This window comes from Protopterus annectens, chromosome 1.part1 (assembly GCF_019279795.1).
Source record: "Protopterus annectens isolate FY-2018-M chromosome 1.part1, PAN1.0, whole genome shotgun sequence".
Classification (NCBI taxonomy): domain Eukaryota; kingdom Metazoa; phylum Chordata; order Ceratodontiformes; family Protopteridae; genus Protopterus; species Protopterus annectens.
The window spans coordinates 1,705,660,780-1,705,732,868 of NC_056726.1; the positions used below are offsets into that span (position 1 = coordinate 1,705,660,780).

General features: G+C 39.1%; 1 long non-coding RNA gene across 1 annotated transcript; it reads right to left on the reverse strand.

Moving 5' to 3' along the window:
* Positions 1-37,576: 37,576 nt before the first annotated feature.
* LOC122814057 lies at positions 37,577-55,323 on the reverse strand. Its single transcript, XR_006366780.1, has 3 exons — positions 55,238-55,323; positions 46,195-46,218; positions 37,577-39,424 (listed from the first exon to the last, which is right to left on the reverse strand). It is a non-coding gene; the product is annotated as an uncharacterized LOC122814057 (long non-coding RNA).
* Between the last annotated feature and the right edge of the window lie 16,766 nt (positions 55,324-72,089).

A 72,089-nucleotide genomic window follows, 5' to 3' on the forward strand; every position in this document is an offset into this window, starting at 1 on the left:
TAGGTAAAGCAGTTGACATCTGGCTTAAGGACATTTATCAAAGTATTCCCTACCTGTTAAAGGATTCATGGGATTTCCTAAGAAAATATCCCATTCATACGGATACAAATAATCTTTTTTTATGTGACCATAGACGTCACTGATTTATTCTCATGCATTCCTAACAGACAAGGTTTGGAAATGTTTTGTGAAAGAATTAGGAAACACACCAACCTTGAATGGGATAAAATATGTCTGATTATGGATTGCATGTCACTAGTTTTGGAAAATAATTATATACTATTTGAAGGGGAATATTTTAAACAGAGTAGGGGAGTGGCAATGGGTTCAGCAAGTGCTCCTATATTTGCCAACCTTGTAATGTTATACTGGGAAGAGGAAGTTTTATTTAAAAGTGAGTTATTTCCACACGTCATTCATTATACAAGGTTTTTAGATGATATATATATTTTATGGAAAGGTAGTATAGGGGATTTGAACCAGTTCATCACTTTCATTAACAACAGTAGTGATTTTCTCAAATTCACACATTCTGTCAGCAGTAAAGGTATAGCATACCTTGATACCATTGTGTCTCATGATGAAAAAGGTTTCAAATCTAACATACATAGGAAAAGTACCTTTTCCAGTGATTATTTATATTATAATAGCAACCATCCTAGGAAAATGTTGCGTAATATTTTTAAGGGCCAGATTATTAGAGCGGCCAGGATGACGTCTAGGAATGAAGAAATGTTAGAAGAGATTGAACATATTACTGGCATGTTTAAAGAGAGGAAATACAATAACAAAATGTTAAACGATGTCAGACAGTATGTGATATCACAGAGGGAACTTAAATATCAACCCCTATTAGGAGTAACTAACCCAGTAGATCAAGAAAAAGAATTAACAAAAAAAAAAAAAAAAAAAGAAAAAGAATTAACAAGTGTTAGCAAATATCACAAGGCATGTATACTGCCTTACACACCTTATGTTAACAAAATCAAAGAAATATTAGAGAAACATTGGGAAATTTTTCGGGTGAACCCAGAATTGTCTAGAATATTAGGAGACAAACCCCTCATAGTTTATAAGATGTCACACAATTTGAAGAGAATTTTAGAATCAGGCAAAGAGACTAACTTTAAAAGAGGAGAAAATGGAGGTGTACCATCCACTAAAAGATGTGGAAATTGTAACCAATGTAGGTTTATTATGGGGCAAACTGAGTTTACCTTGGACAACATTAATAGGACAGTAATTAGATTAGCAAAGGGTAATTGCAATACATCTTATGTCATATATATAGCCAAATGTGAAAAATGTACAGCATATTACGTTGGAAAAACAGAGAGGGCATTCAAAAGGAGAATTTACGACCATACATACTGTATTAGAAGGAAAGACACTAACAACACCTTATATAGGCATGTGGAAAGCGAGGGTGAAAAACACAGTTTTACTTTTGGTATTTTAGAACACATTAAACCAGAACTGAGAGGGGGCAGTATTAAAGACTTGTTAAGTTATAAAGAAATATGGTGGCAGTTGTTTACAGATGCTGCCACAGCACCTGGTTTGAATGATTCTATAGCAGTGAAACCATTGTTAGTTAAACAGTAAATGTCCTCTTGATGAGATTTGTACATAACAACTGTTTTTCGAAGAAGGTTTGCAACAATGTACATGATGAAAGTTTTTATATATAAGGAATGTTATATTACGGTTAGAAAGTTAGCCCAATATTTAATGGTACATCACATTGTATATATAAAAATATGAATTAATATATTTGAATTAATACAGTATATTAATATTTAATACATTTTATATTAATTATGGATATTTTTATATTATTAATTATTTATAAAAATTTGCACACATACCATAGAATTTTAACATACTTCTATTTATCAAACCACACTCAACAAAAGTATTGCATATTAATTTTTAGATTTTTTAATTCATTCATATATTAATAAACAGATTTTAGGAATTTTTTAACAAACAGATTTTGGGAATACTTCTATGAACATTTTTATGCATGTATTATATTATAAAAACATGTTTTTATTTCTATCTAACCATTAGGTACACATAGGAGGTTATTAATTATTAGTGATAAATATTCAAAATTTACACAACTATATTTGTACAAACAAACACTGGATAGGTTTAAATAAACACATTTTAAGGATTTGGATGTTTATCTAATAAATATTTTGATGTTTAATAAGATATATTTATATGGTGGATGTAGCTTTAAGCACAAAGTATAGTAGCATTTATTTCGCTCCAAAAAGGTTATTTAAATTGTGGATTTTAACAGTCTTTTGTTCTGAAGAAGCCTACACATGATAGGTGAAAGCGCTTAACCTTGGATTATACTTGTATGATGGAGTGTTATTGTGAGTTGTTTCATTAAACATCTTGGCTGGTTTTGCTGTTATACTGCTTTTCCTCCTTTTTTCATTGCCTGAGAAGATAGCAGAGTGTACTTCATTTACTGGTTTTGTTTTTCCTCGCAACGCTTCATTTCTGTATTCTATAATAGGTCTAATGAGAGATGAGTAGAGAGGGATTATGATCTCTTTCTTCCTGGATGAAAAACCCTTTGCAATGAGATGTGCCACATAGAAGGACTTTCTGACCACAGTGGCAATGTGGTTATCAAAGGAGAGGTTGCTGTCAACCTGTGTCCCCAGATCTCTTATCACACCTTCAGTGTTTAGTGGACTACCGCCGATGTGGTAATTCATGAGCACTGAGTTTTTCCCAAAGGGAATGACAATGCACTTTTTGGCATTAAGCTTAAGGCCATGGTTTTGGCACCAATCATTGGTCTCAGTGAGACCTTTTTGTAGAATGTCTACATCTGTTGGAGAATCAATAATGGCTCCCAGTTTGCAATCATCTGTGAACTTGGTCAGCCAGAGTCACTTTGTGTTAGCTTGAACTTCAGAGAAGTAAATATCAAACAGGAGAGGACCCAGGACTGATCCCTGGGGGACTCCACTTGTAATTGGTTGGTAGTCAGATTTGGAGTCTGCTACTTTCACAGTGTGGGTTCTAGCAGTGAGCCAGTTTGCAGCCCACCTTGTGACATAGGGGTTTATGCCTAGTTTAGTGAGTCTATCTATGATTTCTGAGTGAGGGATGGTGTTGAAGGCCTTGGCAAGATTGAGGTAGGCTGTGTGAACTACCTTGCCTTCATCCACAGCTCTGATGACAGACTCAAAGAAGTCTATCAGGTTGAGCAGGCATGCTCTACCTTTCACAAACCCAAACTGCATGGGGTCCAGAGTTTTGAGATTCCCCAATGTCCTTATTTATAAGTTCCATGATGAGGCACTCCATAGCCTTACATATCAGACTCATCAGGCTAATGGGGTGGTAGTTCCCAGGGTCTGTAGTTGCTCCCCCTTTGTGGAGTAGAATGATTGTAGCAGTGCGCCATTTGGTAGGAACAAAACCTGAAGTGATATATCTATATTGAGAGAAGTATAGAAATACATATATAGATAAAGAGGTAAGAGTGAACATAGCATCATAAGATACCACATACATAAAGAAGGAAGACTTTTAATAGCTGGGTTAATGTCTGACAGTTGGTACAGAGGGTTAAAATAGTGAGCTGTAGTTCCTGCAGTGCAGGGTTTGAGTCTTTCTACTCTCATTTACCTACTGTGTGATATTGAGTAAGTCACTTAACCTGACATTGCTCCCAGGTTGATCTTGAGAAAGGACTGTGTGTCTAGTGGAACCTCCTAGTTAATAAATGGGTGTTATTATATGCTTTAACCAAACAACCCTAAATATATGAATGTAATAACATAAAAGAAGAAAAGCAGAACTAAATCCATATTACTTAGCATTCATTGCTCCTGTTCTGTCTAATGAAACAGAAGACTGGAAATCAAAGAAATCTCACAATTTATATTCAAGTCTTGAAGCCTTGAATAAAAGTTTTTATTAAGAATCTTTAATACATTGGATGAACATCAAATACATAAAATTTCCATCATTCTGGGACTAATTACCCATCAATAAACTGGATGAACTACACCTCAGATAAAGGCACTGCCCAAAAATTCCTCCACTTCATAAACAAGAATTCCATGACTGAAATCATTAGAGAGCCCTTTGGAGGACACCAGATTTTTGATCTGGTCATTACAAATATAGCATAGATATGCACTAGTTCATTGGTATACTTTTCCCCAGTTAAATCCGATAATGAATTGGTAACCTTTTCTTCAAAATCCAAAAAAAAAAAAAAAAACAGCAGATGCAAATATCTAAGTAGTCAAAGCTTCAAACTAACAGACTTCCTGAAATTATATGATGACATTTCTATGTTCAAGTACAACTGCAGCATCAAAAAGATTGACACAGTTAAAAGTTATGCAGCTAAATTCAGTTCAGGTATTACTAACACCAAACAAAAAAGGGAAGGGAAAGAGCAAACCAGTCTGAGGGTGCATATGTATAAATAGCCAGTACAACAATAGGAAAGAAACACTTTAGAAAATATTATAAAAGCAAAGAACCACATATAAAGGTCAACATCAAAAGGTTACCAGAAGTAATAAAAAAAAGGCAGGAAAACAAAGGCTTCATATGAAGTTATGCTGGCACTGGCAAATAAAGATAATTGCAAATCCTTCTTTACTTATGTCAGGAAGTTACAAAATAACACCCAGCACTGCTCTGATCTTGTTCACAAGGGCATTACTTACTATGATACAGTGGATATCGCCAATACATTAACAAAAAAAATTGCATTTTATTCATCTGCTTTTACTGCATTTGTGTTTCTTCCAACTTTATTTTGCTTTTGCTGCCAATTCTTAAAAGTACTCAATTGAATTTATTCTGCTGCATTTATTATTGCTTGTTAGTAGCCTGATTAAATTATAACTGTTATTCTAAGCCTTTTGTTTTAAGCACTTGGGCTTCAGGCCAGTTATTTTACATTAAGAAAGTTTGTGGTCTGCACTCTTGTGGGAGGAGAGGATAGATTCTGCCTTTCTAAGCTAGGAATTTTTGGTTAAAGGCTTATTGTGCTTGCTTATTTGAACTGTTTATTTCTGAAATTGGTGTACCTTGTTTTCTGGAGCATAGACTAGCTTCAGACCAGCTGAATCTAGCTTTGTTTGTATAATTTGAGCACTAATCTAGATCATCTGTTTTTTAGAGAAGGTTTCCCTGCATCCTAGTGGCAGGAGTGTGCAGTTAGAACTTGTCTGATTGAAGGCTGCTGGAATGGAGCTCAGTTTTTAGCTTTTTTATTGGTTAATTGGTTAATTTTTTTAAATCAGTTTGCTCACTTGCTACTGTTATATTTAAAAATGCACTTTATTCATCTATTTTTACTTTATTTGTGTTTCTTCCTATTTTATTACTTTATTTTGCTTTTGCTGTCTATTCTTAAAGTACTCAAGTGCATTTATTCTGTTGCATTTATTACTGCTTGTTAGTAGCCTGATTAAATTGTAACTGTTATTCTAAGCCTTTTGGTTTAAGCACTTGGGCTTCAGGCCAGTTGTTTTACATTATAAAGGTTTCTGGTCTGCACTGTTGTGGCAGGACAGGTCGCTTACATCCTTCTAAGTTGGAAGTTGCTGATTGAAGGCTTATTGTCTGTTATTCTAAAAGTGACTGGTTTAAGCACTTAAGATTCAGGCCAGTTATTTTACATTAAGAAGGTTTGGGGTCTGCACTCTTGCAGGAGGAGAGGGTAGATTCTGTCCTTCTGAGCTGGGAATTTCTGGTTAAAGGCTTATTTTGCCTGCTTATTTGAGCTGTTTCTTTCTGAAATTGGTGCACCTTGTTTGCTGTAGCATAGACTAGATTCAGACCTGCTGAATCTAGCTTTGTTTGTATAACTTGAGAACTAATCCAGGCCATCTTTTTTTGGAGAAGGTTCCCCTGCACCCTAGTGGCATGAGTGTGCAGCTAGAACATGTCTGATTGAAGACTGCTGGAACAGGGCTCAGTTCTGAGCTTTTTTATTGGTTAATTTGTTTAAATCAGTTTTGCTCGTTTGCTACTGTTATATTAAAAAAAATGATGTAGCTTTTTTTCCCACCTTTCCTGTTACTAGAGTAGTCCAAATACAGATTTGCTGTATTCTGCACTGTATTATAGTTTCTGAGTTCCCCAGACATTTCCATATTAGAGTGAAGCCTCTCGGCTTATCAGTGGGTGTGGTAAGCACAAGGTAGCTTATCTACCACAAGAGGAGTCGTTTCTAGCTCCCCTTCAACTTTAGCTTTAAAAGCCCGTGTTTGCACAGGTTTGCGCACCGCGCAGCGCCACTAAGCTAGGGTAAATTATTACCAATGCCAGAAAGTATGCTCCTCAATGTTTCCCTTAGATCTTGCTAGTTCTCTTCTATCTCTTGCATTTAACTAGCTTATTTGCTTAATACTTCATCTGGTTTCTTGTAGCAATTATTGGAGCACACATAAGTGCTAACATCACTAAATGTCCTATAAGGATGCAGCTCCAGTACTTATTAATAATGACCATCCCTCCTGACAAGTCTAAAGTTCAGTTCCCTGTGCTTTCTCCTATTAATCTGCTGAACTTGGGCATTCTGATGCAGTGCAGCAACTGCCTCATGTACACATACAACTCTTTTCATTTACCTCCCAACACTCAGACTTGTGAGAGATGCACTTATATATCCAAATTGGAAGACATGCATTCTCCATCCAAGACCAGAATAGCTGGTCAAGAGGGGAAAATCAACACCTGCACCACACCACATGGAATACATAGCTCTCCAGAACACCCACCATCACAGCTCTCATGTAAGAGCACAAACCACACACCCACCTTCTCTGAGGCTCTCAATAGAAATGTATCCAAACAGTAGAGACCTCCAAATCAGAAATGCACTTGACCACCACAACACACCACAAATCACAAGACACATACCTCACCTACACAATGTGCCCCTCAACCTAAGCCCCTAAAGGAAAACAGCTTGCCCAATACACTAATCATAGGTGACTTGATAATGAGGCACACTGATGTCCCACTCACTAGGCTGAATAAGGAGAAGGTAACAGTCAGCTGTTTGTCAGGTGCCAGGATCTGACACATAACATATGCACTCAGGTCACTCCACAACAAGTACAAGTATGATTCTGTCATTGTCCATGTAGGTGTGAATGACCTGAGATGTACCTCCCTTGACTACATGAAAAGAGACATGGAGGAGCACTTGGATTATGTGGCCCAGGCAGGTATGACCCTAACCCTGAGCAGCATCTTACCATCACCCAGAATGATATCACAGTACAAGCAGAACATGATTGAGTTTAACAATTGGCTAAGTTTCTGGTGTCATTCTAATATTCCAATATCTGTCTGCTTGGGATGACATGATTGACAGACCTCGATGCTTTGCCAGTGATGGCCTGCATCTGTCACCCCTAGGATTCCGGATACTGGCTAAGACTCTTGACAGCCCATAGTGCCTTTTTAGGCGGTGTTCTAAAGACCAAATTACCACCATAACAGCTATAAATAAATGCAATCTGAGGGTCATGCTGCTCAGTGCTAGAAGTCTAAATCTCGAGATGGACTCGCTCGAAGCGCTCCTCAAAATGGAGAACATCGACATTTGTGCTGTAACAGAGACCATGTTTAAAGCAGCAGAAAGCACTCCTGTAATACCAGGCTATAACTCATTCCACACCTTTCAGCCCCAGAAAATGGACCAAAGCTCAGTGGTGTCTCCATATTCATAAAGGATATGCACACCTCCAGACTAGTAGCCCAGCATGAAGCATCATAGATATTTCAGGTATAACTAACAGTGGGTAAGACGGCGATTCAGGTTATATCCTGCTATAGGTCACCAACTTTCATTCCATGTTCCTAAGCACCCTGTAAACTATTAGTGTCCAACCCAACCCTCTCATACTGGGTGACTTCAACTACCCCTCCATCAACTGGGAAAACTGCTCATGCACCGATACACTTGTCCAACACTTCCTGGAATTCATTAATTTCAATGCGTTGGACCAGCACATTCTTACCCCCACTAGAGGAAGCAACATCCTTGACCCGGTTATTATTAACATGGGCAACCATTGCTCAGCGCCAATAGTCAATTCCTCCCTGGTTAGATCCGACCACAAACTAATTACCATGGAACTCTACATCTCACCTACACCACCAGCAAAGGTAACCACCATGAAAAACTTATCCAAAAGTTGACTTTGGGCTCCTAAAAACAGAGATGGCTAACTTCACAGCACCCATGCAAATGGAAAATAGGTGCATGACTGCCGAATCATACACCAATGCACTCTATGAACACGTGCATAAATACATGGAGCTAGCCATACCCAACAGAACCAAGACACTCTCCTCCAAAAAAAGGAAGCCAATCTGGTGGTCCCCTGCCATTAAAAAACTCTACAACAGAAGGATGAAGAAACTGTTGCAGAAAAAAGTGAAGTCCCAAGATTGGAAAAACTCCCTTATCAGCCTCAACAAAAGGTTGAGATCCCTCATCAAAACCTCTAAAGGTAGCTATGAAGGCAGAATTGCAGCAGACACTAAAAACAAATCCTTCTACAGTTATATCAAGAATCTCCATGGCAATACCCAGATTTTCTCTGAGTTACTGCACAATGATACCTCCTACACTGAGCCAACAGATATTGCCAACATACTGGACGACAGATTCAGTGCCAACTTTCACCCTTTCTCCCCCCTAAAAGACCAATCACAATACCAGAAGAATGCCAGGCACCCAGCATTACTGCAGCACAGGTTAAAGCTGCATTGTCCATTGCCAAGAATACAGCTTCCATGGGACCCGACAATATCCCTGGCTGTGTTCTACATGAACTACAATGTGAACTGGCACCACACCTGTGTGCCTTGTTCAAGCACAGCCTCACCTCAGGCTTTGTACCTACAGAATGATGCACTGCTACAGTCATCCCTCTCCATAAAGGAGGAGCGACTACAGACCCTGGGAATTATCACCCCATTAGCCTGATGAGTCTGTTATGTAAGGCTATTGAGCACATTATCATGGACCTAATTAACAAGGATATAGGAAATCTCAAAACTCTGGATCCCACATAGTTTGGTTTTGTGAAGGGTAGATCATGCCTGCTCAACCTGGTTAACTTCTTTGAGTTGGTCACCAGAGCTGTGAATGAGGGCAAGGCAGTTAATACAGTCTACCTCGATCTGGCCAAGGCCTTTGATACCATTCTCCACTCAGAAATTACTGATAGACTCACCAAATTAGACATCAACACCTATATCACTAGGTGGGTTGCAAATTGGCTCACAGAACCCACAGTGTGAAAGTAGCAGACTCCAAGTCAGAGTGCTGACCAGTCACAAGTGGAGTCCCACAGGGATCGGTCTTGGCTCCTCTCCTGTTTGGCATCTACTTCTCAGAAGTTCAGGCCAACATGGAGGGACTCTGGCTGACCAAGTTCACTGAAAATTGCAAGCTGGGAGTCATTATTAACTCCCAAAGTGATGTAGACATCCTACAGAAAGGCCTCACTAAGACCAACGACTGGTGTTGAAACCATGGCCTTAAGCTTAATGCAAAAAAATGCGTCGTCATTCCCTTTGGGAAAAACTTAGTTCCCATTAATTACCACATTGATGGTAGCCCACCGAACACTGAAGGCGTTATAAGAGATTTGGGGACACAGGTTGACAGCAACCTCTCCCTTGACCACCACATTGCCACTGTGGTCAGAAAGTCCTTCTATGTGGCACATCTCATTACCAAGAGTTTTGCATCCAGGAAGAAAGAGGTCATCATCTCTCTCTACTCTTCCCTCATTAGCCCAGTCATTGAGTATAATGCTCCATTTGGCATGTACCTCACTAAACACCTGCACCAGCTGGAAAGGCCACAAAACTACCTCACAAAGAGGATCATAGGCCTTAAATACATGCCCTACACGGACAGAATAAAAAAACTCCAGCTTTTGTCTGCCTCATATCATCTATTAAGAGGCGATCTCTGCTTGATCTATAAAGCCATGTCTGACACAGCCCTGTTAGAAATGTTACACCTAAAGAAATCTCAATCCCTCCACATCACACACTGCAGGGACCTCAACATCATTACCACAATCAACAGAACATGCTGGAGGGACAGGTTCATAACGCAGTGACTGCTCATGCTCTGGAATAGACTTCCCATACATGTCAAACAGAGCACCTCACTGGCCCTTTTCAAGAGAAATCTTGATGAGTGGATGGAAAATAGAAAGTTCACCCCAGGGATCATGCCAGTGGCTTTACTTGATAGATGCACTGGGAACTAACAGTGGCATGATACCAGGGCACTTCTATGGGCTAGGATAGTAAAGGCTCCAGGGCCACTGGCCTAGCATACACCTATGAACCTATAAGCAAATTCCATGCAAATTTCATCCCAGAGAAATCTATAGAAAATCCACATGTATCTAAGGATCTTAAACCCCATATCAATACAGAATGTTAGATAAATGCCCTCTGCAAAACAAAAAATACATCCTTGATGAGGGCTAATAACATACTAGGCTGCTTGCTGTACAACATTAAACATGCAATAGTGGACCCTGTCCTGCAGCTATTCAGTCAGAGCCTATTGACCAGCCATGTCCCCAAGGTTTGTCACAAAGCAGTTGTGATATCACTTCACATGAGATGCTCCACAGTGGTGCCTGGGAATTACAGACCCATCAGCCTGATGATCCTCATCTGCAATGCCATGGAACAGGTCAGAACAGACTTGATAAGCTGCAGTATAAGAAAATCTTAGAAGATTCAACTGCATTGGCTTGGTTCTGGTGATATTTTTGGAGGATAACATACTGCAGAGAGTGGTCATGTGATCCAGAAAGCATAATTCAGCCTTGCCAAGGAATTTGATACAATTCTACATGTCATCATTTCAACTAGCTAAATGCACTCTAAAATGTTCTAGGTTCATAGGTTCACAGGGTCATGGGTACTTATTAGGCTGTTGATCTAAGAGTATCTTAAGAAAACTAGCTTTGCATTCCCACTGAAATTATTAGTTGTTATATTTTTACAATAGGAATATTCAAAAGCTAGCCAAATCAGTGTATATTGGGGTAATAACCTGTGTCCTCTGTCCATGAGGGCCGGTGGTGTTAAACTGGGGGTGAATTTGTATTCACCCACCCACTCATGCAAATTTCATTTGCATGGAGTGAAAGAACACTTTTTTATGTGCGGTGCAAGATGGTTCCATAGGAGTTGTATTCTCTGTACATACATATATATCCCTTCAGCATGTTCTACTAATGTTGTAAAAAAATTAGGCCCCTTGAGTGGATATTTATGTCACTGTTGTATTTGTGAATGTGTAATAAGTTTGAAAAAATAAGGCCTGCTGAGGCTTTATATGTGAGGCAGAGATCAACTCTCAATAGCTTCTATGATACCAAGAAAGGAGATAAGGCTTTAAGACAGTTTGCATTATGATCTTGACTTTTTTTAGTGGCTGTTCCAGTTATGACAGTGTTTTGGCATATACATACCAAAAGGAGCATTATTAGTGCCGAGTACAGTAGACAATGTATGTCCTTGTATCTGCACACTATAACTTTAGATATAAGAAGTATAATAAAAGACATCCATACAGTAGTGGATATGTGGTGATCAAAGTACAGCTTGTTGTCGACATACATGTCTATATCAATAACTATGGATCAGTTTTCAGAGGGGTTTTGTCAGTGTAATTGTTTCAATGAAAATCATGCTTGCTGAAGGATACAATGATACATTTTTTGGCATTAAATGTTAGCCCATGGTTTTGACATTTTGTTTGTTTGGGACATCACTGTGAGGGTGGCAGGCATGTCCTTAGATGAAAATAACCATTGGGATACCACAGGGTTCCTGCTGGGGTCTCTAGTATTTGAAATATACTTTTCTGATCTCCTAATCAAAAATGTGGATCTCTGGTTAACCAAGTTTGCAGACAGTTATATAACTGGGTGTTATGCTTAAACCCCTTTTGATATCCAGAAGCTACAAACTGAACTTACACAATATTAATAGCTGGTGTTCTAAAAATGGGGGGAAAATGCTAAAACTGCAATATATTGTTGCATTTCTAAACAAACCATCCACCCAACTTATAGTATGGAAAACAGCCCACTCCAAAAGGAAGCTGTAGTGAGAGAACTTGGAACATGTGTAGATAACCCCCCTCCATTGATCACCATGTGGCGACAATGGTCAGGAAATCCATCTATCTGGCAAAAGTTGATCCCCAAAAGTATTTCCTCTAGATACAAATCTTTATCCCTCTATACTCTGCACTGAATAGGTCCATCACTGAATAAAGTGTCCTTATTGGTTAATAGGTTCATAAGTTCATAGGTTGGTACTAGGCTATGGGCCCTAGAGCATATACAAGCCTAACCATAACAATTCCCTGGCTATTTCTTCCCACACTATTTACTTCCCTGGACCCCTGTCTAGCAGGGCGACTGATGTGATCCCCGGGATGAATTTCCTTTCTCCCATCCAATCGTCAAGGTTCCTTTTGAAGAGGGCCAAAGAGGTGCTGTGCTTGACATGTATGAGCAGTCTATTTCAGAGCCTGGGGAGTCTCTGGGTCAGAAACCTATCCCTCCAGCATGTTTTGTTTATTGTGATGACAAGGTTTAGATACCTGGAGCATGTGGCTCTGAGGGATTGGGATTTCTTTAAGTGGAGCATGTCCAACAGCTCTGGGTTTGACATGGCCTTGTATGTTAAGCAGAGATCGCCTCTGAGTAGATGATATGCAACAGAGTATAGCTGGAGTTTTTTAAGGCAGTCAGCATAGAGCATCTGCTTTCGGCCTGTGATTCTTTTAGTAAGTTATTTCTGCAGCTTTTCCAGTTGTTGCAGATGTCTTGAGAGGTACATACCAAATGGGGTGTTGTATTATATAATGGATCTAATGAGGGATGAGTACAGTGGGACAATGACCTCCTTTTTTCTGGATGAAAAGCCTTTAGTGATGAGGTTTGCCACATAAAAAGATTTCCTGACTGTTGTGGTGATGTGGTTATTGAAGATGAGACCACTGTCCACCTGTGTCCCTAAGTCTGTTATCACACTTTCAGTGTTTAGTATACTGCCACCTATGTGGTAATTCATGGGTGTATGTTTTTTCCCAAAGGGGATGATTATACATTTTTTGGCATTGAGCTTGAGCCCATGGCTCTGGCACCAAGCATCTGTTTCTGTAAGGCCGTTTTGTAAAGTATTCACATCATTTGGGAATTAAATTATGGCTTCCAGGGGGCGTGGCCCGCATGGGCACTGAGTAGCAGAAGATTACAGCAGCTCCACTAAGAAAATTACATCTTCACTGGATTTTTATCTTCTAATCAAAAAATTGGAATTATTTTTTCTAGAGAGTTATAGTTTATAACTATATTTACAAGAATATATATAAAAAAATAAAAAGACAACTTTTCCAGTCAAAATTTCACTCGGAAAATTTCTACTCATCATCTGAAGCATTTCATCATGAGTTCCACAAAAACTAAGTCAGGAATCTACTTTCAGAAGAGCTTCAAACACTGTTATCAAATATCCAGGTATTAACTACAAAAATTTACAAGACTGACATCAAGATAGACAATTTTAAAGAAGAAACTACTAAAGAAATGGATCTTCTCCACAAAGACTTACAAAAACAAAATCCAAATTTCTGGCATAGAGGATGCTTTGAATGATATGGATGGTAGAATGAAAGACGATGAGAATAATGTGGAGTTCTTACTAAAACAAAAGACTCTGTCACAAACTAAGCTTGATGACCTTGAGACAGATCTCATAGCAATAATCTAAGGATATTTGGACTACCTGAAAATATAGAGAAAAACAACTTGACTGGTTTTCTCATTACTTGGCTACCAAAAACACTAGATCTTACAGACGCTATGTCTTTTGGAATAGACAGAGCTCATCGGTATTGCTAAGTTCATTTCCTCATATGATAAAGAACTAATTTTAAAGACAGTCTGGTCTAAATCTCCCATAAAAATTAATGATACAATAATTTGTTTTGATAATGACTATTCTTCTTTAGTAATAGAAAACAGAAAATTGTTCTTACCTCTAATAAAAGAACTGAAGAAGGTGCAGCTGAAGACTCATCTTTTGTTTCCGGCAAAACTGAAAATTTTTACCTCGGAGGGACCCAAACATTTTGAAGACCTGGACTCTGCTCTCACTTTTATAAAAAAAAACACAAGATCCTGTAAAAGATGGAAGAGATGGAATGGGCTAGCCCTTCTCTTAAAAGATTGGCTTCAACATCTGCTTGGAAAACTACAGAGAAACTTAAAAAACTAAAGAACAAATGAACCAAGTTATATTCAATTTTCTTGACTTGTCATACATATGAATGCTAACATTTTGAATACATTTTTCATTGTTCTGTTACCTGATGAGGTAAGCTCTTTCTTTTTCATATAAATGAAATAATTTTTAGTTACATACATATCCATTTAGTTTAATTAATTTTAATTCTAATAATGATTATATGTTGTCCTTTTAGATATTCTGTAGTGCTAACATAAAGTAGTTGTCATATAAGAATATAAGTACTTTAAACAAACTAGATTAGTAACAACATTTTATTATATTAATGAATATAAATCCACAGTAATAATATAAAATAAAATGGGGGGGGGGTGTATACATAATCTCCATTTTATGTTAATAATATCATACTTGGAAGGAGAAATGGATACATAGTATAATAGGGTAATAACTTCACCTTTAATGATAAACACCCAATAATTTTTCTATAATTTCAATTTGGTCTCTGTTTAAACATCTTAAGTTCATGTAACAACTACTAACACATTATAGCATGGCTTTCAAATTTATTACTTTATATATAAAGTTAGTTTGCCATAATTAAATATCTTTAAATATTTCCTTGAACCTGCATCATATCTTTATAAACTAATATGACATGATGTATTTTATGTTTCAGTGTGCTTTGATATATAACTATATATTTGTGATGTTTGCATTCAAAAGGATGAGCAGGGAAAACAGAGATACGGTCATTAGTTTTTTGTTTTTTTTTTCCTTGTAAGATGGGTTGTTAATGTTGGTGAATATATATAAGAAAGGTGTTGATTTACTTGCTTTCTTTATATAATAACTTGATATTTAATTTAAATGAATGTGCTAGTGTTTTGTCAAGTTGAACGCCCATTACAGCTAAATAGTAACTCTTCAGCTAACCTTTACCAATGAGCTGACAGCTTCACAAGCTTAATTTTTGAAGAAACTGTTTTTTCTCTTGTTTTCCCACCCATGACTTTTAGAGTCAAACTTGGGTCTTGGTTAGGCTCGCACTGGCGATCCGCGAGCTTCTGAGACCTTAATCTTCTTTGAAACAGCTGTGCATTAACTCTACAGTACTCAAACTGCCTTGAAGCAATGGGGAGCACATTAATGATGTCAGCACAATGAGAAACAGCTATACCAGGAAGTCCTCTAGCCGATAACGCTCGGGAATCATAATTCTCACTTTAACATTTTATTATGTATAAACTTCGGCTTTCATAAATATAATTAATGTGTCGGCTGACTGGGATACCTGGATTCACTAAGAAAATATCTACATTTTGACTTTTATAACTACAATATGGGCGGAAGCAGGAGGAAGAGAGAAAAATAGTTGCAGCATCTTTGTATTGGTTTTACTGTGAAGTCGCTGATTACTTCAAGTTAAAATGGTCTTTGCACAGTCAAATGTTTTGCTGAATGGGACATTTAGTGACATACTAATACAAAAGGGCTCTTTATAGCCTGACAGATATTCGTACTGTCCACCTTACTGCTTAGTGAATTAACTGCCATAGGTTGTCTGGGCTCCTTTGATAAGAGGTATGGTTCCATTTATTTGCTATATTGAAGTCAGAAGACCTGTTTTATATGTTTAATCAAATTAAAGTTGTGAGTTTTTCGTAGTTGACAGGTTAAGAATAAGCAGGTTTACAGCTTTCTTTATTACTAAATGTTATATACTTGAACTACTTTTACAAATGTACATACATCTATGTTACAGTTCTCTGTTACATTGGTCAGATTTTGCTAACAGCTACTAATAGCAAGTATTGCAGTAATGCAGATTGTTTATCATTAATACATGTAGAGAAAAGTAATGTATGATGTCTTTTCTTTTTAGGAAAGCTATAGGTTCTATTCAGTTAAAAAAAATGAGCCAATGCCTGATAATGACATAATTGTTAACTTCATTATAACATTTATGTAGCTAATATAAATATTGCATACAAATGAATGGTAACTTTTGTAAAATTTGGATATAACAACATCATTTCAAAAATTCTTACTACTGGTCTTTAAATACTTAAATATTCTTTTTTTTTTGTTCTCTCTCTCCATTCCTTCTTTAGAAAAAAATATAAATTCCTTGCTTACTCCCTAAATTCAAAATACTTGACCAGTCTTAAGAATAAAACTAAAAGAATAAATAAACATAATCATATTAAAGAAATCTATTCCCCTAAAAAAAGGATATATATATATATATATATATATATATATATATATATAGCATACATGATATCAGAGACCATTTTTACACTATTAATCAATCCACACAGAATATAGAATCTAAAGATAAAATAAAATAGTTCATTAATAAGAATCATCATAATAGTCTCAGCAAGAGGAAATCATAGCTAAACAAATTACTTTAATAGATATACAAACTCAAATTAATAAACTTAAACAAAATAAAGCCCCAGGCAATGAGTGAATTATACCTGAAATATATAAAATCATACCTAAAATAGCTATCCCCTTGTTACATAAAGTATATAATCTGGTTTAACCCAAACCAATACAATAATACCCCCTTCATGGAAATACACTTTCATTTCACCCATTTTAAAACCCAATATTGGAGACGTGTGGCTCAGGATTGCTCCTAGCATAGCACAGCTAAGCTAGGGGTGTGTCTAAACCTGCCTAGCACTCTTTACAAAGAGTAAGCGGGTGTGCGTGCCATGCACCAGGTTGTACAGGAAGAAAAAGGAAGTTAAACCAGGAAAAAGCAGCTCTGTGTACATTTGAGCACTCCGTTCATGTGGTGCGCACATGGGCCTAAACAGGGAGGCAATAGGAAGGCAAAACAGCAGTAGGAAGGTAATCAAGGAAACCTAGTTGAGCTGCCAGGTGAAATGTATCAGAATCAGGTAATCACACAAAAAAAACAGATCAGCCCAGCCCAGAACACCACTATAAACCAAACAAACACCTACCCCCCTGTTTTTTCCACACTCTACACCACCAGTGTATACACTCGTGGAAATTTTAAAACTAAACCTACAAAATGAGAAGGGCTGCAGAAGGGAACATAGAACAAAATGTGCAAGAGGCTGAGGGTGGTGAGGATGTTGATGCTGCCAAACAACCCACAGTGAGGAGACAGAGAAGAGTGTACAGACCCAGGGTAACCTACCAGGGGCTACATGAGCTGAAGACAGTGGAGCACTATAGGGTGGACAGAGACCTCCTACAGCAAATTGTTGAGCTGTGCAGGCCACACCTGACACATTACACTAGCTGAGGGGAACCCATCCCAGTGGATACCAAGGTATGTGTAGGCCTAGGTATACTAGCCACAGGTACCTCCCAAACTACAACTGGGGATAACATGGGTATCTCACAGGCATCAGCATCCAGAGTATTCCACCAATACCTGTATGCCATGTCAGCACATGCCAGTGAGCATGTATATTTCCTCAACACACGTGAGGTGTTGACCCGCAATATGCTTCTCTTCCACCAAATAGCTAACTGCCCTGGGGTAGTGGGTGCTATAGACTGCACGCACGTATGCATCAAAGCACCACCCGGTGAGCAGAGTAGGGCCTACATCAACCGCAGGGGCATCCCCTCCATCAACTGCCAGGTCATATGTGATGCCCAGGAAATTATACTGAATGTGTGTGCTGGCTACCCTGGAAGCTATGACGATTCACACATATGGCAACTGACGCAGCTGTACTACAGATTTGATGATGTGGACATCCCCTACAGTCACCTAGTGAGGGATGCTAGGTACCCCCTGGAGCCGTGGCTGATGACACCCATCAGAAATTCACACAAACCTAAACAATAATGCCATATTGATGCACACGCACAGGCCAGACATATAATAGAGCATGTGCTTGGGATGTTCAGATCACAGTTCTGGTGTCTTGTCACATCCGGTGGAGCCCTGCAGTATTCACCAGCTACATGTACCCAAATTGTAATGGTATGCGCTACGCTACACAATATGATCCCGCAGAAACAACTGCAGCAGGAACAGCATGGGGTGGGGTCACACAGCCCCCCACCAATGCCAAGACCTGTGCAGGTATAGAGTGACTCGGAGGAGGAACAACCTGAGCCTGCTCCAGTAGGCAGAAGGGTGCATTCCCGGTATGCCCTGGCCTTGGCAAAGAGGCAACGCATAGCATATGCACTGACACAGTAGGTCCCCAGGGAATGACACCTCTCATTGACTCACACAGACAGTAAAAGGGAAGCCAAACATGACACTACCTGTATCTAACCATGTATAGTGAGTGTACTATGTGCATCCAACCAGCACCATCCTCAAGTCCGGCACACCCTCAAGGTAAGTCAATCAACCTACCAATTGTCAAATGGAGTAGAATGTGTTTTTACCTGTAGCTATGGTATGGATGTGAACATTCAAGTGAATTGGGTGGCCAGATATCAAGGCAGCAGAGAGTAGACACCCATAGTGGCAGCATGAGATCTGTAACACATACTGGAGTCACCATAGTAGCCAGTACTACGCAGGGTGACAAAACCCACTGCAGGAAATGGCCTCAGTGACAGGGGTGTCCATAAGAGCCACGCATACCAGTCAAGAAGGATCCCATACCTAGCAACAGTCTCAACCAGCAGAACAGGTGAAGACAAACACAAACAAATGCTGTACTATGGCCTCCGAATGTGCCCTATGGTTAACCCCTCCCCCAGGTCTACACAGACAGACTGCAGCAGGCCAGGCAGTTGGATGTAAGTTGTGAAGGCTAGGATGTCAGACACTAATATGTAGGTAAACAAAGCTAGGATCTGTACTACACTGGTAAGCCCTAGCCAGCAGGATAGGTAAGACTACAGACTGAAATGAAGTACCTGACTTACCAGTACAGTCCTAGCAAATGTGTACAAGTGTCAGGTGCACCCCCCCCCCCATCCAATGTACACATAGAGTAACAGTCAAGTGTGCCCTCCCCTCCGAGTCCTGTATAGAACAGTAGAAACAGTCAGGTGCCCCCCCCCTGCTATGCAGAAATGTAGCAACAGTCAATGGCAAATGACTGATGGATACCCTGCAGACATAGCATGCTACCCATTGGTGTACAACAAAAGTTCAGCACAGCACTACAAACAGCCTGGACGTGGTTCACACATAGAACACAGATGGCCATACTGGGCATGCTCACACACTTAAACACATGAAAGCCATGTCTGCAAACACCACTGGACCAGACATATCTGGAAGTTGCAGTTCTCAGTGTGAACACGTCAGTATGCACCACTCCTGCCTTGCACACACAGTGGATAGGAATGCAGGCAAATATGTAAGGACAACACACTATATTATGTCACATGCACACAGGCATAGATGTGAGGAAGAGGGTGACTGTGACAAGGAGCCATGTGGGCCTGTCTCAACTGGCACACAGCCTAAGGGCCCCAACACATGAGGTGCGGATGTAACCCACTGTGGATACTAGCCACCAGTACCTGTCAGCATGACAGACTATGCAGTGTATGTGCCAGCTGTGCAACAAAACTGTACAAGGAAGCAGCCATCTAGTAGCTGTATACATGCACCTGTGACATATGACCCCATGTGTGCCCGCATGTGGCATGTCAACCCCCACATAAATGGGGTATGGCCCATGCATACACTGCCGTCCCCATAGCAGTAGTATGACAAGCCTGCTGAGGTCATCCAATGTGAATTACACCTTTGGGAGAGCTATAGCTCAGTAAAGTGTATGGCACATCCCAAAACTATGTACTGCTGTAATGACAGTGTAGTTAGGTAGTAGTACTAACCCCAGACCTGTCAATTGTGTGAGTGTGTGTTAGTGTGTGTGCCTGTCTGTGACGTGTAGAGTGCAATGCTTGTTAGGCTACTCACACTCTGTGCAATACATATATTAAACTTTGGCAAGGCTGCTGATGTCACTCACCTAGACATACACCTCTGGGAACATGAAAGCCCCATAATCACCATGGCACATCCTGTAAATACATACTGCTGAAGTGTGATAAACTAGTTAGGTAGGTGTTCGAACCCCAGCCATGGCAATTGTGTGTGTGTGTGTGTGTGTGTGTGTGTGTGTGTGTGTGTGTGTGTGTGTCTGTGTGTGTGTGTGTGTGTGTGTCTGACTTGGTAGAGAGCAATGCTTTTTAGGCTTCCCACACTCCATACAATACAAATACACTACCTTGCCAAGGCTGCTGATGTCACTCATCTAGAAGTACACCTCTGTGAACAAGATAGCCCAGTAATCGCAGTGGCACATCCTGTAACTGTGTATGGCTGTAGTGTGATAAACTAGTTAGGTAGGTGGTCGAACCCCAGCCATGGCAACTGTGTGTGTTTGCGTCTGAGTCTGTGTGTGTGTGTGTGTGTGTGTGTGTGTGTGTGTGTGTGTGTGTGTGTGTGTGTGTGTGTGTGTCTGACTGGGTAGAGAGCAATGCTTTTTAGGCTTCCCACACTCCATACAATACAAATACACTACCTTGCCAAGGCTGCTGATGTCACTCATCTAGAAGTACACCTCTGGGAACATGACAGCCCAGTAGTTGCCGTGGCATGTCCTGTAACTGCATATTGCTGTAGTGTGATAAACTAGTTAGGTAGGGGTTTGAACCCCAGCCATGGCAAGTGTGTGAGTGTGTGTGAGTGTGTGTGAGTGTGTGTGTGTGTGTGTGTGTGTGTGTGTGTGTCTGAATGGGTAGAGAGCAATGCATTTTAGGCTACCCACACTCCATACAATACAAATACACTACCTTGCCAAGGTTGCTGATGTCACTCATCTAGAAATACACCTCTGGGAACATGATAGCTCAGTAATAGCCATAGCGCATTCTGTAACTGCGTACTGCTGTAGTGTGATTTAGAATGGTGGTAGTGTGCCATCTCCATCCATGTCAGTTGTGGATGTAATGCATGTGTCTCAGTGTCTTTGTATGGAGCAATGCATTGTAGGCTACTCACTCACAGTATATTACAAATGCCCTACTTTGGTAGCCCTGCTGATGTCATTAATTGCGAAACACCTTTGGGGAAGATGAACTTCAGTAATGTCTGTGGCGCATAATATAACTGTGTAGTGCTGTAGTGTAGTACACCAGCTAGGTAGGGGTTCTACTCCCAGACATGACAGGTGTGTGTGTGTGTGTGTGTGTGTGTGTGTGTGTGTGTGTGTGTGTGTGTGTGGGTGTGAGAGATTGTAACTGGTGTCCTGTGTAGAGGGGGTTGTGAGTTTCTGACACCTGTGGGCATCGTGGAGGGGTTTTGCTAATTACATTTATGGTGGTTCTACTGTATATCACAATGTCAACCTTACAGGGATAACAGATGCAAATGGCTGAGAGGCTGGAGTGTAAAGCCATACCCATACATGTGACATCACGGCCTGCCAATCACAGTTAACAACCCCACTGTGCCTTCACATGTGACTCACAATGGACATACAATGGCTGACAACATGGCCCGTATGGACAGATGACACTGACATCAGGAAATGCTGTTAGCATGCTATCAATGTGGGTGCAGGGTAAATCTGTTGACCAGTACCACTCCCTGCCACACATGGGCAAGACTGGCACATCTGATGATAAGTTGTGTTCACAGTATGGGCCAGACACCCCAGGTACAGTTCCACATGTCACTATACATGCATGTGGGATGTGTGCACATCCTAGGCACCATCCAAGTCATGGACTAGGGAACACATACATGGCAAGTGATGCACAGGATTGGCCACACACAATGGTCGCCCAGGTGCCTGGAAGACGGATGCAATACACACCTGTGCAGGCAAATGCAGAAGCTAAAGGCCTGTACCACAATGCAGACCATTGTCATGTAGGCTGATGCCAAGGTATACCCCTCACCTACCCTTGTATAGCCTGTTGGCACTGTTGGCCACCACACACTCATGCAGACATGCACCCATGCATGTCTGAACTGGACCCTGTATGTACGTGTGTGTGTGTGTTGTATGGTGCGTATGTCCACATCCACATGCACTACTCCCCCCAGGGCACAGTGAAGCATGCCACTTTATGTCTGACACCCCCTCATACTCACTGCCCATACTATCTCTGTATCTCTGGTGTGGTGCATGAGTTTCCTGCACATCGATGTGTTGTCGCAATCCCACTAGTGATTGGTCGCACTCCTGGCCTGCCAAGTGTGTTAATGTGTGTGCATCCCTGTGTGAGTGTGCCTGTGCTGATGCTGGCACCTGTTCATGCAGACAGGCACATGTACAGCACCTACTGTATATATACCATATTCCTGTAGCAGGTGGCACTCATCAACACATATATGTTCTGAGTGCTCTCCACCAGACAACACATGTGGTGCATCCAATAACAGCATTGGACTGTGATAGCACTACATAGCTGTTGGGTGTGTGATACCCTGTGCTGGTAGGTGTGTGACACAAACCTGCATTGGTTTTACCCTCCCACCCCTACCTGACATGTATTTGCCTCTGTCTGCCTCCCCCACACCCTCTCTGGTGGATGTGGAGGCCCACACCTGCATTGCTTAGGCAGCATCATGTGTATGTATCATGATGCACATGATCAGCTGATGGCCACTGCACGTATTGCAGGCCTTCCCTATCTGATTGCATGTGGAACAGGTGTGGTAACATTCTCAATATCAATTGCATGGAAATGCACTCCACTACCTGGGAACATCCTGGTGTGTTGGTCCTTGTCTGTCACTGTGAGCAGGAACTAGACCTGTCATTTTGCAAACAGCTTTTTAGATGGGATGGGGATTTACCTCTAACAACATACACTGTGGGAAGAGGGCAACAAACAGGAAGGGGATGTGCCTGACCTGCCTATGAACTGTAAGTGCTGCTATACTGCATTTGATGTAAGGTTGGTTTAACAGTTGTCTGGATATGCCTGTCATACATGTTGCAGTACCTGCCATGTCAGTTCCATGTATATCTGTAATCCCCATGTGCAGGCTCATCTGCAGACTGGGGAGTGTTGTGCCTTTGGTGTCATGTGTTAGTCACAATGCATCTATCCATGGAATGCAGATTGTACTGTGAAGACTGTAGTCTGTTGATGGTGGAGGCCACGACAGTTACTGACTACATATCCCTCATTGGACATATGTTGCAACAAACCCCATTACAATGGTAGATTAATGAGGGTATCACAGCAACATGTCTATAGTGGCCCTGTGCATGTCCTATCAGGCACACCTCTGTCAACCTTTGTACATATGTCATACATGAAGTGGTGCATATGTGCTGTACACCATAAACAGTGTCAACATATGTGATAACAAGCCAGTGATATATCAGAGTGCTGCACATGTCACATACAGTAGGGGTTACACTTAATGTCATACCCTGGAACTCTTGTGGATGTTTGTACAATACTGAGGGCTGTGTAGTGATGGTGAATGTCAGCAGTGTGTGTATTGTTCATATGTACTGTGGCCTGTGTACAGACTGTGGTAGATGTTATTGTCCTAACTCCCCTTCTATCTGTTGTTACTTGCTGCCCCACTGTATGGTACCATATTACTGTACATGTGTGTAGGGCCATACACACACATGTCCCATACCACAGACAACCATCAGACTGGACTGTGTAGCAGCCCAGTATATGTAGGGTCATGCTGTGAGTGGCACATATGAGGATGGCATAGGACAGATAGTCCATATACCATACTAGTATGCTAGCGTACCATATGTGGCTGTGTTCACATTGGTTGTGGTTATGCACTGTCACACAGGTGTGGCCAACCCTGTGTTGTGACATGGCTGTCGAGTCTGCTATATATGCACGTACTGTACCATGATAACCGTAGGATGTCTGTCAGTAGCCAATTGCACACATGTTATGAACATATGTCACCTTCCACACACACCGTGTCAGTGGCAATGATCCCAATGACAGTAGCAAATGTCTACTAATATACCAGCTATATATACCAGACTTCCCCCTGCACTACTACATTGGGACTATAGGGGCTGGGGTAGGGTTACACTCCATGTCAAGGACATATGGTGGGACGATACGGACATGTACGCATCCAGATAGCCATATATATATATATATATATATATATATATATATATATATATATATATATATATATATATATATATACATATATGACTACACATGTGTAGTACTTCCAATTACCACTGTCATGGCAACCACCCACTATGAAGCTCTACATCATGTGGGCATATTCCCTGTACATTCTCTGTGTGATGGACATCCCTCCTGTGTGTGGGCATCAATGTTACAGACAGCAGATAGCAATACCTCTTACAGGGGTACCTGCACACTCAGGGAAACCACATATATGTAGGTGGATCAGGACATACAGGCAGACTGTGAGTAGAGTAGTGTAATGCTATGTATAGTACTGGTGTTACAGGGTGTATGTGTCTGTGTGTGTGTGTGTGTGTGTGTGTGTGTGTGTGTGTGTGTGTGTGTGTGTGTGTGTGTGTGTGTGTGTGTGTACATACTAGTTTACCTTGGACTGCAGTCTGTCTGCATAGCTCACTACTGTGGGCCATCCTCTAGCTGGACAGAGGTGTGCCTATCATGTGTTGTCTGTTCACCACACAGGTCTTGTGTCGGATATTACACTGGCAGTGTGTGTGTTGCATGCTAGCAGTACATGGCTATATCCATTTGTGTACCTGATGTCGTATTCCTGCATAAGGGTATGTTGCAACACATCCTGTAACAGCAGCATGTTCCAGGGTGTATGACTGCAATATGGCGGGTATGGCCCTGTGTTCCTGCCTTTATCCTCCACATATATGGCAGCCTTTGTCCTGCTGTGATATGGGTATGGATTGTTAGGTAATGGCCTATCATTCACCACTGCTAGCATTCCTACTATAATCCCAGTCATAGCTTGGACACCCACAACATTTGTTGGCCAGGGACCATACCTGTGACAGATACATTGACATTACCACAAGTAATGACTGTGCCCCTAGGCCTTGACTACAGGGTGTACTTGGTGGCTGCTGAAATACATATGATATTGGTGACTGGTTTGTATAGTGCAGACAAATCCATTGGCAAATGTTGTACGAATTAAAGGGCTTAGCCTGGACACCATAATATGATATATATCCGCACTGTCTGCATCGACTGTTATTTGTGGGCCTTGAATATATCACTGGTTATATACATCAACATCCATGTGCTATCAGTAATGGCATACATTATTGAATGGTACACAAATAAAGATTGTCTGTGTACACATACCTGTGTGTCATGTCATGTCCTTTGAACTGTGAGTGGGTATATGTGCAATGTAAGTATCCCCTTTGTGGGGCTGGTTGCCACACCGCACATGTCACAGGTACCAGTTACAGGGCTTGTGGCTGGGGATATACATTTCACCCAGTATTTCCACACTATTGCTACACATGTATGGCTACTAATACCCTTTGTCTGTGTATATGTGCATGTACCCATATATCCTATATATATATATATATATATATATATATATATATATATATATATATATATCTGCACATGATCGTCAATGTATGGATGTGTGTGCATATCTGTACCATTGTAATGTGTAGCCATTCAACATAGTACATTCCCTATGGTACAATGACATATCTGCATGGTATGTTACAGATATTGATCTGACATGTAAAGGTGAAATGGATAACTGTTGGAGCATTGTAGCTGTATTGTGGTGGGTTCTGCTGTCAAGTACTGCATGTGCTGGATATTGGTTTGCACAGCATATTCATTATGACAGGGGGAGGTTACATTGCAGTAATTACCAGGTGTCCCTCATGTGTGTCCCCACCACTATTAACTGTGCTCATGGTCAGTTATGTCGTACGGAGTTGGCCAGGAGTCTTTTCCCATGTGGAAATCATATACATATGTTTATCTGTGTATATATATATATCTATATATATATATATATATATATATATATATATATATATACATATATATATATGTATATCTGCATAAGTACATATGTTACTCCCCCATATATAGAGGAAGAGAACTGGACATTGATATAGCTCTAGCTATGTATATGTATCCATATATTATCTATATATATATATATATATATATATATATATATATATATATATATAAAAATGTATATATATATATATATATATATATATATATATATATATATATATATGTGTATGTATGTAGATATATATATATATATATATATATATATATATATATATATATATATATGGATATATACACTGAACATATTAATCTATCTCTGCACGATTGCTTGTGAGTCATACATACATATCTATATATATGTATATATATATATATATATATATATATATATATATATATATATATATACCTATAGCTGTTTATCTCTCTACATTAACAGATGTATAGCTGTCCGTTTGGCCTATATGTGTGGCCTGTACCTCATTCTCTTGGCAATTGACATGGATGACCTTAGGACCGAAGTCAGTCATTCATGCAATGTGCAAACACGTACATGTTTCATACGTATCATTTCCAGCAATATATGTGTTCTACCACATATAACTGTGTAACTTGTAACGTTTGAAGTGTATTAGAGCAGGATATGACAGATATCCCTATATGTACCCACATTATAGAGCACTATGTCCATGTTTCATGCATTAAGAGGTTGTGTGGTGTGTTATTACTACATTCACTGTGCTGTTGACTGATTGTGCTGGATGATATTTATGTGGAATGAGTGGTTATGTACATCTGTCATGGTTTAATGGTAAATCATATAGTGTATGATGTGCAGCATTCCGGGTGTGGCCCTTCCACAAGCTGTATGTTGGGTTTCAGTGCAAAACACCAGCTGTCGGAAACAGAGTGAATTAGGGACATTTGAACGGTCATATGTGGGTTTGCACGTGTATGTGCAGAACTAAGCAATGCTAAGCTCAAGTTGCATTACCTTACACACAGCTAGCATCTACTTAGCTCAATCTATGTAGGCAATGCTTACCCCCACGCAAATACATGTTCACACAATTACAACTGTGCATCCATGCGTACAACTGCTGTTATACGCATACACATGCTTACTAGTGGCTTCGTCAGTATGACACTTCACATGTGCATTTAAGGCAGTACTCCTGTGCAAATATAACTGTTACTTGGTAGGTTATACAGCACGACAAAGGTAACATACGGATATCACATGGAAAATAGGATGTGCTGCAGTGGGACTCGACCTGGGAATGAGTGCGCGTTAGGTGGATGCTCTGGTCACTACACTATTACTGTTTTGCTTCATTTGCATATGTCTACCATAATGACATACACATGTTCCCTTCCCCCGGCCCCCAAGCTCCATGTACACAGCCTCCATCCATTCCCCAGTTGCTGGCAATGCCATACTACACCTCCACACATTTCCCTCTCTGCATGTCTCAGTACACCTCCAGTATACTGTCTCCACCCAAGCATCTGCAGGCTCCTCATCCGTTTAGTCCACGTATGTACCAGCCTTCCCCTGATCTTCCTCCGATACTGGTGGTGACATCGATGTGACCCACAACTGTTGGTTCATCCCACCAGGGACGGCTATGTTGTTGTGTCAAGAGTAGACCTAGCTGGTCTATAGTATTTCTCCCACTGGTAGCATCCTGCCAGGGTATTGTGTAGCAGCAGTTTGCTCACACATCTGGCCAGCCTCATCTCCTGGTTCCACAGTACCAATGCCCCAGATGTGACATACTGTGCATGAAGCATGCTCACATGTCCCAGTGTGCACCGTATATCATTATTCCCTTCGGTATTATGCAGAACTATGGTTCTCACAGTAGGATTGGAAGGCACTGTTCTGTGCTGCACATAGACTGCTCATAATACTGTGGTTGTGCAATGGACACGTGTTCTGGTATTAATCTACACATTTATATACATTTCCTATACTGTCGGATGCCTGTGCTAGATGTAGTGTTTGTGATCACAGCAGCTGAATGTGTATCCGCTATGGCTTAGTGAAACTCATGTCTACTATAGTGTGCAGGGTCAGGGGTTTACAACCTGGCAGTGCAGATTATTTTGTTAATTGCCACAGCAACAGCTGTTGGCTAAAGAGTGACTGAGGCACTGTAGAACATTTATGGGTGGGTATGCACTTGTTTGCGCATAGCACAGCATTACTGACTTCTGGTTGTGGCGTCTTGCCCTCAGTTAGCTTCTACATTGCTTCACCCATGTGGTACTTGCATACCTGTGGCCAAACAGGCTTACACCTGCTTGCTCCCGCATACACACATGCAACGTCATGCATTTTGTTCACATCTGTTTACCGGGACACTCGGACTGTATGCTTGTCCATTGTCAGCAGTGGCCCAGGGTGTAGAGCTCCACATTGACCCCAGCTACATATCCCAATTAATGCTGGGGTGATCACATTCATGGAGGGTAACAGACATAACATAGCTATGTCCCCCATTAAGCATGCTTAGTTTACATTCTACTGTCGGTATTATCCATACTTAGGTCAGATTTACATGTCAGGTATGACTGCTGACAAAGGTCAGTTTAAGGTGAGGTTGGACTCCTGTTTCACAGATCAGGATAGGTTACATGCAGGTATTCGGGGTAGGTGTACATGTTCTATACCTGCATGGTACAGTACAGGTGAATAGCTAGGGAGTAGGTAGGTGGGTAGTGGGGGTGACATTGTAACTGTATAGTAGCATGTAGGTATAATTGGATGGGGAGCAATAGGGAAGGTATGTTGGATGTTGGGATTTGTATGTGAGGCAGGATAAGAGGTGTCAGTATCACTAGTTGATGTCATGGTATAGAGTGTGAGGTGGGGGGGAGGGTTTCGCAAGGTGGTGAGCCTGTGCTGCTCCAGTTGTTCTTGTGGTGTTCCTTCATGTGTTAGTTACATGTGTCCTGTGGGACAGCTGTGTACTAGGTGTGGGCTGGGGTTCCAGATGCTGGCAATATAGTGGGCGAAGAGGGTGTCACCTACATGTACCCATAGACATTAAGGGTAATGGAACAGGGTCTGATAGGTACATGGTGTGCATGGGGCACAAAGGGGGGGGGGGTGTTAGTAGGGGGATTATCCAGGGATGTGTAGGATGGCTGCAGGGAAGGTCCACAGCTGGCCACATTGTCTACGACAGCAGCTGTGCATATGCACTGCATTTGGTGTTTGCGTTGGACACTCACACCCCTGGGTGGGGGTGGGACTTTAATAATACCTTGTGATGCCTATTACATCAACTTACATGCCTACAGTAGGGTGTTGTGACCATTTGTTCATAGGTGTTGTGTAGTGAGTAATGCAATAACACATATGTTTATACCGTACTTTACCATGTACACTGGACTGTGCTGCGGTGGAACCCATATCGGGTATGGCTGCCCGTTAGGTGTAAGCATGCCTGTCAACTGTACAGAATCCATGGCCTGTCCAGTGTTTGCTTCATAATATTGGTATGTTCCTCTTACAATCCGCATCTGTCTGGCACATACTGGGGAATTGACTCTATTAAATAGAGACAAGTAATTGGGTTTACGACTCCACATCTTTCAGACATGTCATGCTACCACATAAGCTATTATTCTATCAGCTTTCTAAGGTTCTAAGTGGGATATGTGCTTCCTGTCCCTACTTGTCTCCCCAACGGTTTAGGTTCTGTCTAGTGGTTCCCCTCTTAGCGGTTGAGAGGTATGGGCATAAACTCTGCCCAATTCGCAGTATTACTGACATCCCCGGGGCGGTCCAAATACAACTGTGCCAGCGAATACCTGCACGCCTAGGCCCATAGTTGCATAACCATAGTTCCCCCACCTGGCCCTCCTCTATAGCACTCATCCTTACTATGGTTGCTGGTGGGGTCTAACCACACCACTATGCACTGCCCACTCTCCACGTGTCGGGACCCATGTCGTACGTTGTTTCGACCCATGGGTCATCAGGCTTGCACAACCTACTGGTCCGTGTACGTATACAGCCTGGTTGGATAAATCATTACAGGGACTAATTCCAATTATCATTAATTTTTAGGGTGTCCCACAAGGGACATAGATGCCTTTGTTTCAAGATTAGACCTGGCAGATCTCTCCCACTGGTAGTATCCTGCCTGTGGTCTGGGAAGCGGTGGTGTGTTTACTTGTATCGTGTGTTTGTATGTTTCACCCATCTAGGTGGGAGGGGGGTTGCTGCTATGTGTTACACATCTGTTGATTAGACCCCCACCCCCGTTGGCACGGCCTGTGAACATATGTAATCCTTAATTGATGTATCATATCTATAAATATCTATATAGCTAGATCTATATATATATATATATGCTGTATACTACTATTTAACAAACTGTTTACTAGTCCTGAGGAGCTTTTCTCCCCGGATCTCTGCTGTACATGAGCCAGAAGCTCAGCCAGACTTACCCGGTTAACAGATGTGATTTAAATACATAATTCAGTTAATATCCTAGCTATATATATGTGTATATTTACACACATATACATATATATTTCTACATATCTATATACATATATATGTGTATATCTGTATTTGTATGAATATATATATATATATATATATATATATATATATATATATATAGATGTCTAACAACATATGGATATATGGGTGTCTGCATATGTATATATCTATATGTAGGTGTTTAATTATAGTCTGTCTCTGTATGTACACATTTGTACTACAGAGAGGGGGAGGTTTCACTCCATGTAGGTATGGGTCTATATACACACACGCACACCTCTACAGTTGTTCATCTACATCTGGTTATTCAATTCTTTGTCATGTACACTAGACTGTGCTGCGGTGGGACTCGTAGCGGGAGTGGCTGTCCGTTGGGCGGCAGCCCTGCCCAATGCACAGTATTGCTTACATCCCTGGGGTGGTCTACATAGACCCACTCCAGCCAACACCTGCTCAGCTAGGCCCATAATTTCTTACCCATAGTTCCAAATCTGCACATCCTCTTTGGCACTCTTCCTTACTCCAAGTGCAGGTCGGGTCTGTCCACACCTGTACCCACTCCCCACTTCTCAGGACCCATCACGTATGTTGTCCACCCTATGGATCATCAGGCTTCCCCTACCTTGTACACTGGGAACATGAGTGGCCTGCCATTCGACATCGGTGTAATGACAGGAAACCCAAATATGTTTGACTTTTTGGGTGTCCCACAAGAGGCATAAATGTCTTTGTTTCAAGTTTGGACTTGGCGGGTCTCTCCCACTGGTAGTATCCTACCTGTAGTCCGGGAAGCAGTGGTGTGTTTACTTTTATTGTGTGTCTGTATGTTTCACCAGTCTAGTTGGGGGGAGGGTTGATGCACATGTTACATGTTTGTTGATTGGACCCCTTATCCCCATATGCATGGCCTGTGAACATATGTAATTTGTAACTACCGTATCATATCCAAGCTATATACATGTGTATATTTACACACACACACACAAACACACACACACACACACACACACACACACACACACACACACACACACACACACACACACACACACACACAAACACACACACACACATATATATATATATATATATATGTACATTACTGTATACAGATATATCTGTATATGTATGCATGCATGTATAGCTTTCTGTCTATATATAGCTAACGACATATGGGTGTATGGGTGTCTGCATATGTATACATCTATATGTGGGTATGTATATGTATTCTGTCTCTGTATGTATACATTTGTACTATGGAGAGGGAGAGGTATATCTTCATGTAGCTATGGGTAGATATACACACACATACCTCTACATATATACGTCTACATCTGGTTATTCCATTCCTTGCCATGTAGATTAGACTTTGCGGCAGTGGGACTCGTAACGGGTGTGGCTGCTCATTAGGCAATGCCTCTGCCCAATGAACACTTTTGCTTACGTCCCTGGGGCTTTCTGGATAGAACTACATCAGCCAACACCTGCACACCTAGACCCATAACTAGCTACCCATAGTTCCCCCACCCGCACCTCCTCTACAGCACCCATCCTTACTCTGGGTGCAACTCGGGTATGAACGCACCACGACATGCTGCCCACTCTCTACTTCACGGGACCCATGTCGTATGTTGTCTCGACCATGGGTCATCAGGCTTTCCCACCTTTGTATTCCAGGTATGTACACACCACAGCCTGAATGGTCATCGCATTGGCTTCCTTCCATAATATGTCAATGTTTGGAGAGTCTCGGCAAGGGATGCTCCTGTCTGTGTTCCAAGATTAGATTTCACGGGTGCACTGTGTACTCCCCCCCCCCCGATTGTATCCTGCCTGTGGGTCTGGAGAGCAGTGGACTATTTGCATTGTTTGTAGGTCTGTGTGTATGTTTCCTCTGTCCGGCTGGTGGGGGGAGGTGATGCTATGTGTTACATGTTTCTTGCTTGGGCCCCTCACTTCCATTGGCATAGCTTGTGAACATATTTCATTCTTGTGTGCTGTTTTCTATCATAGCTGTTTATCTGTGTATATCTATGCATGTATATATATATATATATATATATATATATATATATATATATATATATATATATATATATATATATATATATATATGTGTATGTCTGCATACATATATATATATATATATATATGTATATGTCTGCATACACACACACATATATATATATATATATATATATATATATATATATATATATATATAAATCCATGTGGTTTTATGGGATGTATGGCCTTAATCTTGCTTCTCTATTGCTATGATGGTTTAGTGGTTAACTACTGGGACTATAGTGTACAGGGTCTTGCGTTCGAGCCTTGCTGAGGCAGTTTATTTTGTTGCTGGGCGGAACTTGGGCCACTGGATCCAGAGTGATTAATGCACTTTACAATGGTTGTAAGCGGGTTTGTGTGGGTTTGCATGGCGGTAAGCACTGCTAACCTCCGGTTACAGTTTCTTACACTCATTAGCTTCTACTTTGCTTACTCTGTGTGGGCAATACTTACCCCCGCGCAAATGCACTTGGACACACTTACCGCTGCTTATTTGTGCTTAGACCTGCTTACTTGTCCCTTATTCATTATGACACTAACACTTCACTGTGCATTTCATGCAGTACTCCAGGTCACATTTAATTGTTATTCTGTAGGTTATACGGCAATACGATGTAAAATTATGTTCATATACAGATTTCCCGTGGAAAATGATTTGTGCTGCATTGGGACTCAAATCGGGGAATGCCTGTTCATTAGGCAGATGCTCTAATCACTCCACTATTGTTGTGCTGCTTCATTTGCATGTATATTCCTTTTTATCCTCTTCAGCCTTTTCAGATGCTTTAACCATAGCTAGGCGATGGGCAAACCCGCACACCTATGGTTAGCTGTAATCAGGGTTTTAAAACAGATCAATAATAGGGTTTCTTCATTTTATTTGACTGTACTGTTGCTGTTGAACACATGGTGACTGTTGGTGGGGATATGTGGACACTTGTGAACTGTCTCGCTCATTTATTTACACATTCTTCTGTTCTACTTTACAGGGGCGTGTTTATTCTGAGAGCTCTGCTCTCTGACACACTCCCTGCACTCGTCCATGCTCCATGTAGCATTTGGAATTCACGCAGCGCACCTTCATTAATATGCATGGTGCACTGCTGTCCTCCTCTTCAACTGTCTCTTCCGTGCAGGACTAGATTAGTCCTGCACAGAAGATTAGTAAATCCGGGGGGTAGTCATTAGTACAGATCCATACAATAGTGCATAAGTACTAAATTCTGTTAGCTTACAGGAATAACATTCTATGACTACCAGATTATATGAGTAGAACAAGAAGGTAGGTATTGAGCAGATTACATTATGATGGGAAGGATTGGACTTTACTTAGTTGTACAATAGGAAGATACCAACTTTTGCATAGTTATAAGGAAAGGAGAACCACAGATTGATTTGACTAGGCCATAAAAGCTAGTACACTCAACTTCCTTTTTCAGGTATGTCTTTAGGTTCTTTTTGAATTCAAATAAGGTCAGGAGAATTTTTATATCAGTAGGTAGGTCATTCTTGGTGGCAGGGCCTATTCAAGAGTCAGCTCTTACACCTCTTACAATTTTGAAGGGAGGCCTCATTAAGATGCTACTATTCTCTTGGGTATATCTAGGGGAGGAATTTAGCACCGTAATAGTTAGCTTATACCTCGTGGGAAATTACCTAATTTTCATATTTTAAAATTAAGAGAACCAAGAAGGAATGATGCATGCTTGGTGATAGACAAACATTTGAAAATTTCAAGACACAGCAGTGATGCAAATGTTATCTTGCTAAGATTGCAAAACCTGCCAATTTTACATTCAAGAGTTTGAAGTTTATGTGTCTTGTATGAAGAGTAGAGGCACAGGATTAGGAAGCCATATTCAATTTTGTGAATCATGACATTTCTAACAATTACAATGCCAGTAGAAGGCCTATAAAGGTATGAGATCATCTAGCAGAGTTTAAGTTGGAAAGTGACTTCACTGGCGTCTATGTATGAGTGTTAACAGTTTAATGAAGGATCAAGGTTTAGCTCTTGATATTTTGTTTGGTCTCATTGATGAGATGGAATTGTTGGTGCTGTATTTCAGAGTAATTTGATTTAAAGATGGTGGTTTATAAGGAGGTGGAAAAAAGCATGCCATTAATTTTATTGGGGCTAATCAATAGTTTGTTATCAGAAGCAAATGCGCAATGGAGAACTATTACTTTGCAGTAAAAACTTGCAAAGGAACTGTAGTCATTGCAAATTTGTAAAATTCTTGTACACCACATAAACTGCTGTTTTTGCTGCTTAGTTTAGTTACAATAATGGTGCATTTTTCATAATTATGGTATACCATTGCCTAATGCCAATATTATGACATGGTCAGTGTATTAGTGCTGTCTCTTCAGAACTTTGAAAGTTATTTGTTGAAAATAAACAGACCTTAAACTAAATTAGTGTATTGTTTTCTTTCAGTCATTCACTGTTAACTGGACATGTGTTGTTTGTTTCTAGCAAGAAGGCAGCAAAATAGAGAAGAAATCTAAAGCAAAGATCATTTGCTTAGAAATGCTTTCAAAAGCATGCTTCCAAAAATATATCAAAAGTTTAAAATGCCCAACGATTCAAAGAAAGGAAGGCACTGAGAATATGCAATTAAAGCAATCATAGTTATTATTTCTGCAATTCATTCAACACTGGATAAACAATTAGAAAGAAGGAATGAAACAATAAACTAGCTAATTTAAGGAAATATAAATTTTCTGGAAAATATTAAAGGGTCTAGACTATGTACACATCCTGAAATTTGGAGAACTTACCAACCAGTTCAGATTTAAGCAAGCAATGCAGTTCCAAAACTTCCCATAATCCTGGCTGCAAACAAATAAATGATGTTCACTGGGGCAGACATGTGCATTCCTGAATCCCTAAGAATGAGGGTGATGGCATTGGCAGTAAATGTGGGCAGATTGTGAGATAAGAAGAAGTGTGGGAGAAGCTAGTGTGGAACTATAGTGTAGGTTAGAACATTGTTTTGTTGATTAATGTGTAAGGGTTAATAGGTAGGAACAGGTTCCACAATAGGGGAAAGTGATGTAAGTCAGATGGAGGATAGGAGAGTCTAGATAAGACAAATGATTGGTGCCAGAACCATAGCCTAAACATAAGTGCAAAGAAATCCATTATCATATCCTTCAGGAAGTCAAATACCCCAGCAAATTACAACATCGATAGTATGCCCCTTAGAGTGGACTCAGAGGTGAGAGATCTAGGTACATAAATAGACAGTAGCCTAAACCACCATGTGGACCACAGTGGTGAGGAAATCCTTTTATGTAACACAACTTATAGGTAAAGGTATGGCATCCAGATCCAAGGAAATTATAGTCCCACTGAATTCAGCCCTCATTAGACCAATAATCGAGTACAGTGTGCCATTTGGCATGTAAATGACTAGGCACTTACAGCAGCTGTAGTGACCTCAGAGGTTCTGCACAAAGAAAATATAGGGTGTAAACAATTCGAACTATGCGGAGAGACAAAAATCCCTACCCCTTTGGAAAATGCAGGGTGTAAACAACATGAATTATGTGAGCAGACTAAAATTCATATCCCATTACTCTACTATTAGTTATTAAGGGGTGACCTATGCCTGACCTGCAAGGCTCAAATCCAACTCTGATAGAGCTGCTACACATCCACAAGTCAAACAGAACAAGTGTCACCCGATCTGGTGATCTAAACTTAGTCATTGACTCAAAGTAAACATGTTGGAGAGACAGATATGTGTCTCAGAGATTGCCCCTTCTTTGGAACAGACTTCCTATGCACATTAAACAGATTGTTTCTCTGGCCCTCTTCAAATGCAATTCAAATGAATGGATTGGGAATTGCAATTTCACACCTGGGATGGTGCCTATGGACAGGGGCATCTGTTAGATACACAATGCACAGGCACAAATCCATGCCATCCTCATGGCCCTACGGGCCATATAATGGGTAAAATCAGGTTATATTGGCTCGGCTTGTAAAGGCACTTAAGTCATTAGCCTAGCAATCTTCTATGAACCTATGAACTTTGAGGGTAAGAATGATTAGAGGGTAATATAAAGCAGGGGAGTTGTTAGGTTCAACCTCTTGCTGCAAAAAACTTTGAAGCCTTAACTCCTTCCCCTACTATCATGGTTGTTGGGTGGAGAGGCAATGGCTTCTGTATGGGGAAAACCCTTCCCCCTTTTTCCTAATGGACAATGTATAAGGTGAGTGGTTAAGACACTGCGCTGGGAAGAATTTATGGAAGTGAGAAGTTTGAATTTCATGCTGCTTGATAGTTGTAATAGGTGAGCAAAGTTAATGTGCATGTCTTGTGATATTTGTGTAACTAGAGTTAATACTTTTTATGATGTTGTGGTAATTTGATGTTCATACATTGTTATGCTTGTTTAATAGATGTGTGCTTCATATCTTATTGATGATGTTTCTTGATTTGTATTATTTAATAAAATGGTCACAGTGCAATTTGACTTGTTTATTATCAAGGCAGATTGAAGGCAAAACATGTTTTCTCATTCACTTTCATGACAACCTGCATTCTAATTGTTTGTGTGTTAACTATTTGTGAACTATATTTATAATAACTATTCACATCCATTCCAATCACCCAAGTCTTTTGTCTTTTGGTGTAATTTAAATAAATGCACACACAAACCACATAAAACAAGAAATGCTGTAAGGAATGACCATTTATTGGATATATAAGTGAATTCAAAAGGTCTACAGATAAAGTGGAACATGTAAAGAACTTTGGTTTCAACAGGTTAAACAATATTATGGTTATGCTCACTTATTAACATTCATTTATGTTACTGATCAACCCACGTTCTTATTTTTTCTAATGATATTGTACAGAGCAGCTTATGGTAAAGTACATTACAAACACTAAATGTAAATGATGAATAACAAATTAACCAACCTAAACTAGGTACAGAGCATTGTCATAATCTTGTGTTTATACAAGCTTCTCTACATATTACTTTTAATTCTGAAGATTGACTCCTCCAACCATTTATTCAGCAACTATAAAGGAAATCTCATGCAACTGTTATTCATTCCTTGTGACTGTAATAATAAGAAAATCTTTGAAAACAGTGCATGAAGCAAATTTCTCAAAATACTTTCAGAAAGAAAGTAGGATATATATCTAAAGCAAAGATGTTGTCCAAAAGATGGGATTAATTGATGGTGGTAGGAAAAGAAGATGCTGCTGTAAAATGATGGCAAGCTCATATGTGCATTTGGAGAAGGTGCTAACAGTACAGATTTCAGCATCTTTACCTTTTAAATATGTGGACATTTGGTAAATGCCTTTGGTGTTCATTATAGTAGCAGAAAACAGGGAGCACACAGAATCTGAGTAGCTTATGAAAAATTGTACATGGCAACCTTTTGATTAACTGCACAAAGCACATTTTAATTTAATTTCCTGAACATGTAATACTAGAACAAATACTCTTTAAAACTTTGACAGTCACTTAAACCTCTATTTTTTGTACACTAGTTTAGTGGCAGGAGAATTTCAAGGTATTTTCTTTTTCCTGTAGAAGAGAGCAGTATAAGCCAAAGAGTTTGTGTTAGTTTAAAAAAATCAGTAACATTAACTTATTTGCAAGATATTCACAGAATATTTAATTTGATAATTATGACATATTTTTTAAGCATGTCTTTATAATTGAAATAGAGCACTGCTAAATTTGAGCAATTAAATTGAAAACAACACATTTAAATCATGTTCTGCTTGAACCTAAACTATAGCTCTGTGCAAATTATAATCAAGCTGTCCTAGATGTTTCATTTTACAGTGTACTATGTCAGTCCAAGTGCCACAAAATTATTTTTCCTGTTACAGGTCTGTTCAACTTTTTTCCAATTTGATATATGGATGTGCTATATTTGTACACACACACACACACACACACACACACACACACACACACACACACACACACATCTATCTATATGTGTGTGTGGGGGGGGGTGAGATTAAACCTTTAAACATTATCAGGGCAGTGGAAATTGTCTATTGATTTCATTATTTTACTCAGATATTCTATACCCATTTTATATACATATCATTAAATAGCTATGGAATAAAGCATAATTTTGCACGAGGAAAATCAGAATCAGTTGTCAATATCTGCATCTTTTTTGTCACCTATCTCAACCATTTATTACAATTAATGTGCATATTTCCTGATTTATTAATGAAGCCAAACAATCAGTTTGAATTCAATGATTCCAGGAGTACTGCAAGTTCTGCAATGGTGCTATGACATGTTACACTGTAGCTTTGAGGCTAGATTTATGGCCTTCAGCATTGTTATATTGACTATATTGAAAACCTGAGAATGAAACCAAAATTATGGGAAAGGATAATCATTTTATTTCAGAGGAAGTGAAAAGCAGTTGAAAATTTCATCATTAAGATTTGTTGCATTCTTCCGAACATTACAGTGATGTCACCAGTAGGACGAATACTGCCAGAAGTGTCCACACTTTTGATGTCCTTGAGAAAGCTGGAAAATATGTTAGATAAAATTATAAACCATAACCCTTAGTAACCTAAGCAACAGTTTAATTTTACTATTGCCTCTTTAAATTCAAAGACAGAGAAAGTTTAAAATGTCACCTTAACAATGGTTAATATTTTTATAATACAGGGTTTTAATTTAATTAGCTATACACTTGCATGATGACAAAGCTAGACCAATTAATTAATTTAATGATAGCATATCAAATGTATAATGCATCAATATTTACTCATGTATCCATGGTTGCTGCTTAAAAGGTCAAATAAGGGCAAACATTAGTGGCAGAAGCTAACACGCCCATGAGATATAACTGCTTAGTAACTCAAACACCTGTCATATCTAGCTATTAAATAATATATTATTAAAGGCATTAGTTTATAAAATATAAATGAGAATGTTTGAAAATGTACTTGCATGATAATCATGTTCAGTCTCATCATATGGCAGTTCTATAGTATAGCTTTTATTAAACTTAATATGAGAGATAAACATTGCCATTTATACTCAGCTATGCAGAAAGAGATCTGTATGTAGTACAGCTTGTGTATTTACAGCTACCTAAAGGCAAATGTTAAAAAGATAGAGTGGCAAAGTAAAAAGTTGGCTGAGAATGTGATGGATAGACATGAAGATAGCTATAGAAACAAAAATACAGAAAGAAGAACAAATATAGATGGATAGATAGAGGGGTAGATAGATTAAATAGATGTATTTATATGAATATTGATAAAGGAGATAATTAAACAAAAAAAAAAAACTTATGTTACCAAAATCAGCAGATATTTTATTTAGGTACAGCATGATTGAAATGTATTTATACCCTGCCAGTTATTCCATTATACATACACTATCACCATTTTCAGGTTTTAGAACTCACATTTTAGTATCATTGTATTAAAAAAACAATTGAATAGTAAAGAAGAAACATTTGTACTGCAAATGCCATGCTACTCAGGGCACATTAGTTTATATATATTTTTTTCAATTATAGATGTTTCTAAAATAAATAGCTTTTAAAAAATGAGATATACTTGATGCTTTAACAATTGTGAATAACAAGAAAAGTTACTGAAACTATAAACTATTAAATCTATAATATTTTTTTTATTCTAGAAACCTGATTTAGTAGGAAGATTTCACCAAGGGAAATAAGTTATATGCTAGATGGATAAACTAATTGATTTTAGCTGATTAACTCTCTAACAGGTACAGAATGTAGAAATCAATTTTAAAAGTATGAAATATAAGTGAATCAAATTCCAGAGATCAAAATGAGAAAAAAAGATTCATCTCAAATTTCATACAGTGTTGAGTATTGAATAACATTTTGACTTATACGTTTGCTAGTGACGTGAACGTAATTTCTTTTGTTTTATTTTGGAAATACCTTTGGAAGTTTTTCAGAACATATTTCATCTACTCCATGGATGACAGAATGACAACTAAGTTTGCCTTTAGCATTTAAAAGCTGATGCTATGTATGCAGATACCTAAAAACCTTTCATGCCAGCCCCTTTCAATTGTTAGAATTGTGTAACAGGAATTATATCATCCTGTGTTTCTTGAGTACCTTTGTTTCTTCTTTTTGCTTTTCCTGGTTAGGGGTCGCCACAGCAAATCACCTGTCTGCTCATGATTGGCAGTGGAGTTTTTATGGTGTCGAGTTGCCAGCCTGGCACCCAACCTTCCACAGAAGGCACACACATGCACACACTCACACCTAGGGCCAATTTAGAGTGTCCAATGCACCTGTCTTTGGGAGGAAAATGGAGCACCCAGAGGAAACCCATGCAACCACAAGGAGGACATGCAGACTCCACACAGGAGGAACCCCAGCCGAGGATTGAACCGGAGAACCTCTTGCTATGAGGCGGCAATGCTAACTGCTGCACCACCGTGGCCGCCCACCTTTGTTTCAGGGTATTACAAAACAAATTAGTGAATCACCAGTATCCTCCACTACAGATCTCATCACCATGATATTTGTGCAAAAACTGTCTGCAAAACTACATGCAGTTTAGAAGGCCAGTGGTTAATATATCAAAAGTTCAGAACTTTACACCACATCTGTCTTATGCTGATGGTGCAGGCAACTCTGATACTGATTTAAGCTGATAACAAAAAACACCTGACCCTGTTGTTTTTTTAGACGCCAAAATGTTTTTTTAAAAAAACTGCCTCGTCTTTTTTAGTTTCTGCATACTATTATGACAACTACTACTACTAATAATAATATACATACATAAGTAGAACACTAACTTAGTAATATATCACCTTTACTCTTTTTTTCAAAACTTAACATGAATACTAAGGTCTGTTTACTTTATACTCATCCCCCATGTCATAAGACTAGGGAGGAGTCAGACAAGACTAAACAACCTATGACATGGAAGAGAGAAAACAAAAGGTCAATGTGCTTATGATCCATAATTAGATTGGGAGAACTGAGCTACCCTGGTAACATATATCTGGTAATCTCATCTCATTTAGATGTACCTCAACTTCACTGTCTGATAAAATAATCATGTGAAGTACTTCCCTAACTAGTTTTAATGTCACTAGACACTGAAATGTAGATATTATAGATTTTCTAGTCTTTTCTGGAAAGCAACATGCAATAATCATGGGTTAAGGTATTTCAGCTTTTACATTCAGACCAACAGTTCATTGGAGTCTATGTTTTGAATACAACTACATTTAAGGAAGGAAGGAGTAGAACCACAAACAAAATAATCTGTTAGAAAGGACCTGGAGCCCCCAGATATCAAAGTACTCATCTTAATGTAAAAAAAAAAAAAAAAAAAAAAAAAAGGATTGTTTTCATTTTATAGTGTACTACAACCATTAAACTTTAGAAGACAATTTTATCCCAGTACCAAAAGTGATTTGCCTGAAAAGGCACTAGAAGGATATGTATTCCTTTATTTTTCTCTCTTTATAGACATTCTCATTCAAAACTGGACTACATAGGTTAGAGTAATAGAGGCCTGAGTGCAAACAAGATTACCTGAGTTCAGTTAGTGGCTTGGATGTTGGAGCAGCCTTGCAGCAGATGGAAAGGAGCTGCAATTGTCAGCTCACAATTCCAGGACAGAGGATGAGGTTACTCCCTATGACCTGGCCAATCTACCAGTCTTGGGGGTAGTGCTATGATTACATGTCAGATGGCTGTAGAATTTGGCATAGACAGACTAGAGCACATAGGAACTATGTTGGTGATGATTGCAATAGAATTGGGCATAGACAAAGACTGGAACTAACAAATACTATGCTGGAGGTGATGCTCATGATGTTAACAGCTCTGCCTCAGTTAGGATAGGCAAAAACAATCTACCATGTTACTACATTGATGGCATCACTATGTGGCTTCCTGAACTTCTTTCTGTCCTGTTCCACCTTTTGCTCAAACATAGATGTAGTCCTGCTGCTTCCTCCTTCAGGACCTACCTCAACTGTGCAGGGATTCCCCCTTAGGAGTTTCAGGTTTGAAGTGACAAGTCATGCAGGTATCATGAATAGGTTAGAAAGGAAGAGTTGAATGGAACTAAAAGACATGGCTGGTGGTCACACACACACACACACACACACACACACACATATATATATATATATATATATATATATATATATATATATATACACACACACACACACACACATATATATATATATAGATATAGATATATATATATATATATATATATATATATATATATATATATATATATATATATATATGGGTTTACTACACATTACCAAAAACCCACAATACCGACGCCCATAAACCCGAGACCAAATACCCGAAAGACTACAAGACCGACGGACCACAAGCACGAAATTCAAAATCGCAAATGTTTGAAACACATACAGTGCACACATACACAAATACACAGCTTCCCCCCAAAATCAAATGAATAAACTTACACTATATTTAAGCAGGAAGGCAAGCTCCCCTGCATCCCCCCCATATGGGGGGCTTCTCCCCCCACACCCCCTACTTTAATATTCTAACTCTGAGATTGCACAAACACACACACAAGACAAACTCACACCCAGACATTACAGTCCCTCACACACACACACCACAGTCACAACACACACTAAAGCCCCTCACAAACACACCTACACACAGATACTTAGCTGAACCACAACACCAGAAGTGCTAACTCAAAATCTCCGAACATCGGGATTATGAAATTTGCGCTTCTGGTCTTGCGATCATCTGGTCTTTCGGTATTCTGATCTCAGGATTCCGAGCTTCGGTAATATGAGCATATATATAAATATATATATATAAATATATATATATATATATATATATATATATATATATATATATATGTATATATATGTATATATATATATATATATATATATATATATACACACACACACACACACACACACACACACACACACACACACACACACACACACACACACACACACATACACACACACACACACATACATACACAAAACACATATACACACAAGATAATCATTCTGAAAATAAGATTAGGAAAAAAAATGTTAGAAAATCAGACGAGAGAAGAAGAGACTGAGCGATACAGAGAGAAAGAGAAATATCCCAGATACTATACAGATGGAAGAGGAAGAAGTGTAGCTGTGAAAAAGTATTAAAAGAAAGAAAGAATGAAAGGTGACATAGAGACTGTACACCTGAAATGGAAATGTACTGGTAGATAATGTCTGAAGGAAAATTCAAGGATTTGACAAGAAGAAGAATAAATGGAAGAGATCTTTTTTCAAGAATGAGATGTGTGTAGAACAGCCTGGTATATAAGAAAAATCTGATGCTTTCACAGAATTAAAATGTAACTTTTACTGACAAATGTGGAACGGATGTGCATGAAACAAGTGATGCAATGGGATGTGGGTGAGCATTCCAAATGAGTAGATGTAGATTCATTCCTGGTTCCTTTTATAAACTACTTCTTTGGTGGTGATGAAAAGCAAGTATAGGTCATTAATCACTGAGAAGTCAGAACATCAGACATGGGGGAATATAACTATTTGTATAGTGGAATATTGGACAGACACACAACTATTATGAGTGAGTCAAGCCATGGACTCCAGTCACTGCTGGAATGTGGCAGCCAGAGGACTATAACTAAATGCAATGAACTAGTAATAGGCTCACTTTTCTCAGTGTTTGACTCTCACCCTCCAAAAGGAATAAATGGGCCTCTTTGCTGCTGCCTTGTTGAAACAGATAATCCTAATATTACTGATGAGAGTAAGGCTTGATTGTGATGAGGAGCAGTTTTTTTTTTTACCAGCATCACAGCAATAATTAGACTGGTGTTTCTGTTTCACTTGACTAAGGGAATGATACAGGGGTAACCCGAAGTCTGACACCAACTGTACTTGGTAATATATTAGTCACATTGACCGCTGAAGTGGTGGGCAGCCATGTTGGTGCAGGAGTTAGTGTTGCCGCCTCACAGCAAGAGGTTCTTTGGTTCGATCCTCAGCTGGGGTGCCTTCAGTGTGGAGTCTGCATATCCTCCCTGTGGTCACATGGGTTTCCTCCCATATCCCAAAGACATGCTGTAGGTGGATTGGGCACTCTAAATTGCCCCTAGGTGTGAGTGAGTGAGTGTGTGCCTTCTGTGGAAGGTTGGGTGCCAGGCTGGCAACTCGACACTGTAAAACACCACTGCCAATCATGAGCAGACAGGTGATCCACTGTGGCAACCCCTAACTGGGAAAAGAAGAAGAAGATTGACCTCTGAAGAGGTAAAACTAAATAAAAGGGACTGTACGAAGCAGAAGTAGGGGATAATAAACACAGTCTGAAGAGTAAGTTATGGCATGCCAAAAAATAACATGTTCTTATTCTGTCTGGTTAGGGAATAAACCTTGAAGATGAAAGCTACAGATTAGCAATGTCAAAGCCTTTCTATATGCTGCTGTGAATGCAACAGGAGCTGCATTGTAAAGCAGCCTACTGTACATGTAGCACATTCAAAAATTAGCTTTTGTAATTTGCATTAATTTTTACAGAAATAGATCTGGCAAAAACATTACCTCTATAATTTAGAATCACTACAGATATTTTTAAAAGATTGTTAGTATATGCTGTGCTTTTGTGCCTGCTGACAATCAATTCTCTCCCTCTAAGTTCTGTGCCGTCATACTGGGAGGTCTATAGAGTTAGGACGTGAGCTAGTGTGGGGGGGGGGGTCACATTGGCAGCCAGGTAGGGGATCTATTCCTTTGTTTGTAGTAAAGCCTCCTATGTCCTCCCTGTGGGTATGCATACTGCTAACCACACTCTAGTGAGGGCTTTTTTACTGACATTCAAAATACCAAGCCGACACCTATGATCCTGGTCAAGCCTTTATTTATTGCTTCCATTCTTCCCTTCCCAACTCTTTGAATCCTAACCTACGAGTCAAATTGTATCATCTGTGTTTTAGTCAAGGATCATCCCTCTACAACACAAGACCACAAATTATTTTGTTTATCTTTGTTAACCATGTAGGTGGAATACTCCTTACCCCCCTTTTAGCCATGAATCAAAGACACAATGGATTAACTTACAATAACAGATAATTACTTTGACGTAGATGCATTTGTATTTATAGTAATTTGACATGTTTAGTCACCAATAAACAAAGTATGAAACAAATATATACTGTTGACAGTTTAGCAAAGTTTTCCAGCTACATTGAGTAATAAAACTATCATTTACAAATTATGGAGTAGCAGACTATTTTAGCACTTACCTGAAGAAGAAGAATATGCAGAAACTGGAAAAAAAGGAAATAAATATTAATATTCAAAAAGCAATTTAGGATGTTTCTGTCTGAATCTTTATTTGCTTAATTAAAAATCTTTAGATGTCATTCTGTACTAATGACTGATGAATAAAACACAGCAAATGAGTTACTGCTTCTGCAAATTTTTAAAGCAAATCCCATCTTCTATCCTTTTATCAAATCTAATTGAATAGGTGCATCACAGTGTGGTAGCAGTATTTGATGTAAAATGCAATACTTTGGGTGAAATTCCGGAAGAGATAGTGCAGAAGCCATCATGCTAATCATTTCAGATTCTTAGACCACAACTGCCCTTATACCAAGGTTTTCCCCTCATGAGGGCCTCAGTGTGGAGGGCAGTCTCTCAAGCAGAGCTGCATGACTTTGTCTCTCTTTGCCACCTTACTAAACTCTGTTAAACCTAAAGCAGCCCATGCCCTATCCCTGCACCTTATGTCAGAAAAAATCCTTTCTGTAACATAACTCTGCACAAGTCAAGCTTGGACACGCACCACATTTTATTATTTATTTTATTTTACATTTGTTGACCGGGCTAGTCTAGCTGGATATATATCCGTTTACAGTAGAGGCCCGGGGAGAAAAGCTCCAGTACAGTTACAATTACAGTGATGAATATAAATAAAGCAAAAATATTTAACAATACATCAAAGATTTTCTACATAGTTTTCTAAATGGTACAAGAGAGGCAAGGCAATAACATTTCAGAAACTTATCAGTCTTACATTTCAAGAGAGAATAACAAATAAATTTAAAATGTACAAGTCTAGTTCTACTAGTAACATAGTAGGATATATAAAAAAAAAACTAAGGATAGAATAATTTAAGGCATAACTTAAGATTAAATCTCATCTCCAGAGAGGCATCAGGTAGGGGCTTAGTGAGAAGATAAAAAAATTTAGTTGTATTTAGAATATGTTTCAGTCAGGATTGGTACAGGGACATAGCCAATGTGAAATAAGATGTTCTTTGATTTGTTTTTTGAATAGAGTGGTAGACCCAAGACTAGTTATATTCTGAGGGAGTTGATTCCATATTTTACCAATGGAATTAGAAAATATAGCATCTCCAGCTTTATTGTATGATTTAGTTATGGATACAAGGAACTTATTTGCTGAACGAAGTGTAGTTAGGTTCTTGTATGGAGAAATGAGGTATGCTAGGCTGGGAGTATTTTAGGGGAAATGAAGGGCTTTATGAATAATGAGTAATTGTTGATACAATAGGTGGTTATTAAGTTCTAGCCAGTTTAGTTGTTTAAGGTTGTGACAATGGTGAGTTCTGAAGGGTGTAGCATTAATGAATCTGGCTATACTGTTATAACAGGTAGAGAGTTTGTTGATGTTATTTTTAGAGAGTGTGGTAAATATAGTTGAAGCATAAAAAAGGGTGGAAAGTAGGTGGGTTTGTGCAATAGTTTTCCTGGCTGCTGGGTTCAGGAAGGATCTAATTCTATAGAGTGTCCCAATTTTTTTATTAACAGCTTTAATAGAAGTGTTAATTTGTTCCTCAAAGTTCAGATGGTTATCAATGGTTACACCTAATAGCCTAGTAGTTTTTTCAGGGTTTATACAGGTGGCATTATTAGAGGGGATAGTAAAGAAAGGTGTAGGAGATTTATTTGTGGGAGTAAAGAGCAGTAGCTTTGTTTTTGGGGTTAAGGAGGAGGCAGTGCTGCATAAACCATATTTCAACATTATGGAAGGTTGTTTGGGTGATGGACTGGAGAGAGGGAATATCTGTATCTGAGCAGATCAAAGTTGAGTCATCTGCATATTGGATGCAGGTTGCTTGTGGCACATTCAGATAAAGATCATTGATAAATAATGAGAAAAGAAGGGGTCCAAGGATAGAGCCTTGTGGAACTCCGATATTTACAGGGAGTAAGGATGATAGGTTATTTTCCCAAAGCACTGCTTGTTGCCTGTTCTCGAGATAGCTTCTAAACCACTGTAAAGAGTGTGAGCTTAGAGGAAGGTTGTTCAGTTTTTCAAGAAGTATGTTATGGTTAACCATATCAAAGGCTTTTGATAGGTCTATAAATAGTGCAGCAGAGAAATGGTTAATATTACGATTTTTATTGATAGAGTCAGCAAAGGAGAGTAGGGCAGTTGTAGTACTGTGGTGTGGCCTAAAACCATGTTGACAGTCGGCTAGAAGTTTGTTTTGAAGAAGGTAGTCAAGAAATTGTTTGTGTATGCACCTTTCCATTATCTTTGCTAATGGGGAGAGTAAGGCAATAGGGCGATAGTTGGATATTTCAGAGGAAGGGCCACCTTTATGAAGGGGAATTATATGAGAAATTTTCCAAATGGTAGGGATTTTCTTTTCAGAGATGGTTCTGTTTATCAGTATAGATATTGGGAGATAAATAGCTTTTGCAGCTATTTGTAAGAATTCGGATGGGAGTTTGTCTGCAGATGGAGTGCAAGGCTTTAGTTTTAATAAAAGCTTATATATGATTGATGAAGAGACAGGTTGGATTTGAAAGGCATTAGTAGAGGCTGTTGAGTTATTATGTGGGGAGGCTATGGGTGTTGGTAGGGAGTTGGCTAGGATAAGAATAGTTTCTGTAAAGTAGTTATTAAAGGCGTCTGGGATTTGTATAGAGGAGTTAGGGTTTAATCCTGTAGGAGCAGGAGTAGGAGAATGCCCAGGTTTTAGAAGTTTATTAATGCCTGACCAAAATTTTTGTGGGGTATTTTGAGTAGTATTTTGAAGATGAATATAAAATTCCTTTTTATCGCTAAGAGTGTATTTCTTGGTAGTATTTCTTAACTGTTTATATAGGAGATGATCAGCTGGAGATTTTGTAGCTCTCCATTTGGCCCAGATTTTATTTCTCAAGATCATTCTTTCTTTTGTTAGCTTAGCCACGGGGCAGTTTTGGCTCTTATCCTGGTGGTGTGAAAAGGAGCGTGATAGTCAAGGATCTGCAGAAATTTAGTGTTAAAATAAGAAACTGCTTCATTAAGTTCAAGGTTTGATAAAGGTGACCAGTCACATGCTTGTAATTCATTAAGGAAGTTATCAGGGTTGAAAAATCTTTTTGAGCGGCATGTTTTTAGTTTATGCTTATTAGGAATGTACAATTTTTGTCTGATAACATAAGTAAGAATATGATCACTAATACTATCAGGAAGCGTCCCAGGAGTATAGTTGTTAGGGGTATTATTTATTAGAATCCAATCTAGAATTGTTTCTTTCATATTAGGTTTATGGATTCTAGTTGTAGTTGTAATCAATTGAGAGTAACCATAGAGATTAATATGGTTAGTAGGTTTTTGGGCTATACAGGTATTCCAGTCAATGTTAAAATCACCAAGTATAATGGTTTCTTGGGGTAGTAGGTTAGTAAGAGAACTGAGTAAGTTTTCTAAGATTAGGGTATTATTACCAGGGGGAAGATACATGCAAATTATATAGATAGCTTTGTTGTCATTAATCTGTAGTTTGACTGATAAAATTTCAGATTTGGGGCCTGTTAATGGAAGTTCCTTGCATTGTGTAATTTGTAGGTGAGATTTATAGAGAATGGCTATCCCGCCACCTTTTTTCTTAGTTCGGTCATTTCTAAGTATGTTGTAGCCAGGAGGGGTGATTTCATGGTCAGGAGTAGAGGGTTTTAGCCAAGTTTCTGTTATACATAATATGTCAAATGAATGCAAGTCAAGGAGAGCATGAAGATGGTGAATTTTGTTATTAATACTTCTGATGTTAATATGAGCTATAAAAAGGGAATTGGTTGCTCTAGTACCTTCAACACTAGGGGGAGAAGAGTTAATATTATGGGTAAAGTTGCTTAGGGTAGAGGGTCCAGGATTAGGATGAATGTCGCCATGTGAGAGGAGTTGAAGATGGTATTGAGATAGTATTTTAAGAAGTTTGAGGCACGTATTAGGGGGTTTTTGTTAAAATGGAAGGTTATGTGAGATGCCCTATGATATTTTGGCAGTATATAGTTAGAAGAATAGGTAATGTTGCTGTGTTTAAGGGTGCTTAGGAAAGAGGAAGGTAAGGTTTGATTTAGATGAGGGTTATGCTCATATAAAGTATTAATTTGTAGAGAGGTGATATAGTATGATAAGGATAGAGAGGTTAAAGCAGTAGTGGAGAGAAGGGTGTAGGTGAGAAAGGCTATGACAGTTGAAGACATGGTAGTGAAGAGTTAAACAGAGAATCTAGACTAACTTGTTAAGGTATCAGTAATTAAGGACAAGTGGGATTGACAACAGAATGAAAGGAATGGCTAAACAGATAATACAATATATAGAAGTTAGGCCGGAGATAGAAAGAGTTAGACAGATAAGAGATTACTAATAGTTCTATAGTAGATGAAAAAGTAAACTAAGGTGTGGAGATGTAAAAGGATAGGGGAGTGGTTTAGTACAAAGGAGGGGATAGGGTAGGAGCATAGGGGGTGTGACTAGTGAGGTATAAGTTAAGGAACCCTAGGGGTGGGTGGGATATGGGGGTAGGGAGGGGAGCGGAGCGGGGCACAAACAAACACCTTGTGCGAGAGCAGAGGAGAACAATCAGCAAGGGGATGCCCAGGGGGAATATGCTGGAAGCAAGAAGTGGGTTAGTGAAACTAGAAGCAATGAGAAAAGAAGTTCAGAGAAAACAGTTTCACTAGGAGATGGTTATAGGCAGGCAATACTACAAGAGGAGAAGAAACAGTCAGGCCAGATAGTGATAACCGTACAGCAGGTAAGGAAGGAGGAGAACCTAGGCTATTGTCAATAGAGAAAGCAAGTTCTTCGGGTAGGAGGAGGGGAATAGAAGTATGTACTAGAGTAGAAAATAATATAAGGGTAATACAGTTCAACTAGTTATCAATAAAAGAGAGGAGGCAGAGTATGGGGTAGGCAGTATAGCAGGCAGGTGGGGGGGGAGGTATGGCTGCTGGCGTAGGCTGGTAGAAGTCTGGTCAATGTGTCAGGAGAGGATAACCAGAAAATAACAAAACCAGCTCATAAGAGATGATTATATAATAAAAACATACAATATAGCTTTAGTTTGGTGTTGTCCAGATTAAAAGTTTTCCAAGGTATTAAGGAAACCCAGGCAGGTAGAGGCGGGTGGAAAATTGCAGTCTTAGGAGTCCAAACAGAGCTCTTCCTGGAGTTGAGAGGGGAAAAAATACCCTAAACCAGCTAAAAAAGGATAAATAAAAGACACAAGAACAATATGATTATAGGTTATAGATAAAACAGTTACACTAATCTACACAGAATATTTCATTGCATGACAAGACATCTAGGTAGAAAAAAGGCACATTAAATAGGTAACTTAAAAATACAGTTGAGAAATATATCCAGCAAATGCACAAATAAGCAGTTTAGAATCAGGATAATGCCTCTATCTCTAAACATAAGTCAGCAGCAAGCGTTAAGTCAATATAACAGGAATCATTCTGAGGGTAGAACAAGATACCCAGCACATAATAGTAATTACACTAAAATTGCAATATTCAATATCGGCCAGACAGACAAACCAACAATATCAAGTCTAAATGTGGTAGGCAAGTATAGTATTCACTCAAAGTATAGCACAGTCTAATAAGGCCAGAAAGGTCTGTCTACAAGAGTCCAGAGGAACAAACGACGTTGCCAATATTTCCAAACTCAGGCGTACATTAAACTCGCAAAAAACATGGCCACGACAGAATTAGCAGCAAAGAAAAGCAAACTACATATCTACCCACTGACTTGAGTAAAGGAAACACTGCTCATATTGAAACCAAATATAGGATAGCAAGAAACTCAAGTAAATAGCCTTTCATATAATGCGCGGGGTTTTCTGAAACTACGCCATACTAAGTTTCAGATCCCTCTAGCACGTGGTACTATGCAAAGAACCAAGCAAAAATCCCAGAAAGCACAGAAGAAAGGCAATTAAAACAAGTCCCTCAGGGTAGTTATCACATGCTCCAACACACACACACACACACACACACACACACACACACACACACACACACACACACTATCACACAGTTTTTCCACCCTTACTTTAACCTTAATACACAAACTCAAGCACAGAAATATCTATGCACTTAAACCCATAAATGATTGCACACATACTCCTAACCTCGAATGCTGAAACTTTTGGTATATCTGAAAGCTTCAGCATTAACAAAAGAAACCCCACTTATACTTACCTGGCAGAAAACATCCCCATTCCTTTGACAAATGCAGAGCTTAGCCAATAGTGAGACATTCAACTAGTATGATAAGTACAGCATACTTTGAAACAAAAACTATGGATGTGTGTCAGTTCCATGACTGACATGAACCACAGAGTAACACAAATTTTAGATCAAAATATAAAATATAAGAAAAGAATAAACAAAAAAAGAAAAAAGAAAACTTTCATTACTTTTTTTTTTGCAGGTGAGAAGCAGTCCTGTACCCCATTGATGGGTGCTGCATCTTCCACTCAGAAGCATAAAAAGGTGGGGTGAGAGGGGCAATTGCCTGGGAGCAAAGTGTTGGGAGCGTGATTTCAGCCATCCAACATTCTGTTTGTTTTTTTTTTTCTTTGTTTTGATCTTCAGCTGAGTAGCTACCTGGGGGGTGGTTATAGGTGTAATTGTAATAACCTGATCACTACAATGCTTGTTTTGTTTTGTTCTTTTTTTTTTTTTTTTGCTCTATAGTGGAAGATCTAGCTGGGGTGAGTGTGGATGTAAATGTAATAATCCAATGGTTACAATGTAGCCACTGGGTTATTACAGTGAAGTGTTTTATTTACTTATTTATATTTTACTCTTCAGTGGAAGAGATGGCTGGGGGGTTGGACATAACTATAATAATCTGATTACTAGAATGTTAGAATGTAGCAATCAGGTTGTTACAGAAAAGTGCTTTTTTTTGCTTTTCAATTGAAGAGACACCTAGGGTGGGGCATTGGCTTGGGGAATTTGATTCAGCCAATTACAACTCTGCCTCCACATCCCCTGCTACTTATATATATCAACTATTTGATTACATAAGAGCACGGAAAGGGAAAACTTCCACTCCCTGCTGCACTGCAATCTTGCACACATTCAAGTCAGCTAAGCCAACAGCACTAATGCACAAAACATTCAATATTCTGAACATTCAACAGAAGTGACTGCAACCATAGATAAGTGTGTGTGTGTGTGTGTGTGTGTGTGTGTGTGTGTGTGTGTGTGTGTGTGTGTGTGTGTGTGTGTGTGTGTGTGAATCATATGATAAAAATGTTACACAAACAAACCATTAAAATCCCAGTAAACCTACAGTTTTCAATGTGTGATATATTCATTCTCCTGTAGTGGATGCCCATGAGATATATGCAAATGACCCCTTAAGGACATTATGTGTTTTAGCTACATGGCTTCTGTATGCCTATGATGTTTTAAATTTTGTGTTTAGATTCAGACCAAAAAAAGCCAAAATCCACTAGCTGTAGACATGCATGTTTCAAGCTTTTTGTTGATTCACCAGCACAACACAAGTGGTAAATATGGCTAAACTTAACCAACACAGGGTCTTTAAACACAGCTGGCACCCATAAGCATGAAGGTACCTGCAACATATCCCAAATAACATCCAAACCAAAGGGTGAAAAAGTCATACAGATAAACCTGTCAGTGTATTGAGGTGACATAATCACTATTTAAATGTTTTTTAATTGTCAAGTGATTTTAATATCTGTAGTTGATTGAATTGCTTTCTATTTAAAAGTTTGCCTGCTTTCTTACTTTTATTATGTTCTGATGAAGCAGTATTGTACAATGTGAAAGCACTTGCCTGTGCTTTATTAAAGGTAGTTGCTCATACACTGTGGCAGCCTGGAGTTTCCTTTGCTTTGAAACCATTCAGTAAAACTATAAGAGAAACTCAGCCAAGCTTGAGTTATGACTGCATGATACCTTAAACCTCCTTTAATGGAGGCTCATGGGATATATGCAAATGACCCATTAAGGACATCAACTGTTTTAGCTACAAAGCTTATAAATGTCCATAACTTTTTTTTTTAGTTTTTAAGTTTTTATGGTTACATTCAGACCAATAAATCCAAACCCTACCAGTTGTTTTTTTTCTTGAATTTTTTTATATGCATCTCTCTATATCTATGTATTTATATACATGTATAACTATCAATATTGATATAAATATATGTGAGTTGACTGAAATTCATCAACTATATCTTTAGACGACATCATTTAGTCAACTAAACAGACAGTCAACAGGTATATGAGACTGCACAATTCTCGTGGTAGGGAAATATTTCCTTTCCCTGCGATTGTGCGATCACTGAGTAAGTATTTATAATTAGTAGGGGGCATGAGAGGGGGTTTTGCCTCCCCATGGAGGGTTCTACATGGCTTGTCCTCTGCAAAAAATGTTTTATTATAAATTTTTAATCTGATGTTTTGCATACACTGGGATTGTTGATCAGCGTATACATAGTAATGTGCTGACATTTGCAAAGTTTGCATTTTGTTGTTTAATTTGTAAACATCAGTATTTGTGTGTTTTATTAAACTTCAGTACACCAATATGTGAAACTGTAATTATCCATCAACTATATGATACTACAAAATGTCAAGTTAATTACAAAGTAAAAAAAAAATTATGTTGTCAGGACCCAGGTAGGATGTGATGTGTTTAGAAGACTGAAGTCAGAACATTTAAAACATATTTTAATGATAATTCGTAACATTTTCATGCTGAACAGAATTGACAAATAAAAACTATATCTTGAGTTATTCAGTACAACTGTAGCTCACATTTTTGTACATGCAAGTAAAAACAAACAGTGACATAAAAGTGGATTAAAATAAACACTTTTTTTCCTATCGATTTTCAAACATATGTATGTATATTATATTTGGAATGTATATATCTAAATGGTGTGAAAGTCTGATACACTATCACTGACTTTCTTCAAAGCATTAATTCTATAGTTCAAGACTAAACACAAGAATAAAAAATTAAGCAAACCAAAAAAACAAACATACCGTCTCTTTTTAGTTCAAAAGGACCTGAAGTAATATTAGTGCTGGCCTCAATAATGGGCTGACTTCCAACTTTGCTTCCACAGTTCTGTGAGCAAAAAAGTACACGTTATACTCAATTTCCTCCTATATATCTGTAGTTTGAGAATGTGCATGTATCACAGCATACAGTCTTTCAAATCATCAACAATTAGCAATTTGTATGTGTATAAAAAAGTGTAACTTCATTAGTTTGGTACATGAAATTAACAAAGGACTATATTTACTGCACAAAGAACATATTCCAACAATGGGAAAGTAATTTCAATGAGAAATTTTAAAGGAAATGGCTTGTCATCAATAGTATAGCACACTCCATAGCCTTACCATTTGTTAAAAATACTGTTTAACAGTCACAGCACCATTAGAATCAGAGTGGCATCTTGGAAAATGCTATTATTCATGCCCAAAATTATCCATTTTAAAGCACACTGAAGTTTAATTGTTAGATGTTATGCTAAATAAGTGTAATCATAATGTCAGTGCTTAATGTGTAACTGCTGTAATAATTCAAGTTAAGGACAGGACGATAATACACCTGCCATTTAATTAGAGTGTTTTTTTTTTAAACCACAGTTTGATTTTTAATGATTTAGTTAAAGGTGAGAGGAAAAATAGAATCAAACAGCATTAGCAAAATGGAATGTTAATATTATTGGATTCTCATAAGTGGCTAGCTATAAAACTGTTCTAGTTTTCTAATACCCTGTTATTGATATTCCAACTAAACAGTTTCATTGTGTCATAATAAGGTAACAGTAAATGTCTGTCAAGCTCAATTAATGTATTTTGGTGTGTGTGTGTGTGTGTGTGTGTGTGTGTGTGTGTGTGTGTGTGTCTCTCTCTCTCTCTCTATAAATATATATATATATATATATTTATATATATAGTATATATATATATATATATATATATATATATGTGTGTGTGTGTGTGTGTGTGTACAGACATATATTGTTTACATAGTAGTAGTAGTTGATTAAACCTAAAACTGACCTCTGTTTTTGTAAAAATGCTTTGGTTGACAGAACAGATGGTTACTAGTTGTGGAAGACTGGACAGTCCCTGTGTTTAGGGAATACATCTTTTAAGTAGGAACTGTGTGCCTCCACAGTTGAAATAAATAATTAGCAGGGGGTGGGGAGCACAGATCCCCAATTGTGAGGCTACAGGAGGCATGACTCCTTGCAAGAACGCTGTTTTATAATGTACATGTTCTGAGGAATATATTCAGAGCATGTGCAGTAGCATGGCCAGGATCAAGGGTTAAATGTTTTAAATGTAACAAGTGGGGCCATGTGGGATGTAGATGTTCATGGAGGCAAGGTGAGGAACAAGAGGTAGGAGAGCCAACAAGTGGGAATAACAAAATACCAGCAATAAGTTGGCTGGAGACAACAAGGATACCAAACTACCACAAGAGGTTTTATCCTATCTTGGTAGACGGAAAACAGGCCACTGCTAGGAGAGACACAGCCTCTGACCTAACCGTTGTGAAGCCTGCAATGGTTAAAGAGGAGTACTACTTGCTTGGGCAGTCTACTCCAATCAGAGCTTTAGGAGATACTCCATCCTAAATACCTTTGGCTAGGGTTCAACTTGACTGGGAGGGTGGAAATGTTAACAAGCAAACAGGTGTGTTTGAAGATATCCCTGCAGATGTCCTGATAGGGAATGATTTTGATAATGCAGTACCTTGTGTGCAAGCAGTGACATGCAGTCAGACTTGGAGACAAGCATGTGGTTCTGGTAGCCTGGGGGAACCAGACAGACTGCACTCTAGAAGTCAGGATGGGTGAAGTGGTTATTTCAGAGAGGAAGCTACCCTGTAGCTGTGAGACTGAAGGTGAGCCATAACTGCTGGTGGGTACTGATGTTCCCTTGGACAGAGTGACTGCAAGGGTGGACAGTGAGGCACCACTGTCTGAGGATACCAAACTTCTTGTGGAAATGAAGCTGGAAAGGGTTATAAACAGAGGGTTGAGACAGGCTCAGCTCTCAGACTCTACATTACAAGGCTTGAGGCAGTTAGATAGGGAGACACCTGATTCTCAAGGAAAGGGGGAATCTGTATACTGGAACCAAGGGTTACTGTATTGTGGACTCCTGAGGGAGGGCTAGAGAGTAAGAGAATACAACAGTTGGTAGTGCCCAGAGCCTACCCTCTGGCACTTCTAGATATAGCATTTGCTATTACCTTTGCAGGTCATAAGGGCATAAAGCATACAAAGAGACATATTATGCAAAACCTTTATTGGCCTGGTATTTCCAGGGATGTAACAGGGTACTGCAGGACCTGTGAGCAGTGCCAAAAGGTAGGCAAGGCAGGAGACAAGGTCAAAGCTCCTTTGATGCCTTTGCTTGTGATTGAGAAGCCATTTCAGAGGGTAGCTATGGATATTGTGGAGCATCTGAGTATCCCAAGTTCCGCAGGGAATAAGTATATCCTAGTGGTAGTACATTATGCTACCAGATACCCCGATGTGAAGAGATTTTCACCAGGATAGGTTTCCCAAAAGAAATACTGACTGACAAAGGTGCCAGTTTCATGTCATACTTGTTGGCTTGTTTGTGGAAGCACTGTGGGGGCAGCAGGATATGGTTCTCATTCTTCTCAGACACAACAAGCTGCAGGCAGCTTAGGAGGGACCATTCAAAGTGGTAAGGAAGGTCAGTGATTTTAACTACATGGTAGAACTGCTAGGCAGGAGGCAGGGCCAGAAAACTGTACCATGTTAACATGATGAAACCTTACCATGATAGGGAAACCCTTGTGCTTAGTATTTGCAGTAGGAGGCAGGAGAAGTCTGAGATGGATCTATGGCTACAGAAAGCTAGCCAGCCAGCAAAATCCCATGTTACTGTGTTGAAGCCTAGGGCTGCAGACATATGATATGACAGTGTAGTACTGCACTGGCATCAGCAATGCAAAGGCAGCTAGGAACCCAAGACAGGGTATGGGGTAATGTATTTCCAAGTAGACCCATCCCTCTCAAGCAACGTTTCTCAAGAGTCACTTGAAAAACTAGCTTCAGTCTTCGAAGGGGGGAAGAAGTATGATGAAAGGAGGTACTGCCAGCACAGCTAGCTGGAATTTTGTAAATAATTATATGTCATTTATGAATATCAAACTAATGTATATATAAGATGCTTGTGTTGCAAATATATTAGAACTGTATGGCATGTGTAAATTAAAATGCTCTGTATGATGTTTGTGTTGAAAAGGTATTTGAAAAGTGGTTGTGCTTAAAATGTATCCACAGTGTTCCCTACAAGAAGAGAACAGAAATGTAAATGTACCATTGTAACTGTTTATATATATATATATATATATATATATATATATATATATATATATATATATATATATACATATACATATATTAACAGAGGAAGCCGGAGGGTTAACCTCAGTCCAGCAAGCTTTAGAAAAATATTTGAAATTAACTTACTTTATAGGCTATCTGACAGGTTTCAGTGCAGCAAGAGACAAAAAGTCTGTACTAAGAAGCTTTCTGTATTGTCTTCAGGGTAAAGTAATTGCTACTTTGGAAGCATGAAGGAATGCAATTGTTTTATGAATTCCAGCACCTGCCAAAGATCTGAGCAAAAGCCCTTGTATGAATATTTTTTCCAAATAGATGCTAAATACTGCCAGATTCAACAATGGGGGTTTTACCTGAGAACTAGAAGTCAGATGAGCAGAAATGATGCCATTCTTCAAGCTATCCCAGCAGTAATATTTTAGATATTATTTTGAGAAGTCTCTGAGTGAGACAGAGCATTATGCATTCTGTCTTGGACTCCAAAACAAGAACCATTCACCACATCTGCCTTGCTCTATTAGTAAGTTTTTAGGGTAGAGTAATTCTCTTAGATACAATCAGGAATATAGTGAAGCTTAGTCTAGATATTTTTCTTTATTTGTCTGAGCCTGTCCTGCAATGTTTTAAATATTTCCTGTGATTCTGAACTCTGATGTCACTGTAAATATGTACTTACTATTTTCTTGCTCTTTTATTATTTATTATGAAATATATTTAAACCTTTCATTGTGGCTGATCTTGGTGACACTGTGTGGGCCACTTGATCTTGGTCAAACTTACCATTTGTATTAATATTAATATTACACAGTACAACTGGCCACCCTTTGTTAAGGGCCTTAAGGTAGCTGGCAGGAGTGACTGGTGTCAATCAAACCTACCTTATACTCTGGGCAGAACGCGGCATAGCTAATAAATCTGTGCCAACATTTCCCAGGTGTGTGTGTATGTGTAAATGAAACCCAAAAGAGTGCATGTATTAGCTACTTGTAGAGGGACATGAAGCACTAGTTGGACAGAGAGGGTGCTGGAGGTCTAGGCTTGGTCACTCAGCTAAGATCGCAACTCTATAGCTGAGCCAGTGGGGAGTCTTACTGGGAATCTGGAGAAAGAGTGCGAAACCTGTCCCGGACTGACTGTGGTATCTGTTTGCTCTTAAGGGAAATTGCACTTGATGCAGAGAGCTGCATCTCGAAATACAGTTTGTGTGTCTGTTATCCCCTCAGTGAACATCACCCTACATGTGCCAGTGGTGAGGATTGAGGCTCCTTGATTACTGGCCCACAGGTCGGATATCCACATATTGGTTGGCAGTGGTTGGTCATCACAATATATATATATATATATATATATATATATATATATATATATATATATATATATATATATATATATATATATAAAATAGATATGCAGTATATATATTACAAAACAAACTTCACGACAAATTAGCTAGGTGAAAGAAACATGCCGAACAAGTGTATTTGAGCACTCGGTCATCACAATATAGCTATTTATATATATATATGGGTCTACTTTAAAATACCGACATGCCACTTCGCCGACACACAAACCACCGAGACCAGATAACCGACAACACAAAAAACCGACAACGCAAAACACCGAACACCATTACACCGACACACCGAACGTAAACAACACATTACACTACATAGCATAGCCACTAGCCCTAACCCAAACCCTAACCCTAAGGTCCGACACTATCGCACACTCACCCTACCCACACCCTAACCCTAACTCACTTAACCCACCCCTAACCCCAAGGTCCGACACTATCGCACACTCACCCTACCTGCACCCTAACCCTAACTCACTTAACCTACCCCTACACCTAAAGACTGTTACTATCGCACTTCACCTACCTGCACCCTAACCCTAACTCACTTAACCCACCCAAAAACATAAAGCCCGTCACAATCGCACACTCACCCCACCCACACCCTAAACCTAACTCACTTAACCCATCCCTAAACTACAGTCCCTCACTATCACACACTTACCTTACCCGAACCCTAACTCCGACACTAACACACACTCACCTTTCCCACACCCTAACCCAAAATCCCACAATATCGCTCACTTACCTGACCGCTCCTAACTCCGTCACTGTCGCACACTTACCGAGTCGCGCTCACACATTACCCTTGTCGGTCTTTCCGCTGTCGGCAAATCACCCTTTCGGTAAACTTACCTGTCGGTCGTTTGGTCTTAGTCTTCCGCGTGTCGGGGAATCGTCGGTTCGGTCAACTAAAGGGGACCCATATATATATATATATATATATATATATATATATATATATATATATATAAAAATAGATATACAGTATATATATTACAAAACAAGCTTCATGACAAATTAGCTAGGTGAAAGAAACACACAGAACAAGTGTATTTGAGCACTTTCGTTCTTTAATTGTAAGAACTTCATCAGAAATGAGAAAAGTGCACTTCAATGAATACAGTAAAAAGTGTCAGTAACACATAAGATTATTTGTTTCCGTAACTTGCTGAATGTTTCAAAGGCCAGAGTATTTTTTTTGTTTTTGTTTGTGTGGTGTCAACCAACTGCTAAATGTATCGATTTGCTATAGATGCATTTTCATGGTGTATAGCTGTGCCTGTGGGGAGTCTAATTGGACATCTGGTGAAAGAGGGAGAAACCAGCTCTGGAATGACTGTGGTCTCTGTGTGCTCTTAAGGGAAATTGCACTTTACTGTGTGTGTACTTATCCTCTCAATGTACTTCTCCCTTCGTGCTAGTGGTGAGGACTGAGGCTCCTTGATTACTGGGCCAGTGTTGGGGCATCACAGAGATAATGAGGCTGTGTGGGGCACTGTTGAAATCTCTAATCCTCTAAACAGAGGAAGTGGGAGATGCAAACAGAGCATAACAACTTCTTGCATAAGATTATAGCCCATAGAGGAACATATAATAATATGTACATTATGAGACAAAGAAATCAGGAAATGTTAAACTGAGAAGATGAGAAAGTAGTGGGAGAAAGTAATGCCAGATAAGCAGAACAGGGTCCCAAGGGGAGCAATGCAGCTTAGCAAGGCAATCTCTAAATAAAATGTCCGCTGGAGGAGGAAGAGAGAAAAGAATTGAATCAGTGAAGGAAAAGTATATAGGTGGAAGCAGAAATGGAAAATATTTACAGGAGCTATCAGGAGCGAGAAACCTTTTAGAAGTATTCTATTATTAGTGTGATCTGAGAGATGAATGGGAATAAAGTAATTACACAGTTGGCATACATGTAATTTGAGTACTGCAAAAAATAGCTGTCTAGGGCAAATTTGTCATAATTTAGTACTAGACACGGTGTAGGAAAAACCTGTGAATGGGACAATGCCAAAGGCAGAATTAAAGCCTAGGAAATGTAATTATGGAAAGTGGACAAACAAGTTCAGACCATTTATGATTTTTTTCAGCATCAAAATTAAATTCACAATAAAAATTAGTTAATTCTAAGTATAACAGCTGGATAAAACAATGGTATAAGACACAAGGCATCAAGATATAGGGACATGGGGAAGGTATATGAAGAAAAAGACTTATACATGAGGAGGAGGCTGTACCTAAGGTCATACAGGGCAGTGAGCCTAATAGAAGAATAACTTTGTGTATACATCACAACCCCTAGTCAGTAAAATTAATTTCAACTTAAATGGATGCTGATTTGACAATAGGATAGCTGATAACGGGGGAGAGAATAAATGAAAGCAAAATGTTTAATTTAATGAAAGAAAAGAATGAGTTAAGAAGAACAAAGGGCTAGAATTTGTGATATGCAGTGTCAGGTGTTTGGGGAATAAAATGTGGTAAATCGTAGCAACAATAAAAAATAGGCACTTAGAGTATCAGCAAACAAGAAATGACTATCAAATTCATAAACTTGGACATGGTGGTGCTGGTTTGCAGTTCGTTCAGGAGTAACAAGAAAGAAAATACAGGTGGGATGTGGAGGTGTATGACAAAGAATGGATGCAGGTATTTGTAATGTAGGACAAGAAAATGGGATATTTAAGAAGCCTAGCAACTTAGCCAAAGCTCTCAACAAAATTAACAGTTAGTGGCTGGATCTGGATTATAGGCTTTTTGACACTGAGGGAGAACAGTACTAATGGAAAAAGAGTTCAGGAGATGCTCAAGAGGAAGCAGTCTCAGCTTTTGGTGGTAATTTGGGCTGCATAAAGCTTAGCTGTTAGCATTTAAAAGGATAGAAGAGGGACTGAATAAAACAGATTTTATCTAGTTAGAGCGGAGATACTACTAATGGTATAATATTGTGTTTACTTGAATACTATCTTGGATGTTCACCATTAATGATGTATTTACCAGAACCTTTTTCCTGGTTCTCAGGCTTACCTTAAATGTGTTTCTTTGTACTTTAAGTGCAATATGCACTGAAAAGAAATTGTACTCTATACTTTGCATATCACATTTGATTGAAATAAAGCACATTGTTGTAAGCGAAAAAAGGAACATCAAATACTGCTTTTTAAAATATAGCAAACAACATTCACCTAAAGTGAATTCACTTACTCTCCCTGCTAATAACTCACTGCATGTACTTTTTACCTTCTCCTTCAGTGGTAGGGTGACTTCTTCTTCTTTCAGCTTTTCCCAGTTAGGGGTCGCCACAGTGGATCATCTGTCCAATCATGATTGGCAGTGGAGTTTTACAGTGTCGAGTTGCCAGCCTGGCACCCAACCTTCCACAGAAGGCACACAAGCACATGCACTCACACCTAGGGCCAATTTAGAGTATCCAATTCACATAGAGCATGTCTTTGGAATGTGTTAGGAAACCGAGGCACCCAGAGGAAACAGACACAGCCACAGGGAGGACATGAAGACTCCACACAGAAGGCACCCCAGCCAAGGATCAAACCAGAGAACCTCTTGCTGTGAGGCGGCAACACTAACTGCTACACCACTGCGGTGGTAGGTTGACTATGGGTTAAAAATGAGACTTCAAAATAACAGCCCCAGTGTAAAGAAAAATAATTAAATTAGTAGCACAGATTATCATAGTTTTATATGTGTATATGAGACAATCAATGTTCTTGTCCATTTGCAAATGAGTAAGTTGTCCATTTTCAGCCTAGCCAGTAAAGCTCCAACCACATACTTGCCTATCAGTAATGGAAACAGGTGTGTAATAAGTGGTGAATACACCTTTTCAAATACTTGTTGAGGCTGATTTGGTTTGTAGACAGGTGACTGCTTTCATTCCAATAAACATGTTATTTATTTACAAGATGTAGATTCAGGACTCTAGGTTTGGTAATTGTTACTTTTTCAAATGCATTCGAGATCAAGCATGTCAGGGTAATCTGATACTTTATGAGAAAGAAAACAATTACAGATCACCACACAGAAGTTTGTAAGAGATAGTCTAGAGACAGGGATTTTACTTATCCTTTTTAACTTAGCTCATATGTGAGATTCTTTTTTGTAAGGAAAGATTGAGGTTTTCCGAATTATGTCATTTTCTGGGGAAGTGAGTTTTGGTTATTTTACATATATTTGTAATGACATATTTTAGTATTTTTGTCTCCTAACATGTATTTTAAATGGAGATCATTGCTTTCTTTCATGGGGGAAAGAACCTCCTTCTATGGAAATTTTAAGAGCATTTTATTTTTATTATTACTGAAGTGTTATTAGTTTGCCTTTTTTGCAGTTATTTTGTCTGGATTAGTAAGTTCAGGATAGCTGTTGTGGATGATATTTGTGAACATGGTAATGACTTGTATAGCAGAGGAATACTATAACATCTACATCATACCTAACATAATTAATAAAATTACAGCAGAGATCCATTGGAATGCATGCATAGTCTACTGCTATCAGCAATACTCCAGGTATGCAATATGCATGCAGTGAAAGTACATGCGATTCACAAACATGCAAATCACGGAACAAATGGCTCAAAAAAGATCAAATATATGAGAATACAAGTGCAGGTGAACACAAAGGAAATGAAAAACATTGCAACTGTCTCTATCATATAAATGCTGCATTCAACAGGCCATTTTTAGCACTACAATCATAGCAGTACCATTACATAAGAACATAAAGGGTGAAAAAAGGAGTTATATTAGTGCCTCTGTACAGAGCCTTTTGTGGCAGCCATGGTTTAGCTTCCCCCACACATGTACACTTATAGACCTCAAACCAATGAAAGCCTAAATGACAGTGGTTCTTTCCATTTTAATATTATACTAATGTCACCTGCTCTACATTCATTGCATCTGAGAGTGTAGTATTTAGGAATCATCCATTATTATTATTCCAGAGCATGAAGATTATTCATGCTTCCTTGCTACATATCTGCAATCATTTTTAAAAATGTTTCAGCTGACAGAGATTGTGACAGGACTGTTGATTTATAATATACGTTACTTAGATAACTTACAGGATGCAAGAATAGGTAGGTAAAATCCAAGCAGAGGTAAAATGCAAGAACAACAAGACTTATAATTGTCCCTTGCAGTTGCTGTTTCTGGTATCTGACTTGAGGACAAACAGAATGAGCAGCGGTGTTAGCTAGTGAAGAGGAGAGTCAGCAGGATATGCATTGGTTGTGCTTTCTTTAAATGAAGCACTTCTATGAAGCAAAATATAAAGAGACCTTTGATTTTGTGTAAGGGGATCTCTCTTATACAACATGTTGCACATCCTATAAAGTTTATGCAACATATTGTAAGCTGGAGGTGACAGTTGCTACAGACAATTACAATGGCAGAGCAAGAAATCGACCTGTAGATAAAATACAGTCTTTTGCATCTGCACAAACTGCAACACAGTAAATACATTACCCAGACTGTATGAAAATTAACGAAGAGTACCTACAATTGTAGTTATAGTGTGCTGGTGTACTCTATCAGCTGAGTTGAACATATTTTGCCCTTTACCACAAGGGTACTGAGCAGGTATTCTATACAGAACCCAGTGCAAACATTTGCACCATTTCCATCATGGGTATAAACGACTGACTAATGAAGCAGGTTTCACTGGCTGCAGGTAGATATTAGGTCAGGAACATATGACATGGTGATATGCTTTTCCACAGAATGAGATTCATAATATGCTGCAGCAGGCAACATGGGTTATGTACATAGACTAGAGAGCACAGATCATGGGCAGTATTGTGTGCCATAACGCAGGGCTTGTACGACATAAAATGGTGAACAGATGGTCTTGCAGTTTATAAAATTCAGTGGACAGCAGGACTAGACCTTGTGTACAATCTTGACCTACAGAACCATGACAGTACTCTATGCAGCAACTTCCCAAGGTACCGAACTTGTACATATTTCATAAAAAGGACATCCTGGTATTACTTGTGGGTGCCAACAGAGAAACCTATGGGAGTCAGTCTCCTTAGAAATGGAACATATAGTATTAATGGGCAAAGCAACCCCCCCCTCCACCATGTTGCTTAGAATAATACTTCAGTTGAAATACTAGTGATGTCATGGGGTAGAGGGAGAAGAACTCCTCCATTGCATGTCAGGAAAATCACTACCAGCTGCAGACTCCACTGTGGTGTAAGAAAACCCATTACCACAAACAATCTTGTCCCCCACTCACTGCAGGATGCTGGAGAGCTCCCACTAATGACAGCTTGAACAGGACCAGATCCTCTCATGTCCATAAAGTAGCACACAAAAAAAGTAGATGAATGCAAAATGCTGAACAGTGTTTCAAAAAAAAAATAATTGCTGGTCTGATTTCTAATTGCACACCTGCAATGTGTTACATCTTTAGGGAGATTTCTCCATTCTTTAAACTGATGTGATTGTGGAGTTGGTATAATTAAGTTTGGGGAAGGGTGCAGTGGGGCAAGCCCTTCTGCAAAAAGAAGAAAAAAAGAGTGTTTCATCCTTCTGGATTTTGGGCATTGTTTTCATTTTTTTTTGGAGTGGTAACTGTCAGAAAGTTGATGTTTCACAATAGAACCTAAAAGGAAGGCATAGTGTACCATGATAACATGGCTTCTACTATGTCTGCTAAGGGGAGTTGTAATGTTTTTCTGTGTATTAGTCTGACAGCAATGATCTAAATGTATTACTGAAACTTTCAGTTTACACATTTATTTATTTACAATTAGATATAGAAGATGCCCGGTTCTCCCTGACGCAGTCAGCAGCTTGATTCTAAACCCTGGTATACCCCCACGAACTACCCCAGTAAAAAGAATCTCCTACCTGAAAGGAAGCTACCCTGGGAAACTATCCTCAATGAAGTCAGACCTGGAATTTGATAAGGTTAGTACCTTATAATGTACTAAACTTATTACAAACCCTATGCACTGTTTACTGCTGACCTGGGTCTAAAGGCATCTTTAGGCTGTCCCCATAGTAACTTTGACTCCCTCCATAGTGGCTATATTTGCTTGCTTACCCCTAGGATCCTAGTACAGGTTGCCTAAAAATTGGTGTAAAACTACAAAAATCCAAACAAATTAAATACAGCCAAAAACCACTACTTACTTACTTACCCACATACATTCATAAGCCCAAGAGAACTCTCGGAGTTAGTGTTAGCCCCTAAATTCCTCCCTGCTGACTACGTACATGAGATTTCATATACAACTAAATAAAGTGTCATTTCTAAATGCCCAGTGCTCCCTGACCCAGTTGGCAGCCTGATTCTAAACCCTGGTATGTTATCTGTCTTTGTAATAATGTTTTAAAGATGTTAGCAGTCTCTGTATTACTGTAATAACAGTTAAACTCAGATTAGAAATACAAGGTTGATTTTTGCAGTATTCTGGCTTGTTATGCAGCCTTTTGTAGCAACTAAGGCAATGTAACTGAGCTCCATGTGCTTTCCACTGCTAGTGTAACTGTGGTATTACAACAAATATTACTTAATTGAAATACATAGCATTATTGGTTTGATAGATAGCAGATTGTACGATGTAAGGGTACTGTACTTGAACTCCATGTGCCTGAAACAGCTATAGTTACAGTGAATATATTACCATGACTTGCTTAAAGTAAATGCATTGTGTTTCCACATAGCATTAACTGATAGCCGAGCGGCTTACAGAACATCCGCTCCCAGCCTAAAATAACTACTTATCAACCTAACAGGCTGATGTAATTGAAAAATGAAGTAGTTAACTGTTGTGCTGTTATTTAATGAAAGATCACTGTTATTTAATGAAGGATTATTGTGTCAGGCTAGGAAATGGCTTTTTGAACAGAATGAATGCTTAGTACCTTACACTACAATGTGTTTGCAACTGTAGTATATTACAGTAGCGTTTTTATTTAATGTGAATCAGTCCTTGTATTTGTATATTTTCCCTGTATGTAGACCCACAAATTTAGGGGCGGTCATGGTGGAGCAGCGGTTAGTGTTGTCGCTTTACAGCAAGAGGTTCTCTAGTTTGATCCTTGGCTGGGGTGCCTTCTGTGCAGAGTTTGCATGTCCTCCCTGTGGTTGCGTGGGTTTCCAGCGGGTTCATCCCAAAGACATGCTGTAGGTCGATTGGGCACTCTACATTGCCCCTAGGTGTGCTTGTATGTGCCTTCTGTGGAAAGTTGAGTGCTGGGCTGGCAACTCGACACTGTAAAACTCCACTGCCAATCATGTGCAGACAGGTGATCCACTGTGGTGACCCCTAACTGGGAAAAGCCGAAAGAAGAAGAAGACCCACACATTTAGATAGAGTAAATGCTGTGCTTCGTAGCTGCAAGGAGTTTGGATTACCATTTCACTCATGAAGTATGTGAATGTGAAATGACTACATGCATGGTGACTACTTATACATGCTGATAAGGTCTTATTCTCAATACTTTCTGTAAAAAGAATCTCCTGCCTGAAAGGAAAATACCCTGGGAAACTATCCCCTCTGAAGTCAGACCTGGAATTTAATAAGCTTAATACCTTATAATGTACTAAACTTATTACAAACCCTATGTACTGTTTACTGCTGACCTAGGTCTAAAGGCATCTTTCAGCTGTCCCCATAGTAACTTTGACTCCCTCCATAGTGGCTATATTTGCTTGCTTACCCCTAGGATCCTAGTACAGGTTGCCTAAAAATTGGTGTAAAACTACAAAAATCCAAACAAATTAAATACAGCCAAAAAAACTACTTACTTACTTACCCACATACATTCATAAGCCCAAGGGAACTCTCAGAGATAGTATTAGCCCCTTAACTCCTCCCTGCTGACTACGTACACAAGGTTTCATATACAACTAAATAAAGCACCATTTTTAAATGCCCGGTGCTGCCTGACCCAGTCGGCAACCTGAGTCTAAACCCTGGTATGTTATCTGTCTTTGAAATAATGTTTTGAAGATATTTTCAGTCTCTGTATTTATGTAATAACAGCTAAACTCAGATTAGAAATACAAGGTTGATTTTTGCAGTATTCTGGCTTGTTATGCAGCCTTTTGTAGCAACTAAGGCAATGTAACTGAGCTCCATGTGCTTTCCACTGCTAGCGTAACTGTGATATTACAACAAATATTGCTTAATTGAAATGCATAACTTTATTGGCTTGATAGCAGATTGTACGATGTAAGGGTACTGTACTTGAACTCCATGTACCTGAAACAGGTATAGTTACAGTGAATATATTACCACGACTTGCTTAAAGTAAATGCATTGTGTTTCCACATAGCATTAACTGATAGCCGAGCAGCTTACAGAACATCCGCTCCCAGCCTAAAATAACTACTTATCAACCTAACAGGCTGATGTAATTGAAAAACAAAGTAGTTAACTGTTGTGCTGTTATTTAATGAAAGATCACTGTTATTTAATGAAGGATTACTGTGTCAGGCTAGGAAACGGCTTTTTGTACAGAATTAACACACAGTACCTGCACTACAATGTGTTTGCAACTGTAGTATATTACAGTAGTGTCTTTATTTAATGCAAATCAGTCCTTGTAGTTGTATATTTTCCCTGTATGTAGACCCACACATTTAGATAGAGTAAATACTGTGCTTCGTAGCTGCATGGAGTTTGGATTACCGTTTAACTCACAGAGTATGTGAATGTGAAATGACTGCATGCTTGGTGACTACTTATACATGCTGATAAGGTCCTATTTGCAATACTTTCTATTTCTAGGTAGACAGCCCACAAACTACCCCAGTAAAAAGAATCTCCTGCCTGAAAGGAAGCTTCCCTGGAAAACTATCCCCTCAGAAGTCAGACCTGGAATTTGATAAGGTTAATACCTTATAATGTACTAAACTTATTACAAACCCTATGTACTGTTTACTGCTGACCTGGGTCTAAAGGCATCTTTAGGCTGTCTCCATAGTAACTTTGACTCCATCCATAGTGGCTATATTTGCTTGCTTACCCCTAGGATCCTAGTACAGGTTGCCTAAAAATTGGTGTAAAACTACAAACATCCAAACAAATTAAATACAGCCAAAAACCACTACTTGCTTACTTAACCCACATACATTCATAAGACCAATGGAACTCTCAAAGTTAGTTTTAGCCCCTTAACTCCTCCCTGCTGACTATGTACATGAGGTGTCATACACAATAAATAAAGCACCATTTTTAAATGCCTGTTGCTCCCTGACCCATTCGGCAGCCTGATTCTAAACCATGGTATGTTATCTGTCTTTGTAATAATGTTTTAAAGATGTTACATTCATAAGCCCAAGGGAACTCTCGAAGTTAGTGTTAGCCCCGCTCCACTCACCCTCACTGCACTTGGGCTTGCTCTGCTCCCCTCCCTGCACCCAAATTCCACCCACCCCCACTACTGCTACATTTAAACCAGACTTTGCCACTCCCCTTCTGCTAAGTACCAATCAGCACCTCAAACATAATTGTACAAACCTCCCCAGTAATCCATTTCCTTCTCTTCTGTTAGCACAGTCAGCCATCAAAGCTTGGCCTGCCCCCAAACAAAATGCAAGCAAGCTAAAAATTACTAATTACTCTGATGCCTGTACTGTTTCTTTTTTACCATCTCACTGCCTAGGAACAAACACTTGACCATGGTATTCACTTCCCACATAGTCAAACAGACACCCACAGCTACATACATCACACCAAACACTTTACCATCCCCAGCACACCAAATTTACCACCCTTGTACAGCCACAAGACAAAATCCTAAAGACAAAGAATATATAAAACTCATTAACAAACTGCTAAAGCTTTGTCGCTATAACCTTATAACACATGGGGACATTCATCCCAACCCTGGCCCACCCTCACCAAATAACCTCCACTCCCCCACCACAACCCACACATCGTTACCTATGTATGCTCTCACTACATCCTTCCTAGCATTACACCCAAATATTATAAATATTAACAATAAGATTGCCAACCTACACGCCCTCCTAGCAACCCACTCCCCAGAAAGTATGCGTCTTACAGAAACCTGGCTACAACCCAGTACTACTGACAGTGAGATATTACCTCCAGGATACAATATTTACCAGTTAGACTGTACTACTAGGAAAGGTGGTGGGATAACAGTCCTTTATAAAAATACTCTAACAGTTGATAGAGACACCATTCAACCTCCCCAATTCAATAATGCAGAACTCCTCATAGCCAAACTACAGATTAACCAAAACAAACACCTGAATATTGTCTGTGCATATATTCAACCAGGCAATGATCTAAATACCCCAAAGGTTATCCTTTACTGGTTATCCACTACCTATCCACATGAAACCATAGTTCTTGGTGGTTTTAACACCGACTGGCACCCGTGTTCATCCGACCTCCCCCCGCACCCATATAAACTTATAAACAAACCAACCAACAGGGAAAGTATCCTTGACTGGATCCTAGTCAATAACCAACCCCAACTGTACACAGCTGGTACTCTCCTTGATGATCTCAGTGACCATTGTCTAAGCTACGTCATAAAACATACGGCAGGAAACCCTCACCAGCCCAAATATAAAACAGTTAGAACCAGGAAAAACTTTGATGCTGCTATGTTCCAAAATTAATTAAAAGCAGTTGACTGGTAAAAACTAAAAGAATTTACATTAGAGGAGGCCATAGATCACTTCAATACTAAAATCCTAAGTATCCTTGATTCTCATGCTCCAGCACATACAATAAAAACTAGATCCAATATAGCACCATGGCTCACAAAAGATACCAAAGCAAAAATCAAAACCAGAAACAAAGTTTGGCCCACCTGGACAACAACTAAAGCCCCAACTGACCATCTAAAATATCGTCAACTCAGGAATGATACAAAAAATCTATTTTACTGGATAAAAAAGCTTCTACCAAATCCTCCTACAAAAACACCATAGCAACCCTCAAAAGTTCTGGGGAGGCTTAAATCAACTACTTCACCCAGGTCATTTCACCACCCTAACCCCGGCTAACCACACTCATAGTCCCACAGAGACCATAGCTAGCACCTTTAACAACTTTTTCATTGAAACTATCCAATCCCTACCAAATTAACTAACCCCCTCAAACTTAAAC